We start from the raw sequence: 52,203 nt of genomic DNA, 5'->3' as shown, positions 1-52,203 counted from the left end.
TATTTTTTACCAGATACCAATACCCAGGGCGAGTACCATGGCCTCCGTATTCTTCAAATAATCAAGCTAAAAACTGGGGTTAGGGCCTTAACTTCGTAGGTAGGTAGGAAATGGGGGTTTTGAAGGTCTAATTGTGAATTTTGTGATTTATATGATGTTTATGTTAATGTATTTTTTTTTATATTGAGTGGAATCATCATGCAATTTATGTCTGCATTCAAAATGAAAGAGAAAAATTGCAAACCTGAACTATTCTTCATTGATAAAGATATAAATGCACGCTTATATATTTTAATACTAACTAAACTATTAACTGACTTGGACTCTCTCTAAAATTGTATCAACTGCACATGTATTAAACTAATCAGTCTGCTAGACCAGTTGACCAGTACATATCTGCTATATACTGCGTCCTGAGATGGCCTCTTGACCAGTGACTGACCCTGGTGGGCAATGTAGATCTCTGTGCAAACATACATGGAGATTATATTACAACCAGTCACCTGACAATATTTCACATGCCCGCCTTTAAACTTGATATAGTATAATGTAACCAGAGGGGAACATTTTAATGACCGGAAATTTGCTTTAAAGCTTATAGCATTGATCTTAAGCCAGATAAAAAAATGAAATAAAGTAATAGGAGATTGAATGTCTAAAAAGCTTATGTTTGTTTTTAATATAAATATACATTTCTAGTAAATGAATAAGAGTAATTAAAAAAAAAGGAGGGCCATTTATTATGTAAACTGGTTGGCACAAACAGGGATAAGCGAAAAACCTTGTTGAATTATCCGAAAACCTTTTGGGCAAAGATATAAAAAAATATTAGCGATATTTTGGTGCTTTTTTATCGGCGGAATTTCTGGCTACATACAAATAGCTATTCTAAATTATAAAAGAAATTTACAAAGGTTAAAATTTATTAAACTGTACCTAAAGCATAAGCTATTTTTTTTTGTTTTTCCTCATTTAAGTCAAATGAGTTACATGAAAATACATTAAAATAAACAAATAAAAATCAACATCAACCTGTTTTATGAGCCTTTAAAATAATTGAATGCAACAGAGGCAATACCCCTGATTTATCAGATGAATCAACATGTTTAGTACATGTTTTAAAAGATTCACTGACTTGAAGCTAGATGAGATTTAAAACATCAAGATTGCTGGAATTTGACAAGTGAAAAATCTTTTTTGCGCTATAGAGTTGCACATTTATCGCTCATTTTCTATTTTCCAATTTAATTCCTTTTAAATATCTAATATTTTGCACAACATGTCACCACCAGCATTAGAAAATGTTGAAGAACATCATTGAATCGAGTTCCATTATACGTAAGCAGAACAAGGAATTTCCAAAGATTTGTTCTGATTTTTTTTCGATGATTGTAAAGTGCGTTTTAATACAAATGCATTTATCATGTATAAGTGGTGACTGTACACTGTTAACTCAAACATTCAGAGGTTTAAACCTGCACTCTCACAGATTGAATATTTTGACAACTTTTTGTCTTGGAACGTACAAGCAAATGTTTGCGAAAATACATAGAAACCAGTTATATAAGACTCAGCTGACAATAAATCCGATCGCATATTTAAGTTTAGTTAAGAAATATGAAAATCTATGATCTGATTTTTTGTCAGCAATCTTATATCATTGGTTTTTTATATATTTACGCAAACAATTGTTAAGATGGTCAATCTGTGAGAGTGCAGCTTTAAAGACTTACTAAAATTGGTGTCATACATAAGAAATATGTACACCCAGTGGTAAAGTCAGACATATTAATACAACCATTATATAAGAAAACGGTGGACCTGACAGGGGTGGAATTCATAAAACTTTTTAAGGCATTTGTCCTAACTTTTGTATAGCTCTTAATTATTATATGATATAATAAGTGAACAATATCTGAAATACTTTCTTTTCAATACATTTTATAATTATCATTAATACATACTTTCATTTTAAAGACACTTATTAATATTACTTATTTCTTTTAATTTTACTATGAAATTAATTTTACTATGAAATTATATTTTTAGAAATCAACTCAAGTTAAGAAATGACTTAAAAGTTTTATGAATACAGCCTCTGTCCCAAATTGGTTATACTTGAAGTTTAGCTAATAATCCTGTAATGACTTCAGATATTTCAAAATATTGCCTTTGCATGTTATCATAAGCTCAAGAATAAAAGGATATGGAAATTCAGCATTCTAAGCGTTTGAAAAGTCAGAAGTTTTTTTTAACATAATATCCTTCTTCCAAATTTTAGCAGAAATCCTAAATTGTAATTCGTTCTGTAAGAACATAATTATATAAACCAGTTTATTAGAAAATTAACATTCCATTCAATCGAAAAGGAAAATAACTTACCCATTTTCAAAGATTATATTCCTGCTATTTTTTATTAATAAAATCCACAGAATTCACAAAATTACATCCAAATGAATAAGAAGGCAAGAAGCACAAAAATCAATCCAAACAAATTCTTGTACAATCTACCTTAATTATAATTCAACACAGCCTCCTAATATCAGAAACAAATCAGTTCAACAATACTTTTTTGCATAAATTCTGATTTTTTTTTATAGTCGTAATTATGTCGTAAAACAGTTATTACTTCCCAAACTATTTCTTCTCAGAAAAGATTTTTGATTATTCATTTATTAATTTCACCCTCATTCAATCATCTATATAAACAGATACTCCAATCATCCATTTATTTAATAATCACACTTCATCAGATAAACAATGAAAGACTTGTTCATCAAATTGAAGAAAATCAACAAATCCTAAATCTACAGGAACACATATGAACTTCAGTGGTCAGAGAAATGATAGTTTTCTGAACCACTCTTGCAGTTAGACTGGTCACCAGTTGAAATGCTAGCGAAGTGGACGAGTGGTCAACTGAGGACATTCACCTCCGCTTATTCAACAACCACAATACTATATGGTACTATGGTACTTTGTACATATATTATAGTACATTGTGAGAATGCAATTAGCAAGTTGCCAATATATTTACAAGGATTGTGCAGGTCAAACAACTTGACTGAAGCAATTTTTATGTATAAAGGTTTTTGTAGATTATTTGTTGCCACAATCTTCTGGATTATGTGCCCATAGATGTCATTATATACATTACAAGAATTTACAACAGTTAGCGGTCCATATTATTTTCTGTCCAATGAGAAGGCATGATACATCAAATTTGCCAATACATTTATTTCAGTAAATTAGCAGTCAGCCGTTATTGATTATAATCCTGTGAAGCAGTGGATATAGTTAACATTGTTAGTGGGTAGTTTACACAATATTATGTAGACCACTAAAACATTTGATGATAGTAAATACTTATAAAAAGATCAATGGTTACACAACTGCGTCGAATCAGACCATTTTTTTTTAAGAACATACTAGCAACCTTTAACCATTACAACAAGAGTGACATTCACAAAATACGCCCATCAATAATTTCTTGGATTCTAAGACAACTTACTGTCACATTGGCCCTTTGAGAAGCAAGCTTTTCAAGAAGCAAATGATTTGGCACAATATGGCATTAACAGTAGAAAAAAAGTATTTTAATTCGAGGGTTTCGAGTCAAAAGGTGCTAAAATGTCTATAATTTTCATAGGCACTTAGAACCTTTGGGGACCAAGCCCTTGATATTTACTGAGGGTTTCATGCAAAATTGTATTTACCAAGTACTTCTGTATTTCAGGGAACTATGGAACATTCTTCAGTTATCTATAGCAATTGTTCTGTCAAACTATGGTGTATACTTCAGCAAATATTCAGTCACACTGTGGTCTCAGGAAATATTCTTCATACCACTGCATCAAACCTAAAGTCTTGTTTTATTTTATACAACATTATTTACACTGTTCCTTTTATATAGGTCATACAACATGAAATGTCATATGTTACACTCTGGCTCTTATGGTGTTGAAAGAGTTAAACAGCTTTTATTTTACAAACCAATCCACACTGCCTTATGGTCTGAATAATACACTTCCAATACACCAGTCTGTACGTCTTGCACGTTAGTGAAGATCAAGTCCAGTGTTGAGTGGTGGTCAATGGTTTGTTCGTGTATTTTCTGCTGGAATCCACTCTCAGACATAAACTTCTGAAGTGTATGTTGCTGCAAAGACTGTTTGTTAAAGTCAACATTGAAATCTCCCATGATGATGCTGTTACAGTCTTGCAGATGTTTGTCATGTGCATTTCTCAAGACTTCAATTAAGACCGAAGCTGTTACTGTTGGTGGTTTGTACACAAAAATAACTTTTGTGTCCGACACATTTATTAACATGGCTTCAACTGGGTACTGGGACACATTGACAGGCTCCAGGGGAGTCTTGCTGTACACAGCCAGACCATGGGCTGGTCTATTGTTTCCTGTCACTTGAGCATCTTGTCTGTACTGGTGGAAACCTGCTATTGTTGTGACTTCATCTCTGTCTGAACTAGTGAACCTGGTCTCTGAACAGCAGAATACAGAGCAGCATCGCAAACTGAAATCGCATCTCACATCTTCAATGTGACGATTAAGGGACCTGGCATTCAAGAATCCTATTATGCATGGTGATGAAATATTGTACTGGAACCTTACTGCTGGTTTAAGCATATCCTGTATCAGCTTTCTTACTTCATCTTTAACTTTCTCACAAATTCCGAAATTCCGTGATGCGAAATTCAGTACCTTAATCTGTCAAAGTCAGAAAAGGCTCCTGAAAATCGTGTCTATAGATATAGACGATTAATCCCAAATCATGCCCAAAGACGACCAACGTGTTCGGGATTTGAAAAACAACATTCATGTAAAAATCGTCTCCAAGAGATGATTCATCCTTAATCGTACCCAAGAGACAATCAGTGTGTACTTGGCAAAGCATTTATACCGGCAAACATTCTTGGTAAAGATTTTATAGCTACAAACATTTTCAGCAAGTTTGGTGAAGGTCAAATGAGAATTGTTCAAGTTAGAGAGTAGACAAAGCTTAAATGGCAAGGGCAGTAATCCTGAAGTGCTTCGGGGCATTTGGCTGATTATCATACTTGACCGATTTATTTTACCAACAAATATTTTCAGCAAGTTTGGTGAAGATCAGATGATAACTGTTCAAATTAGACAGTGGACAAAGCAAAAATGGCAAATTTTGACCAATTCAAGGGCCATAATCCTGAAGAGCCTGGATGGTTATAGAACTTTGCCAAGAATATATACCAACAAACATTTATAGTAGCAAGTTTGGTGAAATTCGGATAAAAACTGTTCAAGTTTGAGAGTAGACAAAGCTAAAATGGCCAATTTTGATAAATTCAGGGGGCCATAACTCTGGAGTGCCTAAAGCGATTAGGCTGGTTATCGAACTTGACCTAGATATTTCACCAACAAACACTTTCATGAAGTTTGGTGGAAATTGAATGAGAAATGTTCAAGTTAGAGAGCGGACAACATTGTGGAGCCGGCCGCCCGCCGCCCGCCCGCCCGCCGCCCGCCCGCCGCCCGCCCGCCATGGGTGTTCCCATAATACGGCCATCGTAAGATGGGCGTATAAAAATCAAACCAATGGCCAGCTGATTGTAATGATTATTATTAAAAATTTGTCAATTATCAAATGCAGATATGATCCAAAGTTCATAAAAATTTATATTTAAAATTTGTAAGAATTGCAAGCATAAGCAATTATTTACTGCTATAGACCATCCTTACCAGCAGCAGGAACAACAGCAGCCAACAACAGCACACATCAGCAGCAACAAAAGAGCATGGAAAACCAACAGCAGCAGCAGCACTACCACCACCAATGGTAGGTTCACTGTATGAATAAATAAAATAAATCAATAAATAAAGTGACGTTGACAGTCATTTTTTGTTAGATCTCTTATTTTGATTATCATAAATGTGTCGCCTTAACTCTTCCTAAATACCAAGTTTAGTCAAGATATGTCAACCCTAACTAAAGTTAATCAGTTTGACACCGCCAAGAACAATGGCTTTCGTCATTCTAATAACCAGGTTTTACTAAGTGAAAACCCGGTTGATTAAATACATATATTATGTATTTGTATTATGTGATGTAAATGTTTTTATACACTTACGAAATCCTTAAATTGTTACATTCCTCTCGTCTATTGCGTAGAGAAAACATGATTTTCTTCCTGTATTACTTGCATTGTTTCTTTCAATATTGCGCTCTGATTGGATAAGAAGGACTTAATTTAACCAATGATAATCAACCTCACAATTATTGGCTATTCTATGATTCAAACACATGTTGTTGATAACTCTTCTTTAACAATAATCACTCAGTCACTGAATAGTTTAATCACATTGAAAAATTATTTAAAATGTAAATATAAGGATTGATCACATTTGTTTTGTGTGTTAAATTATGCTGTACAAATGCAGTAGGGCACTCTTGCAAATTTCCCAAGATGTACCAGCAAGTATCATGGAATTCTCTTGTTTGCTCATATGTAGTCACGTAGAATGAACACAAAAACATGTGATCAATCCTTCAATATATGTACATACATAACTATTGTAATTACTAAATACCAACGGTGATATACATACAGAGTATTCCCGAGTTGTGAATGAATATTGACCACAAAGGTGTTTGTCCACAATCCATTCTTGTACATCTTCGGAGACAATTATATGCTGTTGACGTCTTTTACCAATCCGTTTATAAAACTGTGATATAGGAGTAACTGTAAATTAAAACAGAGAATGCATGAACGCCAACACATATCAGTGTGTGGGGGGGGGGGGGGGCAGGGGGGGGAGTTCAGTTGAAAAAAAGGGTTTGGCTTTATTAGTCAGAATTGCTATAAATGGGCAAATTTTTCAGGAGTTTGTTAAAGTTAACAGCATTACTAATGTCATTGTTATTTAACTTTCAAAATCTTAACTGCTCTGCATGTTTAATGGATATGTTTGTGATCTGTTGTTATTTTAACAATATTTGAGACAACTTTTTCAGCACATACTTGTTTATTCTAAGATATGATATTTCCAGGCTTATTTATGATGGAGGAACTGCAACTAGTAATAACTAACAAAAAAAATTTAAACTAGTAATCTATTATCTTATACTGTTAAAAAGTTATAGAATACTTGTGTAACAAGAGCTGTCGTAAGACAACGCGCTCGACTACGCCGCTTTGACTTAGAAGTGAATACGATAATGATGTATGTGCCTGTGAAAAGCAATAAAAAAAATCAAATTAAAAAGTAAACCGTGACCATAACTCTCGGGGGTCCAGAACACAATATCATTAAAGGTCTCTATGAACTCTTTATATATACCAAGTTTGCTCACAATATGTCAACCCTTACTTAAAAGTTATTCAATACCAACCATTTTTCTTTTAATAGGAATTTTGACCGTGACCTTGATCTTAAGGGCCTCACACACAATCCCATGAAAGGTCTCCATAAACTCTTCCTATATACCAAGTTTGGTCACTATATGTCAAAATTAGCTAAAATTATTCGATACATAAGGTGACTTCAATGCTGCCCTCCCAACAGCCCGCCCAAACAATGATGCAAGTCATTCTAATAACTTGTTTTTCATTTGTGAAAACCTGGTTAAGAATATAAAAATGTGCCTGTCAAAAGAAATAAAAAGAAAATAAAAAAAGTCAATCAAGGGCCATTATTTGTATTTAGGGTTTAAATGGAGTTATTTAACCTTATTGCAGGGGCGTAGCTAGGCCTAAAAAACTTGAAGGCCCGATGGTTCTAGGTGATTTTGGACCCCCCACACAATATTTCTTTCTAAATTAGGATTCCAGGGGAAAAAAGCACAATTACATCCATTTTTTATGCACATTACACACACTTAATTAAATATGCAATGATTACAATCAGTGAAATCAAGCAATAAACACCAAACTTGGACACCAGATTTGCACCAAAAAAAGTTTTTTTCTGTAACAAATCTCAGGACAATTATTTAATAGAATGTGTTACGCTTTGATATCATAATTGTAAAAAAAAGTACCAAAATGTAAAAAAAAAAATTGTGACGGAGACCGGGTTCGAACCTGTGTCACCAAAATTGCATTCAAGCCTCGTATCCACTGAGCTACTACGGCTTACTCTGATTGGGTGACATAATTAAGCTATACACCTACCTCGGTAATATCACGTAATAACACTGACTAGCCAATCACGCATAAGGAATGAATTCTACCTGGTAGACATACCCAGTAACCTTTTTTAATGGAAAAATACGAAATAACTGCTAAACTTAAATAAATTGTAAACTATGTGGTACTTTAGTTAGTAAGTTTCAATGCATTGTACACATCGATGCCAAGTTTATGTCAGTTTTCGACAATTTTCTTTTTATCTACTATTTTTTCATACCGAGTACAGCCCCTTTAAAGTGTTTGAGCAGCTATTAGTTTTTATTGCAGTTTTGGTTTATTTACATTTTGTCATCTTTAAAAAAAGTGTAGGCCCAGGCTTACAAGGCCTATATTTAGCTACGCCTCTGTATTTTAAGAAGGTTGTCATTAATTGTGCGAAGTAGCAAGTCAATTATATGAAGGGTATAAAAGTTTTTTTTATTAAAATCAAAACTTGCCCTACAACTTCAACCTGCCCTAAAACTTTAAACCAAGTTCTGAAGTCGATGAGAGGCCATAACTTTTTTTTAAGGATAGTATGGATTTATGTAACCTCGTGTGATGGCCCTGAACATCTGTGTGATTAGTATTAAGTCAATTGAATGATAGGTATAGAAGTTATTAATAAATATCCCAACCTGCCCTAAAACTTTAACCTAAGTTCCAAATTCAATCAGGGTCCATAATTTGTATAAAGGATTATATGGAGTTATCTAACCTCATTATGTGATGGCCCTGAACAACTGTGTGAAGTATAAAGTGAATTGAAGGAAGAGTATTGGACTTATAAATGAAAATCCCAAATTGCCCTTTTAAATCTGCCCTAAAACTTTAACCCAAGTTCCTACGTCAATCAGGGACCATAACTTATATTAAGGATAGTATGGAGTTATGTAACCTCATTGTGTAGTGGTCCTGAACAACTGCGTGAAGTATTTAGTCAATTGAATGAAGGGTATAGAAGTCATTAATAAATATCCCATCCTGCCCTGCAAACTGTAACCCAAGTTCCAAAGTCAATCAGGGGCTATAATTTGAATAAAGGATAATACGCAGTTATCTAACCTCATCATGGGATGGCCCTGAACAACTGTGTGAAGTATTAAGTGAATTGAAGGAAGGGTATTGGACTTATAAGAGAAAATCCGAAAATAACAACTTGCCCTAAAACTTTAACCGGACGCCGACGCCGACGCGCCTATCATATCCTTATTCTGGTACCCTTTATTCTCCGTAATTCGTGTAATATTCTGCGCAGCCCCGTCCACGTGCTCAAATTTTACACATCGTCAAAGTCGAAAAAATTGTGGTTACACAACACCATTTCTTACACGGATATGCGTTGGTCCATTTTATAGCATTAATTGATTGTAATTAACGCATGAACATGCAATCTGACTCATTAATAAAAAGGGTTATGCTCATGTTTTAAATGACCCTTTGTTAAATACGATATTAGGCTAGAGCAGTACTGGTCAGTTTGAGTCCAAGTGATGGGGTTCGACAAAAGTAATTATACTTTTAGTTACTAACAAGTTGCATGACATAATTTGTCCTCCAATTGGACGTCATAAGTTTGTTGCAAAATAGAGGGAGGGTTGTGCACCAGTTTTACCCCTCCCAACAGCTAAGGTCGGGGCTAAGCGTCTGGAAAGTTTAAGAGCCAACTCTGCTAAGTTCTGGCATACTGCAGGGGCGGCTCAAGGGATTACAGTGGGCGTAATTCAGCGGCGTAACCTTTTGACGTTCGCCCCTCCCTTAGAACCTTATTCAAAATGGTTTTAAATGCTTATAGGCTTTTTTTGGTACTTACACAAGAAAATTTTAACAACTTTTTGAATGAAATGGTGCATTTTGAGCGTTCACCCAAGACCGCCCCTGAGCCCGCTAGTGTACTTTGGATTAATCATTTACATCATGTGGTATATCGATAATAATTCAATGTCCTCTAATATAGTCAGGAATATCGTGTATACAATAGCTGCAGAAATGTCAGATTAACTAATCGAATAATCAATTGTATCAACGTTTAGAACTATATATCATAGCTCATCAATTGTAACCACTCGGTTATTTCCGGCAAGCTTCGGAATATTCAAGAGTGACCGAGATGTTCCGATATGGAAAGCTAGTTTGCCCGCCAGTCTATCTTACGAATATTTGACGTATAAAAGTTTACTGGTAGGCCAGTGCAAGGTTCAACTGTGCATGCATATATATTTATCGCCAGGTTCAAAGACCTCCCGAACCTGTAATCTGACCACTCGCCGACGGCAACTCAATTTGCTGATGTAGTCATTCAAAGGGCGATTATAATAGAAAGTAACAACACTCTGTACAATAATTCAATGTATTTATCTATGTTTTATTGGATTTAAATCTGCACTCTCAAAAAAATAGTATTGACAACTATTTTATTTTTTTGTCTTGGAACGAGCCTTTTTGCGATAATGCATGGAAACCAATTATATAAGACTGCTGATAAAAAATAGATCGCAGATTTGTATGTTAAAGTTCAAAAATTGATTAATATTAAGTAACGGTTTATGTCATAACACAATAATTTTCGAACGGAAATATTGAAATCTGCGATCTGATCTTTTGTCAGCAATCTTTTCTCATTGGTTTGCAGTTATTTACGCAAAATTTTGCGCTTTCCAAGACAAAAAAGTTGTAAAAACGATATATCTGTGAGAGTGCAGCTTTAATATTGAATAAGAATCCAGCTGATGACTGTATATATTGGACCTTAGTAATCTGGTTGTTGTTTTGATCTATGAATGATTCATTTATCTGAAATTTAAAATCGCTTCCAAATATTTTAAACCATCAATTTTGCAAAACCAGTAGTATGAAAAAACGGCAACAGAATCATTCGAATCCGTTCTACAACTTAAGTTTCTATGTTTTGTTTATGAAACATTTTGCATTTTTTCCTTCCATCATCATCACCATCATCATCATCATCATCATCATCATCATCATCATCATCATCATCATCACCACCACCACCACCACCACCACCATCATCACCATCATCATCACCACCACCACAACCACCACCACCACCATCATCATCATCATCATCATCATCATCATCATCATCATCATCATCATCATCATCATCATCATCATCATCATCATCATCATCACCGTCATCGTCAAAAACGCTGAAAGTGTTGACACTTCTGTAAATTCAAACCTCCCTTTAGATTGGTGCTTGAACTAAATAAATATGACTCTATTCAAATATGTCCAACATGTTCAAGAGAAAAATGTGTGGAATTGTTTATTTAAAATCTCAGTTTTCAAAATATATAATTAGGACCAGAAAACAGTAGAGGTTAGACATAGTTCATCGGTATGAAATTTTGCAGACAGGTGGTCGGGGGATGGTGGTTTAGTTATTCATTGTATTGGCTCACGTTTGCAAATATTTGCCAAAGAGTTCTAGTTTTCATAACTTTAGTATCAACATATAGGTGTCTGACCGCTACAATCGGGGGTTAACGATTGAAGGCCGTTTTGCACATGAGTGCAAGATTAATTATGACAAATCTGTTTTATATTGGCAATATTGTCTATTTATTATTGGGATATATGACAGAGTTAAGTTTTTATGTTGACTAGAAATTTGATTGCGTTTTCCATTTAAACTGCCTTCCGAAGTATGCTTAGCTTGCACAATTGGCATAAAGCAACAACTGGCCTCTGTTTTTCGAAACTTCATTAGTCCCTTATAACAGGATAAAGGTAAACTCATTATTTTTTTTGTTTTTCAATGATTTGCCTAATATTTACTTCTTTGAGAGGGTTTTCTCTTTAGAAAGGAATTATTATTAATTGTGGTAAATCTTATTTGGGAGTAAGAGTGCATCTTTAAAATATAATCAAAAGGAACAATTTCTTAACTCAAAAATGATATGCAACAGAAGCAGCTATGTATCTTCTTCATATTTCTCTTAATAAACATGTCAGAGCCAAAATAACCTCGAATTTTAATTTTCCGAAACATTCTTTAAGAAAAAAACCCCGACTTAAAGCTGCACTCTTACACTGATTTACCGTTTTGACAACTTTTTAATTTTTTTGTCTTGGAATGAGCAAATTTTTGCGTAAATATCTGCAAACCACTGATATAAGACTGCTGACAAAAGATCAGATCGCAGATTTTCATATTTCTGTTAGAAAATTAATGTTTTATGCCTTAAACCGTTACTAACGGTTTAAGAAAAATGCATAAAACATCAATTTTGAACTTAAACATAAAAATCTGCGACCTATTTTGTTTGTCAGCAGTCTTATATAACCCGTTTCCATGGATTTTCGCAAAAATTGGCTCGTTCCAAGACAAAAATGAAAAAAGTTGTCAAAACGATCAATCTGTGAGAGTGCAGCTTTAATTACATTCTTGGCTGCATTTTGATGAGGTATATACATAATTTATATTTACGTACATGTATAAACTTTGTATATGAACGAAGTCAAACTACGAGATATATGTTGATTTACTGAAATAAAATAAAAATACAGATGGTTGATTTTAAATAAATTGTATAATTATTACGCACTAATTGCGAAACTATCATAAGAGATATGGATCGTTAGATATGTATCGACGTATTTAACGGTTAGATTATATGTATGTGTATATCATTATCTTAATTTAGTCCAAATAATTATAAGCAAAGCAAAACTACAGTTTTCGTTATTTAAAAGCTGCTTCGAACTATTGATGTGAGTCCTGGTGGTGTGTCTTAAGCAACGGGAATACAAATATGCGCGTACCCACCCTCGCCTCCCCAATACACAATATCTTCCTCCGTCTATGCCATATAATAGACCAAATGATACGTGTCTGTTCAGTATAACAACAACAGAAACAGAATGCTATCTATTTATTGACACAACTGGTTGATATACAGACATTTCGTTCATTTAAATCCATTCTGATTCCGACTATACTTTTAATTTATTACATTATGCTTCGTTGTGTACCGTGGGCGTTTTGACTTGGAAAATATCGTTATTTTGAATGAGGCAGTTTCATTGGTTCCGCAATGAACCACTGCGGAAATATGCAAAGACAATCATACTAATGTTCTCCCATAAAGAAGGTATTCTTGTGAAAGCTTAAATTGAACTCGGTCCGCCTTATCAGTACACATTTTAGAACACATATATACTGCGGAGACAACTGACACTACAAAGTAATTGAAGAGTGTTTCATTATAACATGCGACTTCATTTAAAGAAGAGTTGTTCCCCTACTGCCTCATCCATATTCATTAAAAGAGAAATTATCAGTCGATTTTCGTGACCACGGTATGCATGGAAGAACCGTGTTTGCCGACGATGCATACGGCGATGACACATGTAGTTACCCTTGAGCCACTTAATTATAATGCACCAGTCAATCGTAACCACGCTCCCACCCCCCAGGTCTTGGGGTATACCGGGGATAGCGGAGAAAATGGACCATGTTTTTACCTTCAATGTGACCCGCGGTGCCGAGTGAGCATGGTGAATTTGTTTTCGCGCCGACAATAATGGGAAATGGGCCTTACCTAGGATGTCCCGGGGATGCGGGTGTATTTGGTTGGGATTTTATCAGCAGTGTGTCCCCGCAGGACGAAGATTTTACCCAGGATTTGCTAGACCGAAACTCAAATTCCCCGCCATTTCTCAGACCTTGGGGGGGGGGGGGCGTGGTTACAATTGATTGGTGCATAACTGTTCCTGCTTTAAAACTGCATGTGATGTATCTGACATTAATTCCGCTGACCCATTTGTATCCTACATGTAACTCAGTTCTATGGTCCCATACCATGACAAGGAAGTAGTCAGTTTACAACAAGAAAAAATGCAACAGAAATAATAATTAATGTGTTACATGGTGGTCCTGTAAACATCACCAGTCATTTCATTGTTATTCATATTTAAAATCACCGTACTTTTACCAATCGTTACTAAACTCGGCCATCTCAGGCAAGCTCAGAAGAATACTTCTCTGAATAATAGCCGAAGTTGTTTCAATTGTACGTCGCGAGGGTCAAGCACCTGTTATAATAATCAACTGCTCTATTGAGCAATATACACGTCCTTACCATGACTGGCTTCAAGTACTAGTGTTGGCTCTGTAGTCCTCTCAAACCTGACTGCATAGGGTGCATTCATGGCCACTCACCTTATGCATGATTCAAGCATAAGGCATTGACCACAAGTGACCACCGTCCAGTAAGGTTACACAAGGTAAACTGGACATCGGGGTATAGATTTTCCTTGATTTGAATGACGAGCTAATGACTAGAGTTCAAAGAACTGTCAGATATAATTCTTCTGCTAATCGGAACGTATTTGTTCATTTATTATCATGGTAGTTTGAAAGTAGATATTGTTAGACCATGTAAATGGTTTATATGTCCGTGGTAAGACATATTATGTCATAGTATGGCTGATTAGAAAAATAATACAAAAACACATGTGAATAAGGCAGAACGTATAGCCGTTTTTCTCAACTATCATTATACTTCTGACAGTGATCCATTTTAAATTCTGTTTGAAGGCATCCTTCGGGACTCAATAACAAAGCGTGGTCCCTAGCTTTGTGACCATATTAATGGGACACATTGCATCCTGCTCATACACATGGTGATGTTTATGTGGCGCTTAGAAAAAAATAGTAAAGGACTCGGGATGCGTAGAAAAATGAATCAGTATGCATACTTTTCAAAATAACTGCGATTGATTATTGTCGTTTTTCATTGCTCGCGGTAGGTTGGTTGTCATGAGTCAATGCTCGCGGTTGGTTGGTTGTCATATGTCAATGCTCGCGGTTTGTTGGTTGTCGTTTGTCATTGCTAGCGGTTGGTTGGTTGTCGTGTGTCAATGCTCCGTTTGGTTGATTTTTGTGTGCCAATTACCGCGTTTGGTTGGTTGTCGTGTGTCAAATATGGCGTTTGGTTGATTGTCGTGTGCAAATTATCGCGTTTGGTTGATTGCCGTGTGCCAATTCCCGCGGTTGGTTGGTTGTCGTGTGTCAATTATCTTGTTTGGTTGGTCGTCGTGTGCCAATGTTCGCAGTTAGTTGGATGTCGTGTTTCAATGCTCGTGGTTAGTTGGTTGTCGTGTCTCAATGCTCGTGGTTGGTTGGTTGTCGTTTGTCAATGCTCGTGGTTGGTTGGTTGTCGTTTGTCATTGCTCGCGGTTGGTTGGTTGTCGTGTGTCAATGCTCGCGTTTGGTTGATTTTTGTGTGCCAATTACCGCGTTTGGTTGGTTGTCGTGTTTCAAATTATGGCGTTTGGTTGATTGTCTTGTGCAATTTATCGCGTTTGGTTGATTGTCGTGTGCCAATTCCCGCGGCTGGTTGGTTGTCGTGTGTCAATTATCTTGTTTGGTTGGTCGTCGTGTGCCAATGTCGCAGTTAGTTGGTTGTCGTGTGTCAATGCTCGCAGTTAGTTGGTTGTCGTGTGTCAATGCTCGTGGTTGGTTGGTTGTCGTTTGTCAATGCTCGCGGTTGGTTTGTTGTCGTTTGTCAATGCTCGTGGATAGTTGGTTGTCTCGTGTCAATGTTCGTGGATAGTTGGTTGTCGTGTGTCAATGCTCGTGGATAGTTGGTTGTTGTGTGTCAATGCTCGCGGTTGGTTGGTCATCTTGTGTCAATGCTCGGGGTTGGTTATCGTTTGTTAATGCTCGCGGTTGGTTGGTATTCGTGTGCCAATGCTCGCGGTTGGTTAGATGTCGTCTGTGAATGCTCGCGACTGGTTGGTTGTCGTCTGTCAATGCTCGTTACTGTTGTGCTTCAATGTAGGTATGTAATAAAGACACTTAAAGTTTTACTACATTTATTCTACAAGTGTATGACATGTGAGTACATCAATAGTCTTAACCATACTGCCTCTCTGATACTTCTAGGGGTTCCACCTTGGTGCCTTAGCAGGGCGGTTACTGATTTGCATATAGAGGCGGAGCTTCTATGCTCACACCATAACAGTTACGTGGTTGGTTTGTTGTCGTTTGTCATTGCTCACAGTTGCTCGCGACAGGCTGGACGTCATATGTCAATTCTCGAGGTTAATTATTTGCCATTGGTCAGTGCTCACTGTTGGGTGGCTGTGTTGTTTTTGTCAATGCAAGCTTGGTGTTGTAATCGTACAACAGTAATGGTATACAAACTCTCGTAACTGGCTGAATTTAAGGGCGCCCAATATCAGGATGATGCAAAAAAATATTTTGAATATTACTGCATTATCATGTTTAAGCTCATTGGACATTTATGATAATAAAAAATGCATATGAATTAGGTACAGATTAAAGAATACATGCATAAGCCTCACAAAAGTTTTTTTTAATAAATAGCTATGTATCCACAAATTCCACAGTTAAAAGGCGCTAAAATATTCATTATATATTTGTATCTGTAGCAAAGTCATATGCTTTTTTTTTTGTTTTGACCTGTAATTTTAAAAAATAGATAAAATAATAAAAAAAAAATGGCATAAACCTATATTGTGTGCCTTTAAACTGCCGTTTGAATGTGGAACGAGCGGTTGCGCGAGAAGAGTCATATGTTAGTGAATGTGATGACGAAAGGAATCGTTCCTTGGAACGTGAGTTATATAAGATATTGTTCGCGAAGAGGACTATTTAAACTGCTATCAGCTAAGGCACAAACTTTAGTGCAAACTGATAATTATGTAACCTGAGCAGGTATTATTAATATGATTTATTTATATAACAGTATGAGTACTATTTAGATTTTTTAATGTAGATGTAATAGTCAAGTAATTAAGTACACCAGTGGTTATTGTCTAATATTCGATATATCTCATTGCAATATCCACGCAGTGGTACTTCTCTTACAGTACAGTAATCACTGCCAACATAATCACGTGACCATACAATATGATATCAGTAAAGATTGTTATCTTTATTATTTTTTTTTGTATTTTAACCTCAATGCACCTTGATTAATTGACATTTGATAAGCATTTAAAAAGGTTTATATAACTGAGATTCAGCTATACTCGCACATGTTGGCAGAAATCATTTCTAACCTAGGTAAAGCAAGAGTTGGTAAGGCTTTGGTAAGGCTGATGCTGAGTTTGTAGCAGCTGATTAAAGGATGAAGGATTGAAGATCATCTGGGTCCGTGTCCTTGTTGGATTGAAGCTCATCTGGGTCCGTGTCCTTGTTGGATTGAAGCTCATCTGGGTCCGTGTCCTTGTTGGATTGAAGCTCATCTGGGTCCGTGTCCTTGTTGGATTGAAGCTCATCTGGGTCCGTGTCCTTGTTGGATTGAAGCTCATCTGGGTCCGTGTCCTTGTTGGATTGAAGCTCATCTGGGTCCGTGTCCTTGTTGGATTGGAGGTTCATCAGCAGCTTGTCAACACCCTCCCAAATAACTGAATTATTCGGGACAGATGGTACCTGGATATCGCTCTGTCCAATGTCAGTAATGTTGGTATGTTTTTACGCCAATGAATGCAGAGACAAACTGTTCGTTAACACTGCTTGCTCTGACTGCTTTGCCGCTCTGGAGGAAACCATCCTTGTCCTTCAAAGGTGCAACACCAATAACTTCCGATCTCTTGCTTTGGACGAAGGCCAAAACGTCTTGGATTTGTCCTTTAAGTCTTTGCGGATTTTATCCATAAGATATTTCATGTTGGCCTTGCGTATTTGGCATTACACGTCTTTCTGTGACCTCTTGTAACTGCCTAGGTCCCGTTTATTGTTTGTGCTTCTCGCTTTCTTATGAGCTCTCTGTTTTTTCTCTTAATTTCGGTGTTCATCCATGAATTGATATGCCATGATGTTGTCCATTAGGAAGGTACCCGCTTTTCAATGGTTGTGTGTATGATGGTCTTCAGTCTTGGCCAGGGATCTTCTATGGAGGAGTCATTCATGGTGATAATGTCTGCCAGGTCCGATAAATCATTCCTAATGCCTTGGATGTCTGCTTTTACCATAACATGTATTGTAGAAAGACGTGTCTTTGCTAACATGCATCGTTTTATCTGTTAATATTTGTATTATTAACTGTCCTCTAGTAAAATTGAAGCTAAAATGTAATAATAGTAACTAACTTATTATACATGAACCATAAATTTAAGCCATACATGTATATGTGATGTATAACTGAATCAATTATTTCTATGTATTGTTCATTGTCTCGTTTCACTGTGGACTCATTTTATGATGCTGTAACATATACATATGTATGAAGAATGTATGTGGCACGTGTAACTGACTTGATCTTTAGTTTTAGGCCTTTCACAAACATGGATTCAGAACCCACTACCTATCTTCCAGCCATATATTGAATGTGTCATAAGACAACCTGTTGATAAGTATGTGAACCACACGCCATACCATAAATAATGAACTGACAATATAAAGATCCCATATACATGTATATATTATACTCCCACCACGTTGTGGTGTGGGCTATATGAAACACTTTGTCCTGTCTGTCCTTGATCAAAAATGCCCACTACAAGAAAGGATTGGTGAAAAAAGTCCTAGTCTGAAAATGTCTATAATGTATATTTATGCATTCATGGAGCAATAAATCTCAACATTACCCTTAAAAACATTGATGTATTGCATAAATACTACAATGAAACTAAAATATATGATTTTGGTTGATAATTGTACAAATCATGAGTTTTTACATTCAGTGTCCATTAAAAAAGGTAAACTTTCTTGAATTATCCACTCCTATTTTGTAACCATGGTTACTGTAGTGTTATATATTTTATGTTTCCATGTATCCTTTTTATATGTACATGTTTACTTATAAATTTTGTACATGTAGTTATCTGAACATTTCAAAAGTATTTTCAGACAATGCCTTTTTGGTACTTGGCCTTTTTGGTACTTTTTTGTTTTGAAGTGGGCCTTTACTTTTTGACCACCCGCATTTCATTCAGGGGATTTTACAATAACACTGGCCTGTTAGTTGGTAAGCGATTTTGAACACAAGAAGCATTCATACAGTTCTTTTTAAGAAATTAGCAGTTTATCTTGTGTACATGTAGCTCATTTAATAACACAAGAGGTCAAAACCTTTTATTACAATCAGGCAGTCACTAAAAACCCATTTATTCCAATGAGTAGCCTAAAAAGACATTAATTAGGGTAGTTGGCATTGAGAATATTATCGGTTAGAATAGAAATGTAACAAATACAGTTGAAGATATCACGATTTATTCAGAATCTTATATACCTGAGGCAAATAAGACACTTGAGGTGTGAGAAAACAGTTGAGGTGTGAGAAAAAACAGAAGTCAACAAATACAGTGCATAAACAGATTTAAAGAAGTGAACCCAAACAGACAATGGGAATATGATGTAAGCAATAAATATGATGTCATTATTTCTTGTAACTGAAATCAACAGCTGTTGCCATTGTGTTATTTGTATAAAACAGTGTGGGTACTATAAGTAATATACTTGGCTTAAAGACAAATACATAAAAAATATATGTCTGATATTATACCCCAAATCTTTTTTTTTTATAAATTTATATCAAGTTCCATTTCTGCTTGTCATGGTTCAACTGGAATGGTATACATGTGCACATATTAATTCATCATAATCAAAAAGAATAAAATAACTTGGATGATTTTTGTTCACAGAATAATAGAAACTTACGAAGTTTAAAAAACTGATCCCACTCATTTAAATTATACAAACTTACATGCAACCACATAGGTTTGATTCTTTCAAGAAAAACAGAGAAAAATTACACAAAAAAGCCATAAGGTTATAAATGTTTTATATTGCTTCATGCGTCTATGTTCATACAGAATATACTCACAAAAATTGTGATTAATACTGATATTTATTTGTTCAACACGATTTAAAATTAGTTTAACAAGTATTTATTGGTATAGAACGAAAAAAGAAAACCTTCCATTCTATAAAATAATATTTGATAATAGTAAGGTAGTATACCATTAGTTAAATTACATCAAGCTCATCCAATCAGAGTGCAACATTGAAATAAACACTGACATTATAACAATTTAAATGTAAGATTTTCTGTAGACAAAAAATAAAAAATAAAAATATTTTTATATACATAAGGCTTCTTAAAATCACAGCATTTGAAAAAAATAATCGAAAAAGCTTTTGGTTGTATTGGCCAAAAAACATAGCTTTTTTATATATTACTTATCAATAACTAACTTTAAAAAAAGATTTAACCGGCTTTATATTGGATGCCGAGACAAAGCTTGAAAACTAATCCAACTTTTTAAATTCATTTTATGCAGTAGTTGACACACAAATTATTAAACACAAAATAAATTTGGGCCTTCTATTAATTAATTAAGTAAAAATTGTGAACATTGAGATTGTTTATATCACAAATATTACAGATAAAAGTTGCCTTATCCTCAAATACAAGTTATTCTGTATACAAAATCTGCACGAGACATAAACCAACCATTCCATAAATAAACCCTAATGTTTTACATTGATAGTACAATTATTTTTTCTATATACTTACAAACTTAAACATCATAATTTCACTGTTGCTGTTTCAAAAGTTCTATTATTGTGCAACATAAGTTGACATAATATTTTAAATTACCAAGTACATATAAGTAAAATATATATTAAGTAATACTTTCTTAGGAATGAAATGTATAAATAGGGAAAAGGCACTTTTTATTGAAAGGTCATTTGCTGTAAATACGCAAAGCCCTGAAATTATAAACATTTGCTCTTTAAGGCCAAAAAAAGCACCATTTTGTTTGGGTTAACAGACCCTGCCATTTTTGGGTCAGTTGTGAAAAAATAAAAATAATAAAAATGAAAAAAATACGTTTTTATATGTGCGTTTTAATATGAGGCTTAAAACCTTTAAAGCTTTATGCAGAATATAACTGTAACGCCATTCTTCAATGATGACAATCAAGTTCCTATGAAAAAAAAAAGCCTACCTTACCTAAGTTTTGAAAGGCATTAAACCTAACCAAACCAATTTTTTTTGCCTTATGTAACAAAATTATTTTGATCATGAAGAGACATCAAATCGTCCATATGGCATGTTGGCATGTTTTCTTTGTTCTTTCACAACACATGTTATGCCTACAACTAGAACCACAACCAGCAAGCCAGTAAGTCCTATTGACACGATCCAGCCTGAAAAAGTACATATGTCGAATAAAAGGAGGATTCATTACAATTTAAAGAATGATATTCAGATCGTATTTTCTTTGTTATACAATTATTTGCATCTTAATAGCAACCTTGGACATACTTCCCAATAATTATTTTAGAATTGTGATATCAGATATACTTATTTAACATGATCCCTACCTGTGCGAAGTAAATTGGTATCTGATTGTTCATATTGTAACCTTCCTGAACAACAATATATCTAATAAACAGTACCTGTTCTATACCATTAAACATCTACCTGACTTAAATATTGAGTACATACAGTTTCATATTATACATCAAACTGTATAATGATATTTAACAACATTTTCTGTACTAAAATATTTAACACATGCCAAGACTATATAAATGTACACCTACCTTAACTATAACATTCAACATCTATCTGTCCTATAACATTCAACGCCTACCTGTCCTATAACATTCAACACCTATCTGTCCTATAACATTCAACGCCTATCTGTCCTATAATATTCAACGCCTATCTGTCCTATAACATTCAACACCTATCTGTCCTATAACATTCAACGCCTATCTGTCCTATAACATTCAACATCTATCTGTCCTATAACATTCAACACCTATCTGTCCTATAACATTCAACGCCTATCTGTCCTATAACATTCAACATCTATCTGTCCTATAACATTCAACACCTACCTGTCCTATAACATTCAACACCTACCTGTCCTATAACATCCAACACCTACCTGTCCTATAACATCCAACACCTACATGTCCTATAACATCCAACACCTACCTGTCCTATTACATCCAACACCTACCTGTCCTATAACATCCAACACCTACATGTCCTATAACATCCAACACCTACCTGTCCTATAACATCCAACACCTACCTGTCCTATAACATTCAACACCTACCTGTCCTATAACATTCAACACCTATCTGTCCTATAACATCCAACACCTACCTGTCCTATAACATTCAACACCTACCTGTTCTATAACATCCAACCTACCTGTCCTATAACATCCAACACCTACCTGTCCTATAACATCCAACACCTACCTGTCCTATAACATCCAACACCTACCTGTCCTATAACATTCAACTCCTACCTATAATATAGCTTACAACATCTACCTGTTCTATAACATACAACTCCTACCTGTCCATATAAAAGTCAATTCCTACCTGTTACATAACATTCAACCCCTACCTGTTACATAACATTCAACTCCTACCTGTTATATAACATTCAACACCTACCTGTTATATAACATTCCACTTCTACCTGGTATATAACATCAACACCTACCTGTTATATACCATTCAACTCCTACCTGTCCTATAACATTCAACCCCTTCCTGTTATATAACATTCAACTCCTACCTGTTATATACCATTCAACTCCTACCTGTTATATACCATTCAACTCCTACCTGTTATATAACATCAGCACCTACCTGTTATATAACATTCCACTCCTACCTGTTATATAACATTCAACTCCAACCTGTTATATAACATCAACACCTACCTGCTATATAACATTCCACTCCTACCTGGTATATAACATCAACACCTACCTGTTTTATAACATTCCACCCCTACCTGTTATATAACATTCAACTCCTACCTGTTCTATAACATTCCACTCCTACCTGTTATATAACATACAACACCTACCTGTTATATAACATTCAACTCTTACCTGTTATATAACATTCAACACCTACCTTGACTACAACATTGACTCCTACCTGTTTTACAATATTCAACACCTACCTGTTATATAACATACACCACCTACCTGTTATATAACATTCACCACGTTCCTGTATTATAACATTCAACTCCTACCTGTATGTAAACATACAACACCTACCTGTTATATAACATTCACCACGTTCCTGACATAATATTATAACATCCAACTCCTACTTGTCTGTAAACATACACCACCTACCTGTTATATAACACTCACCACGTTCCTGTATTATAACATTCAACTCCTACCTGTCTGTAAACATACAACACCTACCTGTTATATAACATACAACACGTTCCTGTATTATAACATTCAACTCCTACCCGTCTGTAAACATACACCACCTACCTGTTATATAACATTCACCACGTTCCTGTATTATAACATTCACCACGTTCCTGTATTATAACATTCAACTCCTACCCGTCTGTAAACATACACCACCTACCTGTACTTAATCCACTGGATCCAGATTTACCCTTTGGTTCGGGGTACCCACACTGGCGTTTCCAGTCTGTTGGTACAGCGTCTTTAGTGAGTTTCACAAACTGGTCAAAGGGGCAATCGAATGCACATCCTGATGATTAGAAAACACAATTTTTATTACTTGAAAATCTTAATCACCATCATGTGTTTTGTTGTATATGGAGATACAGAGCAGACACAAAAGTGTAGAAGGGACTGACGTATATTTGAAATTTATCATGTCAAACTCTGATATCTTAAATTTAATTTCTAATGCTACAGTGGATTTTTGCCTACTTTCTCTTTATACACAACAGCTGTCACAGAAGAGACAAATACCTCCAAATGGCAAACCATTCCTTTGAAAAGAGGCCATAACTCCAAGGTTACTGCACACTGCATCTTCTTTTATTATATCATGCATGTATTGTTTTATTTAAATCTGTTGAGTAATTTAGAAGTTACACTGCTGACAAGAAAAACTAGCTGATGCTCTAGCTGATCTCTTCTGGAATAAGACATCTAGAGCATTCACTAGCTTTTCTTCCAACACGATCATCATCAAATTTTACAAGTACATATTTGGGCTTGAATGCATCCTTATAAACCTGGGACTAAATCCCGGGACTGTTCCTGTGGCCGAATTAACAAGTCCATCTGACAGGTCAATATTTGTTGTAAGCACTACTGTGGCAAATATGCCATACTTAAGTTCTGCTGGTATTCCACTGGCATCTGGTTCAAAAGAAGCATGCTGGATTTGTTTTGTTTGTTCATCTTTCCAAGTGTCAATTACTTTTAAGGTAAATATTTGCTCATTCAGTTTTTGAAGGATCTATCGAACTTGACCTGTATCTTCTGATGTTACACCTGTGTACCAAAAAATGTTCAAATCTGTCAAGCCTTTCATGAGTTATCGTCCGAAAACCATTTTTCTATTTTTAGTAACAGTGACCTTGACCCAACCAGCCCCAATATCGAACTCCATCTGTATCTTCTGATGTTACACCTGTGTACCAAAAATTGTTCAAATCCGTTTAGCCTTTCATGAGTTATCGTCCGGAAACCGTTTTTCTATTTTTAGTAACAGTGACCTTGACCTTGGCCCCACCAGCCCCAATATCGAACTTGGCCAGTATCTTCTGATGTTACACCTGTGTACCAAAAATTTTTCAAATCTGTCTAGCCTTTCATGAGTTATCGTCCGGAAACCATGAAAACCGACAGACCGACCGACCGACAAGCTCACTCCTATATACCCCCTCAAACTTTTTTTGTGGGGGTATAATTATATCAAAGATTGCAGGATTTTAACGCAAGTAGAACTTGACCTGTATTTGAGAGTGTTACCGTTAGCAAGTGTATAAATCAATTTTAATTGTACCATAATTTATCTTCCAAAAACAAAGTTTTGGAAAATGCTAAATTACAAAAAAGGCCATAATTCCATAAAACAAGAAGCTAATGAGGGCCTATGCTATATAGTTACATTTTAGAATCAGCTAGTACAATAATACAAACTGTATGAAGTTTCATTTAATTCCATTCAATAGTTTTCAACAGTAGACAAAGAAAAGTAACAAATGGCAATAACTCTGTAATTAATCAAGATATAGTTATTGTTCTCATTTAATGCACTTCCCTTCATTTTGCTTATTCAATGAATGTTATTTTATTAAAATACATTAAGTAATTTAGAAATTATGCCGTAGTTAAGAAAAAGTAACAAAGGATTATAAGTATCTTTCATGGCCGGGAGTGTAAGATAGGTTCATCCCAACCTGAGTTTACTGGTTTACTGAGTTTCCGCAGAACCCCCTTCGTGAGGGTCGGGATGAACCTTTCTTACATGAGCGGCTATGGTAGATGTTTTTTCTCTCATCACAGTTAAACAAAATAAAGTAAAAATATATTTTTATGCTGGAACTCTTTTGTGCAAAGTGAAAATATTGTGCGTATAGATATATGATAATTCCTGGTTGTCATGGATATGCGCGCAGTGATTCAGATTATGTATATAGTCAAATCCTTTTCTAAATAGTTCTGAGGAGAGTGCAGGATTATTTCATGAATGGAGCGTGAAAACTTTTTTATGGTGCCATTTGAAGCGAGTAATAATAATTTGGATTTTCAATCTTCCACAAGACAAGGTTTTCATGATGCTAGACAACAGTTTTCAACACGGGAGGCTATTGTGTGAAAAAGAAGTTCCATGCGTGTACTTGTTTTATCTTTGAGCAAGATAAAAATTTCAAGCATGGCCGAATTCTTGGATCTTCTTATATGAGGTGGGAGAAAATAAGTGTAGAGAGGTTCAAGGTTTTCATACAATGCACTTGCTTTCATCATGCTTAACCATTGAATGAAGTTTTAAAAATTCCATCCAGAAGTTATTTTTAGCTTCAAAACCTATAAATTTGGAATGAAGACAATGGTCAGAGATGGTTAACCATGATTTGATTCACTTTCTTGTGTCAATTTAAGGAAATAAGGTTTGCAACAATGAGTAGGCACTTCAGAATCGGTGTATTTGCCCTCAAAGGCCAGATGTGTCATTTTTGATCCATTTTGGATATGTAGAAGTTTCTTTATATCACAGTTTTTCTTGAGGTCCCCGCTGTATTTATAAAAGAATTCTACTGATCAGGGCCATATTCAATATTTATCAAGCGTAGTGTTTGAAAATCGGACTCCATTTGCTATCGATAATCGAATCGAATCAGACTAAGCATTTCGATTTACTATCGAATAATAATCGAAAGTTCATTACATCAGTAAGGAATACATTCTTTAGACATAGTATCATCATAATCATTTTAATGGTTAAACCTGGAATCAGTGCGTGTGATGCTATAGTCATGCTTTTTGCAACAGTAAGTAAATTTCCATTAACTTTTTCTGTGTTTAATAACTTAAAACAAGAGGGCCATGATGGCCCTAAATCGCTCACCTGAGTAAAAGAGTTTAACCTTTGTTATTAATATAGCTTGTTTCTCAAAGAATATTGAACAAGAGCTGTCAGAGTATGTGACAAATGCCCCCCAATGTGACATTGATCTATGAACAAGTACATAAAAAGTTGATCTTGCCTTTATGTGTCAAATACATATTGCAAGTTATATTAAATTGCCTCTGAGCATAGAAAAAAACCCAATCATACTAAATGACAGCCAACACTCTTTATGTCCTCATATTCAGCATTCCATTGTGAATAAACACTTAGTGTATCTTTCACCTTAGAGGTAGGGACATGCGTCTTGCACACGACACGTTGTCTTGGTATGTCGAAAACATATGGCAAGTCATTTTAAAATCTGTCAATATAAGAGAAAGTCACAGCGCGGACACGACAGCCTATATTTTCCTTCAGGTTGCCATGGCAACCAGAGTTCTGCATGGAATTAATTTTTTTGAACAATGTTGAAAAAGTTAATAAGATCAAGTTGTTTAAAGGTTTTTCTATTTTTTGCTCTGGTGACCCCTAAAAGGGGCCAAACAAAACCATTTGAACAAAGTTGAGAGAGGACCATGTAAGGATGCTACATATCAAGTATGGAGTCATTCTGACCTTTACTTTCAGAGGAAAAGACGTTTAAGTGACAAGACAATGTAAAAACAAATGACCCCTGAGCAAGGCCAATTTGACCCCAGGACAATAATTTGAATACCTTTGGTGTAGGTCCACTAGGTAACTCTATATACCAAATATGAAAGCTCTAGGTCTTATATTTTGGAGAAGAGGATTTTTAAAGTTTTATTATATAAGACTATATAAAAATATTGAAAACCTAAGCCTATGAACACGGGGCGTGGCCAATTTTGACCCATGGGCTAAAGTTTGAACAATCTTAATAGTGGTCCGATAAACAATGCTTCATACCAAATATCTAAGGCCTTCGCCTTTTGGTTTCGGAGAAGAAGATTTTATAAGTTTTCATCATATACATATATAAGGAAACCCATGACCGCCCGGGTGGGGCCATTTTTTGACCCCAGGGCCAAAGATTGAACAATATTGGTACAAGTCAACTAGATGATATATCATGCCAAATAATTCTAAGCTCTTGTCACTACTTGATTTTACGTGTGTATCAATATATGTATATTTGTTATTAATTGTTGTATGTGGCCCATATTGAAAATTGGTATGTGTACTAAATATGTTATCCAGTTTAAATTAAGACGTTACTTGTCTTTGTGAGTTCGGAGAAGATTTTTTAAGTTTTCACTATAACACATATAGAGAAAACCCATCAGCCCCGGGGTGTGGCCAATTTTGACCCCAGGGCCATAATTTGAACAAACTTTGTAGAGGTCCACTAGACGATGAATCATGCCAAATATCTAAGGCCCCGGGGTGTGGTTAATTTTGACCCCAGGGCCATAATTTGAACAAACTTTGTAGAGGTCCACTAGACGATGAATCATGCCAAATATCTAAGCTCTAAGCCATGTAAGTTCAGAGGAGATGATTTTTGAAGTTATCACTATAAACATATAGAGAAAACCCATGACCCCCCAAGGGGGCGGGGCCAATTTTGACCCCAAGGCCATAATTTGAACAATCTTTGTAGAGGTCCACTAGACGATGAATCATGCCAAATATCTAAGCTCTAGTCCAAGTAAGTTCAGAGGAGAAGATTTTTGAAGTTTTAACTATAAACATATAGAGAATACCCTAACCCCCCTGGGCGGGGCCAATTTTGACCCCAAGGCCATAATTTGAACAATCTTTGTAGAGGTCCACTAGACGATGAATCAAGCCAAATATCTAAGCTCTAAGCAACGTAAGTTCAGAGGAGATTTTTGATTTTTTTAAATATAAACATATAGAGAAAACCCATGACCACCCAGGGGCGGGGCCAATTTTGACCCCAAGGCCATAATTTGAACAATCTTTGTAGAGGTCCTCTTGATGATGAATCATGCCAAATATCTAAGCTCTAGTCCAAGTAAGTTCAAAGGAGAAGATTTTTGAAGTTTTCACTATAAACATATAGAGAATTCCCTAACCCCCCGGGGCGGGGCCAATTTTGACCCCAAGGCCATAATTTGAACAATCTTTGTAGAGGCCCACTAGACGATGAATCATGCCAAATATCTAAGCTCTAGTCCAAGTAAGTTAAGAGGAGAAGATTTTTGAAGTTTTAACTATAAACATATCAAGTATACCCATGACCCCGGGGCGGGGCCAATTTTGACCCCAAGGCCATAATTTGAACAATCTTTGTAGAGGTCCACTAGACGATGAATCATGCCAAATATCTAAGCTCTAGTCCAAGTAAGTTCAAAGGAGAAGATTTTTGAAGTTTTCACTACAAACATATAGAGAAAACCCATGACCCCCCGGGGCGGAGCCAATTTTGACCCCAAGGCCATAATTTGAACAATCTTTGTAAAGGTCCACTAGACGATGAATCATGCCAAATATCTAAGCTCTAGTCCAAGTAAGTTCAGAGGAGAAGATTTTTGAAGTTTTAACTATAAACATATAGAGCATACCCATGACCCCCCGGGGCGGGGCCAATTTTGACCCCAGGGCCATAATTTGAACAAACTTTGTAGAGGTCCACTAGACGATGAATCATGACAAATATCTAAGCTCTAGGCCAAGTAAGTTCAGAGGAGAAGATTTTTAAAGTTTTTTTAGAGAAAACCCATGACCCCCCGGGGCGGGGCCAATTTTGACCCAAGGGCCATAATTTGATCAATCTTGGTAGAGGACCATTTGGTGATCCTACCTACCATATATCAACGGCCTAAGCCTTGTGGTTTGGGAGAAGAAGATTTTTGAAGTTTTTCCTTTCCATTGCCATGGCAACCAGAGTTCTGCATGGATTTCAATTCTTTGAACAATTTTCAAAGGGGACCACCCAAGGAACATTCCTGTGAAGTTTGGATGAAATTGGCTAAGCGGTTTATGAGGAGATGTCGTTTAAAGTAAAAGTTTACGGACGGACGGACAGACGATGGACGGACGCCGGACAAATTGTGATCACAAAAGCTCACCTTGTCACTATGTGACAGGTGAGCTAAAAAAAGCATAACAACAAAACACATACTTAATAATTGCACATCAATTGTAAAATGATGCACACCACATCAAGTAAGTTATTTTAGAATTTTATCCATGTAAAAGCATATTAAATATTTGTGAACTAGCTTTGCATTCACTAACCTGCTATATGGCAAATTTCATTAGAATATCTTAATTTCAAATAATTGTCGCTAAAAAGTAAATTAATAAATTACAAGCGATTCCAAAAAAGGTTTCAAAAACGGAATGCATCGAGCCAGGATCCCCAGTATTTACGGGTAAAACTGGACCCACTACACCATAGAGACAGGTTATTGAAGAAGGTTTTATGAAATATATAAACAATTAAAGAAAAAAATTGGGAGAGCTTGTAAGTTATTAAGCAAAAGGGTTTACAATCACCGCATTTGTGTAAAAGAGTGACCCCCCTTGTAAAAATGAACTCGACGAATTTACTGGAAAGAAAAATTGTCATTTAATCGACTTATACCAAAAAACTAAAACAATATTTAGTTACCGGAAGTATCATTAGCGACATCGATTTTGGTTAACTACTATCGATTGTCACCGACATAGCATTGTCAGCGATGATTAATCGATTGTACTCGATAATCATTTCATCACTAATCAAGCGTCTTAGTAACAATTTCAACTTTATAATAATAGTGAAAAATTGCCTTTTTTTAATTTGAATTTTAAGAAAACAAACAATGTTTGTGAACCACAAATATGAAAATAAGCAAGAAAATGGTCTAAACAATACATGCATATGAATAAATCTGATGAAAAGTAGCAGGTATTTAAAATAATCTTTGTCAAAATTACAAAATTCTCACTGTTAAAGTTGAAAATATTCACTAAGATGCTTATTGAATACCGCCCCAGAAACCAAACTTACCAGGTAAAGTTAGCGGTACAAATTTATCATTGTAGGTCTGGTTCTTGTAGAAAATGTTGACATAGAAAGACTTTGAAGGATCCTCGTGCAACTCTGCTACAACTGTTGCTGTGTATTGGGGACTAACGTCGTTGAACAGACCCAGCGCTGATAACAGAGCTGCTACTGTAGTGTCATGCTGGAAAACATTCACAATTGTTAATGTTAAAGGTGTTCAATATAGGTTTATGCAATAATTATGATCATGTTTTATTCATTTGACTTTAATGATCAAAAACACAGATTATGATAATTATGTGTAAATATTTGCCTTTATGAATGTGTTTTTGAATTAAAGCGCCTTGGCCACAAACTTCCAAGTTCAAAAGGTGCCAAAATACTGCTTATATTCTTCAAACTGTACTCAAATCATATGTTTTTGTTTTGTTTTGATCATCAAATCAGTAAATCAGGATATCCAATAAAATTGAAAAGAGATTTTTTTGCATCAACCTTTTTTTATATGCTTTCTCATGGTTTACCGAGAGTTATCAGTGAAATATAATTGATATTTCACTGGTTCAAACAGTGAAAATATCAATTTGATATTTTTCATTATAGCCCATTCTCACAACCAAACTTAAGCTGTACAGGGCTGGGACACAATTTCAACAACATCATTTCAGAAATGAAATTATGTTCCCATACAATTTGGCACGTTTTTCTTAAACAATGCAATTAACAGTCATATACATGAAGTATCCTTATTATCCATACAACAAAAAGTAAAATTGTTTATTTTAGTGTAAGATAGTAATATATTTCACCTCATGAACATCAAATGTGAATATATAACTTTTGGTGCTCCTTTTAGTGATAGACAAAGGGTAAGAAATTTTAATGGTTAAGGTTACCGGTACTTGATTGATTGTCCAAGTATCGAATACTATACACAATCATAGTCTGGTACTGACTGACGATCATCAATGTTCTGCATTACCAATTTTACCATCCCTAATCTTTATACAGAAGTACATGCCAATCTTGATAATATCCAGTACAGTAAAGTCCAATATATAATATTGGTCATTCAAAGACTTAATGTCAATGCAACGGAAATCACTCAGGGTATATATGGAAACAAGGGGTCAATACTCGGTCACTTGGACTTTACAAGTGGTTGCCCATTGACCAAATGTGTCATTCATTTAATATATAGCGTATTAAAACTGAACTCTCGAAGATTTATAGTTTTTTTACAACTTTTTTTATTTTTTGTCTTGGAAAGAGCAAATTGATAAAAGATTGCTCAGACAAAAGATCAGATTGCAGATTTTCATATTTCCGTTCGAAAATTAATGTTTAAAAATGCATAAAACATCAATTTTTAAACTTAAATATAAAAATCTGCACTCTATTTTTTTTTGTCTTATATAACTGGTTTCCATTCATTTTTACAAAAATTGGCTCATTCCAAGGCAAAAAATAAAAAAGTTGTCAAAACGTTCAATCTGTGAGAGTGCAGCTTTAACAGTTGAAAGTCTTGAAATGAAAAACATTTTCAAAACTAGTTAATGGGATTAACTGAATCAAGTTTTCAAAAAATTATGATTTTCTCAATAGAGAATGAATAATGGTTCTGTCATATTTTGAACATTTTTTTATTGCTTTATATGTTAACCGAATTTGGTGCTTAAACTTGCCTACTAAGGTTATTCATTATGGAAAAAAGATGAAAATACTCTTTAAAAAATGAGTTAGTGCTCAAGTTCAACATTTGCTCTAAAACAACATTTTTTCAACTTTCTGAAAATCTATATGGTATACGGGCCATAAAATCATACATAACTTATATAGCAGTGCTCCAGCCAGGATTTGGAAAGGGTACAGGGTGCTAGGTCAGAAACGGTACTTTTGATGTGCATTGAATGAGCCTTAATGGGGCAATTGCAAGAGTCAATGGTCAATTCATATTAATTATGTGTGTGTTCAACTACTTTCAATACTAATGGTTTATTATGAATACCTTTGCTGTTATCTCTACTGAAGTGTCAAAATTGTGTATATTTATTATATTTATACTTATTTCTGAAAATTGACTTGACAATACGTCCAATAAATATCAAATATAGATCATAAACATCAAAGAGGGCTCTGTCAAACAAAAGGGCACAGCAAGTCATAGTTAAGAAGCTGCAGGGTGCTGGAAAAGGGCAGCAGGGTGCTCCTTCCTGCTATTTAGGCCTAGCAGGAGCTTTTTATAGGCCATCAATTTTGGGGTAATCATGGACTCGCCATTAAGACACAATGCTATTGGGTTATCCATAAGATAATGTAACAGAATAACACCAGAAAGGTTACCCAAATGTGTACTACTTGATTATGTATAGGACCAATAATGGTGGGTCTTTAGGCCCGTTTTGAATATTTTAAGCAGCCCTGATATGAAGTACAAAAAACTTTAATCCTATTCATTTCATATCTGACAAACAATTAAAAAATAGAGTTTTTCAATTTGATATGCTGCATCAGAATTCGTCATAAATTCATATTTTTTAAAATAATTTTGCTAATCATTTTGGCTTACAATGTCTGTCTTCTGACTGTTGCTAATGTCTAAATGAACTGTTTCTATTCTACTAACAGATAGATATTTTGAAACCAAAATAGTATCAGGTGATGTTTAGCTTAGGTTGAGTAGTATATAGTTATGCTGGTATACAGTAGACACTGATATGGACTTACCCCTGAGTACATGTACATCCTTGTTGTCACATTCAGAAACTGCATCTTATTTTTCATGTTTTCAATGTAACGACCTAATAGAGGACCTGCAGTAAAGAATTTCAACATGAATTTATCAGCTATGCTTTAAAGGTAAGCCAGTTTTGTAAGATTTAATACAAAATAGACATTCTGATACAAAGATGAGTGTAGGTGTTTATATTCCTTTTCTTTAACTTAAAACAGATAACCAAATGCAAAACACAAACAAGAGTGATCTGCTTTCAATTAAACAAATCCATGTACACACAAATATGGCCACAAGAAGACAACATATTGAATACATCAAAGCCGTTAACTTATGCAATTTACCTCCCTTGAGCATGCTCTTCTCCCTTCAACTAAAGTGAAAAATAAACTGCACAATTACCTCCCTTGAGCATGCTCTTCGCCCGTCCCAATCAAGAAAATAATAAACTACACAGTTACCTCCCTTGAGCTTGCTCTTCTCCCTTCTACTATAGAGCAAATAAACTGCACAAATTACCTCCCTTGAGCATGCTCATCTCGCTCCCATTATAGAGCAGGGTAAACTGAAAGTTCTCCAGTTTTCGTAGTTTCTCAAACACAGTCTGAGTATTGTTCCATTTCTGGTCTGCCCATGTGTTCACTGTCAGGTTGTGGGACTTCTGTTGGTGATAATTTACAAAATATTAATATTTAAAAGCCAGTTGTGGATGAAACTCCATCCCACTCACCCTCAAATAAAACTACTTAAAAATATATATATATTCAAAAACATATACTTTATTAAAAAAGATCATCAAACTATTCTTATAAATGTATTCACTATGCAATCTGAGTTGTCGTAAATATTAAGCAACTATTAACATCCATGTCAAAACACACAAAGTATTAAGCAACTATTAACATCCATGTCAAAACACACAAAGTATTAAGCAACTATTAACATTCATGTCAAAACACACAAAGTATTAGGCAACCATTAACATCTATGTCAAAACACACAAAGTATTAAGCAACCATTTACATCCATGTCAAAACACACAAAGTATTAAGCAACTATTAACATCCATGTCAAAACACACAAAGTATTAAGCAACTATTAACATTCATGTCAAAACACACAAAGTATTAGGCAACCATTAACATCCATGTCAAAACACACAAAGTATTAAGCAACTATTAACATCCATGTCAAAACACACAAAGTATTAAGCAACTATTAACATCCATGTCAAAACACACAAAGTATTAAGCAACTATTAACACTCATGTCAAAACAAACAAAGTATTAAGCAACAATTAACATCCATGTCAAAACACACAAAGTATTAGGCAACCATTAACATCCATGTCAAAACACACAAAGTATTAAGCAGCTATTAACATCCATGTCAAAACACACAAAGTAATAAGCAACTATTAACACTCATGTCAAAACACACAAAGTATTAAGCAACAATTAACACTCATGTCAAAACACACAAAGTATTAAGCAACCATTACCATCCATGTCAAAACACACAAAGTATTAAGCAATTATTAACATCCATGTCAAAATACACAAAGTATTAAGCAACAATAACATCCATGTCAAACACACAAAGTATTAAGCAACCATTAACATCCATGTCAAAACACACAAAGTATTAAGCAACAATTAACATCCATGTCAAAACACACAAAGTATTAAGCAGCTATTAACATCCATGTCAAAACACACAAATTAGTAAGCAACAATTAACACTCATGTCAAAACACACAAAGTATTAAGCAACTATTAACATCCATGTCAAAACACACAAAGTATTAAGCAACTATTAACATCCATGTCAAAACACACAAAGTATTAAGCAACTATTAACATTCATGTCAAAACACACAAAGTATTAAGCAACTATTAACATCCATGTCAAAACACACAAAGTATTAAGCAACTATTAACATCCATGTCAAAACACACAAAGTATTAAGCAACTATTAACATTCATGTCAAAACACACAAAGTATTAAGCAACTATTAACACTCATGTCAAAACACACAAAGTATTAAGCAACTATTAACATTCATGTCAAAACACACAAAGTATTAAGCAACTATTAACACTCATGTCAAAACACACAAAGTATTAAGCAACAATTAACATTCATGTCAAAACACACAAAGTATTAAGCAGCTATTAACACTCATGTCAAAACACACAAATTAGTAAGCAACAATTAACACTCATGTCAAAACACACAAAGTGTTAAGCAACTATTAACACTCATGTCAAAACACACAAAGTATTAAGCAACCATTAACATCCATGTCAAAACACACAAAGTATTAAGCAACTATTAACACTCATGTCAAAACACACAAAGTATTAAGCAACAATTAACATTCATGTCAAAACACACAAAGTATTAAGCAGCTATTAACATTCATGTCAAAACACACAAATTAGTAAGCAACAATTAACACTCATGTCAAAACACACAAAGTGTTAAGCAACTATTAACACTCATGTCAAAACACACAAAGTATTAAGCAACCATTAACATCCATGTCAAAACACACAAAGTATTAAGCAACTATTAACATCCATGTCAAAACACACAAAGTATTAAGCAACCATTAACACTCATGTCAAAACACACAAAGTATTAATCAACTACTAACATTCATGTCAAATACACAAAATATTAAGCAACTATTAACATTCATATCAAAACACACAATTTACAAAGCAGCTATAATTAACATCCATGTCAAAATACAAAAGTGTTATGCAACTATTAACTGCAATGTCAAAACACACAAAATATTAAGCAACTAATAACATTCATGTCAAAAACACAGAACAAATGCCTTACCTCACAGTACAGGGTGTCGGCTATTCTCCAAATGTTGGAAATATTCTCGTGATCCCATCCACTGACATTGCCTAGGTATTGATAGAACATCTGTAATTTATAAAAGAAAACTATTTTGTTTATTTTTTTCCAAATCTATTTCTTCTGTGTCACTAATCTGAAAGTAGGGGGCCCGTCTTATGGGCAACGCTATAAGAAATTTGCTTTGTTGGTATGATGTTACGCAAGAGTGTGCTCTTGTGTTGCCGGGGGAAACAGCAGTACCCGGAGGAAACCCATTTATCTGGCTTGGTGACCTGCACAAACCAAACCCACATGTGCCCATGTTGGGAATTAAACTCCGGGTCATCTAGTTGGGAAAAAAGTGTGAAATGATGAAAAATCCATAGGAAAACCCTGTGTGACGCACCTTATTCCTCTTCTCCTCTTCCTGAATAGCGAAGGTCTCCATGGTTTTCTCCAGGAGTTCGTCATACCGTGGGCATGCCTCACCCATGTTTAACATCTACAAAATATAAAAAGTGAAAAGTTTCAACAAACGTTCGACAGTTTTTTATCAGATCTTTGAAGAATTACATTTCTGTCTCATATATTTGGAAAGTAAAAAACAAACTATTACGGTGTACTGTCCTAAGACATAATACATCAGGCTCAATTTCTCAAACAATTTTACGGTACCCACAAGGTTATAAGGTTGACCCACAAATATGTGAATTTTGGATGCTGGGTGACCCCATATTATATTGCTATTGTTTGCAAGACTTTATGCGCAGAAAAGGAAAGTGGGTAAATTAAACAGAAACAAGAGATGTTTGTCAAATCCTATGCCCTCAGGAGCGCCATGTTGTCAAGAATATTTGGACAATTGAACAAAATATGCATGGACCAAAATGCCAGCTGATTTGACCTGGTGACCCCAATAAAGGGGTCATCTACTGTTCACTTCAAACCTCTAAGTCAACTTTAAGGACAATAGGTAGAGGCAAAATCTAGTTATCCCTTGGACAAGCTTTAGTCTACACACCTACCGACTTATCTGACATATCGACCAACCAACATGTGCAAAGCAATAAACCCTTCTTCTTTGAAGAAATTAGGGCCAGGTTAGTATAGTTTTATCACGAGTTTAAATGAAAAGAAGCATTGAAATCCTTAAAGATGCACTCTTACTCCCAAATAAGATTTACCACAATTAATAATAATATTTTAATATTCCAAAAAGGATAAATAAATGTCAGAAACAAATGGTTATAATGAAGGATACCAAGTTTATTTGAAAGAAATGAGCATAAAACACGGTATTTCTACCTTATAAGACTACAGAAGACCACAGTAAATCTTTAAGCATTCACCAATCATTTAATATTTTAGCGTTTTCCAGTATTAAATTCATGGTTACAATCTTGTTATCAGTAGTTAACAGTTTCCATATATGCATTATCTAGTAAGTAGTTTAAGGTTTATCAGTCAAAATTTATGTTAGTTATACATGTGTTTGTACTGATTTTGAATAAGAGTGTCACTTTAAGGAAGTATTTCAAGACAGCAAACTACAAATGAAGATTTAAAATGTCATGCTAAATAATCATTAATTTTAACAGTTTTATGTCTCTGAAGAAAATTATCATTGGAAATAACTTAAGTTACGTGTTGTATTCAATGATAACTTTGAGGTTCATTTAATACTGGTTGAGGGCCCAATAGCTTGATGATCTAGATCAATGCAGCCAAACACATTTTGAAATGGCATACAAATTTACAATTATTTTTTTTGGAGTGTTCTGTCTACAATGTACAATGACTACAAAGCATTAATTAAAGGGTGATTTACTGTCCAACAAAAAAATGATGTTCCACATACCGGTAAACATGAAAAAATTGTGAACCTATACATCAACAGATGTTGACACATTGACCAATTTTTTTTACTTGTTATGACAAATTATCCCTCAAAATAAAATTGTGAAAAAAAGATTTGGGCCTTCAAACAGTATTTACAGCAAAAACAAACATAACAATCTAATAGCTTCCTGTAGCATTATACTGATATATTATTATAAACAACATACATAAAATAATAATTTAGTATACTCAACCATATGTCAGCCTTGTAACTAGAAAAGTGAAATTTAAGTATAATATATTCCGTCAATGTATTTCCCAAGCTTACATCGCAGTGGTAACACAGTACTTCAAAATACATGCCAACACGTACAACTGATTCTCAGATTGTTCCAAATCAATGTTCCTAATCTTTATAATTAAGATGCTAGTAATATTAAACATTGCGAAACTTGTAAAATTCCCTGTTATTTTTGCTCTTTCTGAGGTGAATCATTGAAATGGCGAGGTATGGTTTAAGTATTAAGGAATCTGAAAGGGCCATCGTGACCTTGGCCCTTGAAATTGCTTTCGCCCCCCCCCCCCAAAAAAAAACCCCGATAGGTTCCATTGTATTTCCTATTATTATTTTTTTCTATGAAGAAAACCAAATAAGTTCATACACAAAAATGCACGAAAAAAATGATGGACTTATAAGCTGATAAGTAAGCTTAGTTAAAAGCCCTATATCTCAGACCAGAACTTTTAACTGTAAGATGTAAACATAACTTAATTCCTTCATACAATGAAACAGGGGTTAAATCCATTGTTTTTTATTCTGATGCTCCATAGTATTACAGTAAACTCTTACATTATCTTCATAAGCCGGCCTTGTATGTACAGGTATGGGCTGCCATGGGATGTCATGGTTGAACTTTTGGTCGTCGTCTGGTGGATACATACCAGCTAGATTGGAGTAAGCACTCATTAAACATCTGTCCTCATCCGAACTCTCAATACTGATCTAAAAATAGATTTAAAGTTATTGTTAAATGCTTATCTAAAAATAGATTGAAAGTTATGGTTTTATTGTTATCATAACATAATTATTTGCGAACAAGCTGACAACTGACAGGGTGAAACATTCATAAAGCGAAAGTCCTCATCAAAAGTTGATCTTGATATGTGCACCATCTGAAAAGCTACAAGTAGATGTCCATTTTAGTCCTTATTCACACTAAAAGTAAATATTCACTTGTTGCTACACCATATTTGAAATATAGCTTTTGTAACGCTCACTTGGTGAAATAAATAACAATCTGACACTGAAAGAAATATAAAAAAAAATTATTCTCCTTTTATTCAACATATACCAATCATCAAATTTAACATTTCATTTTAAACTAACATCATTTGTATATTACAAATAGAATCAGATTAAAATGAAAGCCAGAATTGCATTATTATGCGCTGGTTAGACAATTCATATATATGTTTATGTTTTTATGAAAAACAGCATGCATGCAGAATATTGTTTTGCAAGAAAAAAGGGGTGAATGTATATATTCCAATACAAAAAATAGAAAATGGTAAATGTGTGGGATCGCCTTAGTAAGGCCAAAACTTATTAAGAACTCAAAGCAGGTATACACTGGTTTGTGAGCAATCATTGCTGATCTGATGGCTTAGAAACTTGTGGTTTAACCATCTTTATTTTTTGTGCAGCTACAGACTAGCTAGAGCTTGATAGAAGCTGAACATATAGCAGCACTCTTTTTACTATTTGTGCTATTCCCCAGTCTTCCAGCACTCTCAGTGCTATGATCAAGCAGGAGTTAAAGAAATAAATAGAAGATAATTGTTCGTTTCATGGTAAGATCATAATATATTTCGCCAAGTAATGTTATCTTCGAAATGATGTTCTTCTCTTTGTGTCCCAGCTTTGTGGGCGCTTATGTTCATTTTGGATAACAAAACCAGCCAAAATTTCAAAACATTGATAAATATCAAATTGATATTTTCACTGTTTGAAACGGTGAAATATCAATTTTATTTCAATGATAGACCTGTATTAAACACCTGAAAGCATATAATTAATGGGAACAGTTTTAAGAGTTTATGAACAGCTGAACAATTCAAATGGAAAAACCTTCAATTAAATAATATTACAGATAAAGCAACAAATGGATAAATTATTAACAGACAAAAAAATCCCATAAAATTTGATAGCAATTGATATCTTGTTCACCGAAACAAGTCTTGTAATATCATCCTTAGTTATAAGATGTGTTTCATTGCATATGAGGTAAGATCGCTTTCAATCATTTGGAGTTATCTTTGATAAAAATAATTTTAAAGGTTGTTAAGAGATAACATGGGAGTCAAACCTCATATCTGCTATATTCTGCCTTCATGAAGCCGCTGTCGATGTAGCGGGTCTTCAGCAGCTGCCCGAGGGCATAGTGTTGCTTCATACCAATCTGTGGGATCAGAAATACATATAATAAGAGTATATTTAACAGCGTTTTTTTCAGCCCTTTTCTGGGCCGTAATGCGACCCCTTTAACCTCCTACAAAAAGTGTATACTAATTGTGATAATGTTTTAAAATACATTAAATTATACCATTCAAACAGTTTTTAGCTATAAAATCGGCAAGGTAAAAACTTAATGAGGAAATAAAAATCCAGCATAATGATATAGCTCCAACCTTAGAAAGCCATCCCAACCCTTGCGGCCACTTCTCGATCTGATTGACATCCTTGGGAAAAATCTCAATAGGGCTTCTGTCCCCATGCCTGTACACCTGCAGTACAGAAGATAAGATTTATAAGTTTTAGCTTTTAAACTGAAACCACTTTCATATTGGTAAAAAAAGCAGGGTAATATTAAAATTAGGGACAATTATTTAACAGGCTTTCGTTTTATGTCACAGTGATTTGTTTTTCAATATAATCTGACTGCCTGTGCCTTTTCAATTAGGAAAATCAGTGCAATATTAGTCCAAATATTGGGAAAAAAGAACATGGTTATTTTACTTATAATTTTCTGATTTTACTGATGTTATTTACATATTAAATACATACTATTTCTAAAACAGGCAAGATAGCAGTTGAAACGCATGTCTTAATTTTAGTTGCACTCTCACAGATTGATCGACTTAACAACTCTTTATTTATTGTCTCAGAATCAGCTAATTTTTGGCATCATTTCTTTCAATTTAGTCATAAAAGATAACTCACATTAGAACAAGTCTCAACTGTTTGGAAAACTGTTAATTTCATTCTTATTAAAGCGTTAGTAGTGCTTTTAGCCATAAAATATCAAAGTAAATGTGAATATTAACAAGAGCTGTCACAGAGACAGCGCGCTCGACTATTCCGCCGCTTTTCAGTGTAAGGATTGAAAAGTTTTGACCAAACATGCATGGATCACTGTTAGATTAGATTTCAATGTAATTCATGATGTGCTGAGATATTAACATAAATGTGGTTACATGCAAAATTCCAACCAGATTTTTTAAGACTAACAATAAAGGGCAATTATTTGCAAAATACAGTTATATATCTTGGTTATTCAATTATGTTGAGTGGTTGAATACCATTCTATAAAGTCTCAATTCAATACATCAAGTAGTTGCAAAGATATTAACCTATGTGTGCTTGCACGCAAAACCTTAACCAGAATTTCTAAGTCGAATAATAAAGGCCTCTTATTTGAATTAAATGCAAACTAGAGTTATCTAACTTGGTTAATTAAGTAGGTTGGATGGTTGAGTACCAATGTATCAAGTCTCAATGCAATAACTCAAGTAGTTGCCGAGATATTAACCTGATGGTTGAGTACCAATGTATCAAGTCTCAATGCAATAACTCAAGTAGTTGCCGAGATATTTACCTATGTGTGCTTGCACGCAACACTTTAACCAGAATTTCTAAGTCGAATAATAAAGGCCTATTATTGGCATTAAATGCAAAGTAGAGTTATCTAACTTGGTTAATTAATTAGGTTGGATGGTTGAGTACCATGGTATCAAGTCTCAATGCAATACCTCAACTAGTTGCTGAGATATTAACCTATGTGTGCTTGCACGTAAAACCTTAACCAGAATTTCTAAGTCAAATAATAAAAGCCTTTTATTTCCATTAAATGCAAACTAGAGTTATCTAACTTGGTTAATTGAGTAGGTTGGATGTTTGAGTACCATTGTATCAAGTCTCAATGCAATACCTCAAGTAGTTGCTGAGATATTAACCTATGTGTGTTTGCACGCAAAACCTAAACCAAGGGGTGGCGCCGACGCCGACGCTTGGGTGAGTAGTATAGCTCTCCATATTCTTCGAATAGTGGAGCTAAAAACTGAGATTGGATCTTTAAACAGCCTTATTTCACTGGTTTTCAGACATTACCGCAAAAAATGGCTAATTTCATGACAACAATTTTAAAAAACTGTCAAAACAGTCAATCTGTGAAAGTGCAGGTTCAAGGGTTTATTACATTTTTGATTAATAAAAATATTATTACTGAGAAGTGTATTTTTAAAAAAAACAAGAGGGCCCTGAAGGCCCTGTATCGCTCACCTGATCCAATTCAAGTGTGAAATAAGTGTTTTCAGGGCGAGGGCAATTGTGACAGGGGGAGGGAATAAGTGTTTTTCAGGGCGATGGAAAGTGCAACGAGAGGGGACTTAATTAAAACAAACTTAGGACTACCTAAAGATCATCAAGAATAACAATCTGATCAAGTTCCATGAACATATGGTCATAAATGTGGCCTCTAGAATGTTAACATGCTTTTCCTATTATTTGACCTGGTGACCTAGATTTTGACCACACATGACCCTGATTCGACCTTGGCCTAGAGTTAATCAATATAAACATTTTGACTAAGTTTGATGAACATACAGTCATAAATGTGACCTATAGAGTGCTAACAAGCTTTTCCTATGATTTGACCTGGTGACCTTGTTTTTGACCATACATGACCCGGATTCAAACTTGACTTAGAGATTATTAATATAAACATTCTGACCAACTTTCATGAAGATACAGTTATAAATGTGACCTCTAGAGTGTTAACAAGCTTTTCCTTCAATTTGACCTGGTGACCTAGTTGTTGACCGCACATGACCCAGATTTAAACTTGGCCTAGAGCTGATCAATATAAACATTCTGACTAAGTTTCATGAACATACAGTCATAGATATGACCTCTAGAGTGCTAACAAGCTTTTCCTATGATTTGACCTAATGGCCTAGTTTTTGACCATACGTGACCCGGATTCAAACTTGACTTAGAGATTATTAATATAAACATTCTGACCAACTTTCATGATGAAACAGTTATAAATGTGACCTCTAGAGTGTTAACAAGCTTTTCCTTCAATTTGACCTGGTGACCTAGTTTTTGACCACACATGACCCAGATTCAAACTTGGCCTATAGCTAATCAATATATACATTCTGACAAGGTTTCATGACCATACATGACCCGGATTCAAACTTGACTTAGAGATTATTAATATAAACATTCTGACCAACTTTCATGAAGATACAGTTATAAATGTGACCTCTAGAGTGTTAACAAGCTTTTCCTTCAATTTGACCTGGTGACCTAGTTGTTGACCGCACATGACCCAGATTTGAACTTGGCCTAGAGCTGATCAATATAAACATTCTGACTAAGTTTCATGAACATACAGTCATAGATATGACCTCTAGAGTGCTAACAAGCTTTTCCTATGATTTGACCTAATGGCCTAGTTTTTGACCATACGTGACCCGGATTCAAACTTGACTTAGAGATTATTAATATAAAAATTCTGACCAACTTTCATGATGAAACAGTTATAAATGTGACCTCTAGAGTGTTAACAAGCTTTTCCTTCAATTTGACCTGGTGACCTAATTTTTGACCACACATGACCCAGATTCAAACTTGGCCTATAGCTAATCAATATATACATTCTGACAAGGTTTCATGAACATACAATCATAAATGTGACCTCTAGAGTGCTAACAAGCTTTTCCAATGATTTGACCTAATTACCTAGTTTTTGACCATACATGACCCAGATTCAAACTTGACTTAGAGATTATTAATATAAACATTCTGACCAACTTTCATGAAGATACAGTTATAAATGTGACCTCTAGAGTGTTAACAAGCTTTTCCTTCAATTTGACCTGGTGACCTAGTTTTTGACCGCACATGACCCAGATTTGAACTTGGCCTAGAGCTAATCAATATAAACATTCTGGCTAAGTTTCATGAACATACAGTCATAGATATGACCTCTAGAGTGCTAACAAGCTTTTCCTATGATTTGACCTAATGGCCTCGTTTTTGACCGCACATGACCCAGATTTAAACTTGACTTAGAGATTATTAATATAAACATTCTGACCATGTTTCATGAAGAAACAGTTATAAATGTGACCTCTAGAGTGTTAACAAGCTTTTCCTTCAATTTGACCTGGTGACCTAGTTTTTGACCACACATGACCCAGATTCAAACTTGGCCTAGAGCTAATCAATATATACATTCTGACAAGGTTTCATGAACATACAGTCATAAATGTGACCTCTAGAGTGCTAACAAGCTTTTCTAATGATTTGACCTAGTGACCTAGTTTTTGACCATACATGACCCAGATTCAAACTTGACTTAGAGATTATTAATATAAACATTCTGACCAACTTTCATGAAGATACAGTTATAAATGTGACCATTAGTGTTAACAAGCTTTTCCTTCAATTTGACCTGGTGACCTAGTTTTTGACCGCACATGACCCAGATTTGAACTTGGCCTAGAGCTAATCAATATAAACATTCTGACTAAGTTTCATGAACATACAGTCATAGATATGACCTCTAGAGTGCTAACAAGCTTTTCCTATGATTTGACCTAATTACCTAGTTTCTGACCGCACATGACCCAGATTTAAACTTGACTTAGAGATTATTAATATAATCATTCTGACCAACTTTCATGAAGAAACATTCATAAATGTGACCACAAGATTGTGAACTAGCTTTTCCTTAAATTTGACCTGGTGACCTAGTTTTTGACCGCACATGACCAAGATTCGAATTTGGCCTTGAGCTAATCAATATAAACATTCTGACTATGTTTCATGAACATACAGTCATAAATGTGACCTCTACAGTGCTTACAAGCTTTTCCTATGATTTGACCTGGTGACGTAGTTTTTGCTGCACATGACCCAGATTTAAACTTGACTTAAAGATTATTAATATAAACAACCTGACCAACTTTCATGAAGATACAGTCATAAATGTGACCTCTAGAGTGTTAACAAGCTTTTCCTTCAATTTGACCTGGTGACCAAGTTTTTGACCGCACATGACCCAGATTCGAACTTGACCTAGAGATTAATAAGCCAAAATCAGACACATGACAACATGGCGTATATAATGGTTGTCTCATGTGTCAGCGCATTTCAAAATCTGATGAAGTCGTTATTATAACCAAATTATTTAGAGATAATCAAAAAAACACATACCGGGTAATTAATTATTTTATTCTATGCTGTGAAACTTAAATACAGTTGCTAACTGAAGATTATAATCCATTGATTATGACGCTTATGTTTGTGTATTTCACATTAAAAAATGTCCAAAGTAAACTGAAATTAATACCGGAAGGAGAACTACAAAAGGTGAGTCCTGCAAAATAATCTTAACAAGAAAAGAATTTAAACAAATATCACTATTTTGCGTACAAAAAAATCGGAAAGTTTGCCTCTGAAGATCGTCTTGATAGGAAATATGTAAAAAAAAGCACTTTATAAGTTGAAGTTTTAGGTAAAAAAACAACAAATTCAGGTAAGAAGGGGAACAATAAATTCATTTTTGTGAAAAATTAAGATTTCTTTGCAAACAAAATGGACAATTTTTGAATAGGGGTTAGTCAGCTGATAGTCAGCCCTAAAAAAAGCCAAACATTCAGCTAATAAGGCATGAAAGTGCAAAATAATAATATTAATAAATATAAAATTGAAAATAAAGGATAAGATTGCCATTTCAAAATGGGTCACGGACACTACGGACCATGGACATTACGGACCAGACATTACGGACCAGATTTAGGGACACTACAGACCAGATGCAGGGACATTACCGACCAGATTTAGGGAAATTACGGACCAGATTATGAAACTTACGGACCATGATTTATAATGCTTTTAAACATTTGTTTTATGTATTTTTAATAAATTATTATAATAATGTGAATAATAATGAACGAAATATGTTTTTATCTTATAATGTACCATATTTCGGAACATTACGTACCATGAACTAAACATTACTCACAGTTTGTTTAAGAACAAAATATATAATATAATTGAGATAATTATGGGCATTGATTTATTATTTTACATACAACTTATGTGTATTTGTAAATGTGAATATTAATGTTTTCATATACATGTGATAGATTGCTTTCTGAAATAAACTTTGGATCGTCATATGTGTTTGTTTTCTGTTTCATTTGTTTAAATTGAAAGGTTCAGTGAAAGTGCGCCGTCACGTTGTATCCCCAATCCAGGCGCATGAAATACCGATTATGTGCAAGCTTGTTAAGGAAAGGAAGCTGTGCCGCTACCAACGCAAGACTTCAACCTTGACACAAGGCCGGCTCATGAAGCTTTGGGCGGAGTATTCTGCTTATGAGTTGTCTACAAGCAGTCTGCTCAAAGCATGTGCGATACTTTTTGGGCCTGTTTAGATACGAATGGTGGCTTTGGTGACATTCGCTGTATTGTTATTGTTGTATTGCATTCGCGATTCATGTATACACTGATATGTCCTTATATGTTCTCGATTTATTTTGGGAAATAAACTATTTAGGAAAATATTTCTTCTGTTGCTTTAAATTGATTTAACTGCCAACCTTTCAAATTTCGTTGATTATTATTCACATAATTGTTATAAATACGTAGGTCTTTAACACCTTTTGGAATTTCACAAGATTTTATATTGAATCATTGATCTATTCGAATTTCACAGGATTTTTCATAGTTATATGGAAGATATAACGTCATACTGAGCACTCATATTCAAGTATTTATTAACAAATTAAAAACCAATGAGTGAATAATTTAAAAACAAGAGATGTTTGTCAAACATTATGCCCCCTGAGCGCCAAGTTGCCAGAAATATTTGGACAATTGAATGAAATATGCATGGACTGAAATGACAGCTGATTTGTCATTGGATGCATATGAGGCAGGTCATCTACTGGTCATACCTAATCTTCATGTCAAGTTTGATGACCATAGGTCCGGGAATTGTTGAGTTATCACTCGGACAAGCTTTGGTCTTCCAACAGACCGACCGACATGTGCAAAGCAATTATATAACCCCTCTGCTTCGAAGGGGGGCATAATTAAACTAGATGTTCACTGAAAACTGATACTTCAACTCATGCATTTAGTGACATATAAATTTCTACTGTCTACTATATAAGAAAATAAAATATGGACAATCAGAAAACCTTTTTTCAGCTTACAGTCACACTGACCTTGACCTTTGACCCACTGACCTCAAAATCAATAGGGTTCATCTGCTGGTCATGACCAATAAGCCTACCTAGTATGAGGTCCCTGGGTCAAAGCGTTCTCAAGTTATTGATCGGAAACCGTTTTTCATGTTAAGGTCACACTGACCTTGACCTTTGACCTCAAAATCAATAGGGTTCATCTGCTGATCATGACCAATACACCTACCAAGTATGAGGTTCCTGGGTCAAAGCGTTCTCAAGTTATTGATCGGAAACCGTTTTTCATGTAAAGGTCACACTGACCTTGACCTTTGACCCACTGACCTCAAAATCAATAGGGTTCATCTGCTGGTCATGACCAATAAGCCTACCTAGTATGAGGTCCCTGGGTCAAAGCGTTCTCAAGTTATTGATCGGAAACCGTTTTTCATGTTAAGGTCACACTGACCTTGACCTTTGACCCACTGACCTCAAAATCAATAGGGTTCATCTGCTGGTCATGACCAATACACCTACCAAGTATGAGGTTCCTGGGTCAAAGCGTTCTCAAGTTATTGATCGGAAACCGTTTTTCATGTAAAGGTCACACTGACCTTGACCTTTGACCCACTGACCTCAAAATCAATAGGGTTCATCTGCTGGTGATGACCAATACACATACCAAGTATGAGGTCCCTCGGTCAAAGCGTTCTCAAGTTATTGATCGGAAACCATTTGGTATTCCGACCGACCGACCGACAGACAGACAGACCGACCGACCGACCGACCGACATGTGCAAAACAATATACCCCACTTTTTTCAAAAGGGGGCATAAAAAATGGTTTAAATCATGGTCCGTTAGTTTCTGAAAATGGTCCGTAATGTCCCTAAATCTGGTCCGTAGTGTCCCTAAATCTGGTCCGTAATGTCTGGTCCATAATGTCCATGGTCCGTAGTGTCCGTAATTCTTCAAAATTTCCCAAGTTGTTTGCACCACCTTCAAGTCTGCAAAATAATTTCCTTGATCTGATAGTCCCTGCCAATTGTGTAAAGTGGTCTTTAAGTAACATTATAACTATGCTTTTTTAGATAAATATTCTGCTTAAGTCAGAGCTCTCTTGAGGGGGAGACTTTGTTGGAGTAGTCACCTAAAATTTCTGCACTTGCCCATTCGCAACATCAAAGCGATATTGACTTCGCCCAAAATTTCGCATATAATTTTGCAGTCATAACAGCGCAATTAGCCAGATAGATTTAAGCGATATCGCTATAAATATGGCAGCATGTACAAACGTAGTCAGCCAGAGCAATCCAAAATATTAATAGTTATAACTGCTATTTATGATAGGGTTTAATAATTATACTTTAAACTTAGTCCAATACCTGCAATCAGAAAGAGAAAATACATAAAAATATTAGAGATTAATATATTTTTGATGGATAAGAATTTTGCAAACTTTGCAAAACGAAATTGGCCTAAGCTGGGAGTATTTAGGTTCCTGGCCTAAGGCAAATGGATTACATGAACAAATTATGGTGTTTAACTTCACCTAATGGGAGATATCTTAGGAGAAAACACAAAGAAATCTCTTTTTATTGCGTAAATCAAAATAGGGTTGTCATATTCGTAAAAAGTTAGAAATGACATTTTTTTCCAGTCTGAAGTGTGATTTTTCACATTGAAAAAATAAGGGAATTATTAAGTAGTCTATCCAGAAATAACCGTTTGTTATGCATCGCGAAAACATGTGACAAATCAAACATATCATTAAATGTAGAAAGTTTCCGTTTTTAAACGAATTGTTACGTACCAAATTCACAAGTCTTAATGTTTCTGCACATAGACAGGCATGAAATGATACGTAAAACACAACAAATAGACACCATTTGTTTTTCATTTTCGCTTCCGTAAGTGGGGAATTATATATGCCGTGACCCGGGTTTTATAAAATCCGGGCATTCGGAGCTCCTCGGCCATTTAATCGAAAACAAAATTCAAAATTTTACGAACTACTTCAACAGATGTACCGGCATACATCCGAGGTTGTTTTCGATTAAATGGCCGAGGAGTTCCGAATGAAAATCCGGGACGTCTAAAGGTTACAGATCACTAAATAAATTCCCAATATATTAGTAGACCAATTCATGGATGCTTGCAAGATTACACTGATTTCTGGTGCTTCACAAACTCCAACACCATATATGGGGAGAACACTCCACTTGTGTACCTAACGTTAAACAACGTTGGAAAAAAGTTACCACTGTGTATTCGGTAAGATGACAAGTACAATAACACTTCGTTTAGGTAAAACTGAGTCAATTTTATTTGGGTCTAAACATGAAATCTTGTATACATGTAGGTCAAAGTCGACACTTGATATTAATGGTACCACTATTGAACCAACTTCTGCTGTTAAATATCTTGGTGCAACTATTAATAAGACCCTATATTTTGATTCTATCGCTCGTTCCATATTAAAAAAGCCAAATGCAAGGTTAAAATATCAATATATCTGAAGAAAGGTTACCGTACAAAACACACCAAGAAACCCCTCGTCATGGCCTTATTTCAATGTCATTTTGACTATGCCTGTTCTATGTGGCATCATGTTCTGTTTAATTTACTTAAAACCAAGCTTCAAACCTCACAAAATAATTTAGTGAGGTTTGTTTTGAATCTTTATGCAAGGTCGCACCTTGGCACAGAACACTTTAAATCAACCAACTGGTTATATCATACTTGTCATAAACGTGTAGACCAGATTATTCTGGGTCATGTCTTTAGAATAAAAGATGGCATAGCCCCGGACTACTTGGGAGACAATATTATCTCACAAAACACTGTGCATTCACATAGGACAAGGTTAAATCAGAAAGGGGCTTTTGCTGTCCCAACATTCAAAGGCTTTGGGTTAAAGTCCTTCTACTTTTTTGGTATTCCCTATGGAGCTTTAATAAAGAATTGCCGATATTATTAGGCCAAAAAAAATAATATGTCTGGTTCAGGAAACCCGACCGACCCTATTTTTTACCCGCCGACCCTAAACTTTTTTTTCGAAATCGCGGCCGAAAACCGCGATACTGCGTACTGAAAATTTTCTTTTCTGTAGTTATTGCTCTTTGGGTTAATAGAGCGCGTTTATATCGATCTTTGGGTTAATAGAGCGCACAACAATGGCGGCGCCCATGGCGTGTTCACCAGCCACTTTGATGGCCATAAAACTCCAAAAATGTGAACATGGAGCAGAGCGGCAGGTCATGAAAGCGGTCCAGCATGGTTGCACAGCTTCGGAAGTATTCGAGGAGCTCCATGGGCCAACCAACCCCAAACTGTTTGCCACCAAATATGAAGCCGCAACTAGTTTAGGCCCGGTGTATGTATTGAAGAATATGAATACATAATGGGCAAATGTTAAACTGTAAAACTCTTTTTAAGATTTTTTCCATGTGCTTTCTGTCAGTACATGTAGTTGAAAATGCAGTGACTAGTAACTGTATCTATCACTGCTAGATTTTTTGGCAAACATTTTATCATTGGAGTGTTGAATTGTACACTGTCATATGTTTGAAAACTTATATAAAGTAAAAAGTACCAACCCCTTTAAGTAAAAGTATCAGAAGATTTTCAGTGAATGTCATTAAATATATATCAGTGAAAAAATTGCCATGTCATTGAATGTACGCATTTTGTACTTTAATAATTGTGTTTGGGAAATATATCAACAGTCAATTAATAATATTAAACTCACAAAGTATTGGATAATACTTTTGTTGCTCTTCTAACCTGGACCCCTAGGTCCTCAGTGCACTAAGGTTGCCTAGCTAATGCCTTATATGATTTTGTGCAACACCACTCACAATGTGCATTTGTTACAATGACAGAATTCACAAAAGAGATGTATTAAAGTGACTTATCTTTACAAGATATTTTAAACAAAATTGTCGACAGAAATCTTTAAAAAATGGAATTTTTATAAAATACTAGGTTGTACATGAATCTCTTTTGTGAACTCTTTGTGCAGGTTAGCATTGTACAGAGGGTGACTAAAAGGCATAGGGTACATAAACAGCAAGCATAGAAAAGGAAAATAATGTGAATAAACAAAGATGATACATGGTTAGATAGATTAGATAGATTTATTCGACATAAAAATTGCATATAACATGACAAATACAAATTTAAACATGTATAAACATATATAACATTTATGTCAAGGATAACACAAAAAAGAGGTAAAATAAAACCTTATCTCCATTGTGGTCCTTACAGATAATACAGGGTTGAAATGCTCTGTTATTATGTGGTTAAATGACTGCATTGAAACAAGCACACATCACAATACCACATGCTGGGAGTTACAAAGTGATCTGACTGCTCTGTGCATCGTCTACACATAGACAACATACGTCCAAAAAAAAAAAAAAAAAAAAAAAAAAAATGGAAAAAATGCCTACCCTCCTAATTTTTTGGGACAACGTTTCCTGAACCAGACATATTTTTTTTTTTGGCCTTATATAATGAATCGATCATATATTTTTTTCATTTATTTATTCAAAGATTATCAGTAGAGGAACTATTAAACTTAAGCTCGCATTTTATTAGTACTACATACTGTGCTATTCATACTATAATGTGATAATTAAATATTTATATTGCTCAACTTATAACTTATTATGTAAAGTAACTGTGAAACAGCTACTGTAATAGTTATTTTAATGCATTACGACTTACTTATAATATAATTGTGCACTTTAAATTTCAGCCATATAAATATTTAACTTATGCAATGCCT

The 52,203-nt window shown here is 34.9% G+C and overlaps 1 protein-coding gene across 1 annotated transcript; it reads right to left on the bottom strand.

Moving 5' to 3' along the window:
* Positions 1–19,368: 19,368 nt before the first annotated feature.
* On the bottom strand, positions 19,369–49,434 carry LOC128236782 (lysosomal acid phosphatase-like). Its single transcript, XM_052951897.1, has 11 exons — positions 49,222–49,434; positions 40,615–40,710; positions 40,293–40,385; positions 38,777–38,929; positions 36,494–36,589; positions 36,085–36,174; positions 33,749–33,890; positions 33,223–33,308; positions 30,499–30,676; positions 23,547–23,675; positions 19,369–21,322 (listed from the first exon to the last, which is right to left on the bottom strand). Exons 1-11 carry the CDS (start codon positions 49,306–49,308, stop codon positions 21,195–21,197), a joined length of 1,278 nt encoding a protein of 425 aa, XP_052807857.1. The 5' UTR covers positions 49,309–49,434; the 3' UTR covers positions 19,369–21,194.
* Between the last annotated feature and the right edge of the window lie 2,769 nt (positions 49,435–52,203).

The sequence above is a fragment of the Mya arenaria genome, chromosome 1 (genome assembly GCF_026914265.1).
Source record: "Mya arenaria isolate MELC-2E11 chromosome 1, ASM2691426v1".
Lineage (NCBI taxonomy): Eukaryota > Metazoa > Mollusca > Bivalvia > Myida > Myidae > Mya > Mya arenaria.
Note: the sequence above shows the minus strand (reverse complement) of the source record. Positions and strands in the feature narration are given on the sequence as shown.

Bases quoted from the DNA above. Each gene is read 5' to 3' on its own strand.
- LOC128236782 (XM_052951897.1), bottom strand. From the start codon at position 49,308: ATGAAAAACAAATGGTGTCTATTTGTTGTGTTTTACGTATCATTTCAT. The intron at 40,386-40,614 runs GTTGGAGCTATA...CTGATCCCACAG, and splicing joins GGTTGGGATGGCTTTCTAAG to ATTGGTATGAAGCAACACTA. The intron at 36,590-38,776 runs GTAAGAGTTTAC...TATATTTTGTAG, and splicing joins GGCCGGCTTATGAAGATAAT to ATGTTAAACATGGGTGAGGC.